Here is a 72,089-nt window from a genome sequence, read left to right as displayed (position 1 = left end):
GGTGTAATAATGTTTTATTCCCTCTACCACAAAGAGGTTTATGAGTAGACAAAAGTTTCATGTTATCCTCTACTACTGTGGAAAAGACATCACAGACTCAGAGTCTAAAATAAGCCCTTCTAATTTAGTTTAACAGTTGTACTGCATAAAGAAAATGGAGAAGGCACTCGCCAACCAGTAGCTAGATAGCTAGCATATCCAATGCCTTAAAAACCTCAAAATTACAGGTTTTCTTTTATATAGAGGTATAAGCTAAGGCTCCTCAGAAAAAATTGCCTTGTGATTGGTATTCACTGGAGAAGTAGGTCTTATCACACTTATGCCTTGGAGAGGGGGTTCATTTACTAAGGGGGAAATACCATGATACTCAGAAGAGGAAAGGATGGTCATAAGTGAGCAAATATCGAAAATCCGTTTCGAGGGGTACTGTTAACATACTGTTGAAAATGGCCATTGTGTTTGTCCAGTAAAACATAAGGGACTGGTTGTTGAGACTTACTTTATTTCTCCAACTGGAAGGCTATGTCTTGTCTAGTAACTCTTCTGGTTTGAGGGAATTAGAGGTGGTTTTTCACCCACCCTCTGAGACTACCCAAGTCACGCCTGTGTGTACATGGGCTCCGCCTGCTTTGCCAGATCTACTAGTGTTCATCATTACAGCAAAAGAAGCTTGGGAGAGAAGAACATGGGAAGTCAGATCCACAGAATTTTCCGAGTCTATGTCATAAGCCATAAATTTACTTGAAAGAATCTCTGTGTAATTCTCCAATATTACCTCTGTGCCTTCACTGAGTCTGTACAGATGCCAAGAGGAATGCCCTTTCCCTTGAGCTGCCACAAGGAGGTGAGAACCTGAAGATTCCCATTTAAGTTTAACTGGCAAAATTTATTCTGATAATGGATAAAACTATTAACAAATTTTTACAATAACTTTCAAGGAGTCTTTGAATAATGTTTGATCCTACTTGCAAACTTAATTAAAAACACGGCAGCATTTTAAACTACTTTAATTAATTTCCCTTTGTTAAGTACTCTGCTCAAACAACTAAAACCTCCTAAGTGCTAAATAGTACTAATATATCTAATAAATTAAACTTTTAATAAGTTGAACATACATCTCTTATTTTTAATAAATAAGATTTTTAAAGATTTCAGGGGCTTCCCTGGTGGCGCAGTGGTTACAAATCTGCCTGCCAATGCAGGGGATACGGGTTTGAGCCCTGGTCAGGGAAGATCCCACATGCCACGGGGCAACTAAGCCCGTGCGCCACAACTACTGAGCCCGTGTGCTGCAACTACTGAAGCCTGCACGCCTAGAGCCCATGCTCTGCAGCAAGAGAAGCCATCGTAATGAGAAGCCCGCGCACCACAATGAAGAGTAGCCCCCACTCGCCACAACTAGAGAAAGCCTGCGCGTAGTAACAAGGACCCAAGGTAGCCAAAAGTAAAATAAATAAATAAATAAATTTTAAAAAAGATTAGGACACAAAAACACAGAGAAGACTTATGTAGGGAAACAGGTAGAAGGCAGTCATCTACAAGCCAAGGGGAGAAGAAAGCAAACCTGACGACAACCTTGATCTCAGATATACAGTTTCCAGAACTTGGAGGAAATAAATTTCTGTAGTTTAAGCCACCCAGTTTATAATACTAGTTTTTTTGTATTTAGTTTTGGTTTGGCTTGGTTTGGTTTGGGTTTTTTTTTTAATTGAATACAGTTGACTGACAATATTAGTTTCAGGTATAAAACATAGTGATTTTATATTTTTATATTATGCACCATACAAAGTTATTATAATATTACTGACTATATTCCCTGTGCTGTATATTACTTCTCTGACTTATTTATTTTATAACTGATAGTGTGTACCTCTTGATCCCCTTCACCTATTTCGTTCATGCCCCACCACCCTCCCCTCTGGCAGCCATTGGTTTGTTCTCTGTATCTGTGAGTCTATTTCTGTTTTGTAATATTTGTTCTTTTGGGTTTTTTTAGATTCCACATATAAGTAAAAACATACAGTATTTGTCTTTCTCTGTCTAACTTATTTCACTTAGCGTAATACCATACAGGTTTATCCATGTTGTCGCATGTGGCAAGGTTTCATTCTTTTTTATGGCTGAGTAATATTCCATTGTATATATATACCACATCTTCTTTATCTATTCATCTGTTGATGGTCACTTAGGTTGCTTCCATACCTTAGCAATTGTAAATAATGCTGCAATAAACATTGGGGTACATATGTCTTTTCAAATTAGTGTTTCCATTTTCTTTGAAAAGTACACAGGAATGGAATTGCTGGATCATATGATAGTTCTATTTTTAATTTTTTGAGAAACCTCCGTTCTGTTTTCCATAGTGGCTGTACTAATTTACATTCCCACCAAAAGTGTGCTAGGGTTCCCTTTTCTCCACATCCTCACCAACATTTATTATGTGTTGTCTTTTTGATGATAGCCCAGGGGTGTGAGATGATATCTCATTGTGGCTTTTGCTTGTATTTCACTAATAATTAGTGATGTCGAGCATCTTTTCATGTCCCTGTTGGCTATCTGTATGTCATTTTTGGAAAAATGTCTATTCAGGGCCTCTGCCCATTTTTTTATATTAAGTTGTATTCATTCTATATGTAGTTTGGAAATTACCACCTTATTGGACACATAATTTGCAAATATCTTCTTCCATTCACTAGGTTGCCTTTTCGTTTTGTTGATGGTTTCCTTCGCTGTGCAAAACCTTTTTAGTTTAATGTAGTTCCATTTGTTTATTTTTGCCTTTATTCCCCTTGCTTAAAGAGACAGATCCCCCCCAAAAAATATTGCTACAATTTATGTCGGAGTGTTCTGCCTATGTTTTCTCCTAGGAGTTTTATGGTTTCAGGTCTTACATTTAGGTCTTTAATTCATTTTGAATTTGTTTTTCTACATGGTGTGAGAAAATAATCTAGTTCATTCTTTTATATTCTTTCAGCTGTGCAGTTTTCCCAACACCACATATTGAAGAGACTATCTTTTTTCCATTGTATATTTTTGCCTCCTTTGTCATAGATTAATTGACATTATAAGCATGGGTTTATTTCTGGGCTCTCTATTGCATATATATCTGTGTGTCTGTTTTTGTGCCAGCACCATACTGTTTTGATTACAATAGCTTTGTTATAGTTTGAAATCAGGAAGCATGATACCTCCTACTTTGTTCTTTTTTTTCTTGGGATTGCTTTGACTATTCAGGGTCTTTTGTGGTTCCATACAAATTTTTAAATTATTTGTTCTAGGTTTGTGAAAAATGCTATGGATATTTTGATAAGGATTGCATTGAATCGATAGATTGCTTTGGGTAGTATAGACAGTTTAGCAATATTAATTCTTCCAGCCCATGAACGTGGAATATCTTTCCATTTATTTGTGTTATCTTCAATTTCTTTCATCGATATCTTGATTTCCAAACACAGGTCTTTTACTTCCTTGGGTAGATTTATTCCTAGGTGTTTTATTCTTCTTGATGCAATTGTAAATAAAATTGTTTTCTTGATTTCTCTTTCTAATAGTTCATTATTGGTATGTAGACATGCAGCAGATTTCTGTATATTAATGTTGTATCCTGGAACTTTACTGAATTCATTTATTAGTTCTAATAGTTTTTTGGTGGAATCTTTAGGGTTTTCTATACATAGTATTATGTCATTTGCAAACAGTGACACTTTTACTTCTTCCTTTCCACATTGGATGATTTTCATTTCTTTTTCTTGTCTGATTTCTGTGGCAAGGACTTTCAATACTATGTTGAATAAAAGTGACAAGAATAGACATTCTCATCTTGTTCCTGATCTTAGAGGAAAATCTTTCAGCTTTTCACCATTGAGTATAATGTTAGCTGTGGGTTTGTCATAAATGACTTTTATTATGTTGAAGTATGTTCCCTCTATACCCACTTTATTGAGTTTTTATCATGAATGGGTGTTGAATTTTGTCAAATGCTTTTTCTGCATCTATTGAGATAGTCATGTGATTTTCATCCTTCATTTTGCTCATGTGTTGTATCATGTTGATTGATTTGCAGATATTGAACCATCCTTACATCCCTGTAATTAACCCCACTTAATCATGATGTATGATCCTTTTAATGTATTGTTGAATTTGGTTTGCTAATTTTTTGTTAAGGATTTTTGCATCTATATTCATCAGGGATATTGGGCTATAATTTTCTTATTTTGTGGTGTATTTTTCTGGTTTTGGTATCAGGGTAATGATAGCCTCTTAGAATGAGTTTGGAAGTGTTCCTCCTCTTCAATTTTTATGACATAGTTTGAGAAGGATAGGTATTAATTCTTCTTTAAATGATTGGTAGAATTCCCCTGTGTACCTGTCTGGCCCTGTATTTTTATTTGTTGGGAGTTTTTTTTTTATTATTACTGATTTAATTTCATTACTGGTAATTTGTCTGTTGAGATTTTCTATTTCTTTCTGATTCAGTCTTGGAAGATTGTAGGTTTCTAGGAATTTATCCATTTCTTCTAGATTGCCCACTTTGTTGGGATACAATTATTCATAATATTCTCTTATGATTGTTTATATTTCCATAATAGCAGTTGTTACTTCTGTTCTTTCATTTCTAATTTTATTTGGGCCCTCTCCCTTTTTTTCTTAATGAGTCTAGCTAAAGGTTCATCAATTTTGTTTATCTTTTCAAAGAACCAGCGCTTAGTTTCATTGATCTTTTCTGTTGGTTTTTTGGTCTCTACTTCATTTATTTCTGCTCTGATCTTTATTATTTCCTTCCTTCTACTAATTTTGGGCTTTATTTGTTCTTCTTTTTCTAATTCCTGTAGATATAAAGCTATGTTGTTTATTTGAGACTTTTTTTTTCTTGATGTAGAATTGTATCGCTATCAACTTCTCTCTTAGAACTGCTTTGGCCACATCCCAAAGATTTTGTGGTTTTTATTATTATTCTTTTCTATTGAAGTATAGTTGATGTACACTATTATATAAGTTACAGGTGTACAGTATAGTGATTCACAATTTTTAAAGGTTATACTCTAATTCTGGGAGTTCCCATTCAGTGGAAGTGGATCATCATAAAGTTCTTCATCCTCATCATCTTCACATTGAGTAAGCTGAGGAGGAGGAAGAAGAGAAGGGGTTGGTCTTGCTGTCTCAGGGGTGGCAGAGGCAGAAGAGTTGGAGGAGGTGGAAGGGGAGGCAGGTACGTTCAGTATAACTTTGTGGAAATACATCATAATTTCTGTCTGACTTTTTTGCTTTTTCATTTCTCTAAAAATGTTTCTATATGATACCAGTCTTTCTTCCACCATTTGCTTTAGTTTCAGTGCCCATACCATAGAAGGGTCCATGTCATAAAAGAAGTTAAAAGCAGTCTTGAGTAATCAGAAATCTTCTTCCACATTGTGTAATGTCAGTTTGTTCTGTCACTGCTTCTTCTATGTCTTCTTCCTCATTGTCTGGCACTGGTTTGGAAGCACTCACCAAGCCATCCTCTGTTCATTCCTCTGGTGTGGTGTCTATTAGTTCTTGAATTTCTCCAGGATCCATGCCTTGAAACCCTTCACCCCCCTCCTTTTTTTTTTGCCATATCCACCATCTCTTTCATGATATCCTTGATTGGCTCTGCCATAACTCCTGTGAACTCATGCACAACACCTGGACACAGTTTTCTCCAGCAGGAATTTATTGTTTCAGGATTGATGGCTTTCACAGCTTTTTCTATTACAGTGGTGACATCTTCAATGATGTAATCCTTCCAGACTTTCATGATGTTCTAGGAGCCCCTGATCTAGAGGCTGAATTAGAGAAGTTGTGTTTGGGGGCAAGTAGACCACATTGACACTTTCAGTGTTGAACTCATGGGGTTCTGGGTAGCCAGGGGCATTGTCCATAAACAAAAGAACTTTAAAAGGCAGACCCTTACTGTCAAGGTACTTCCTGACTTCAGAGACAAAGCATAGATGGAACCAATTCAGAAAAAGTGTTCTCATTGTCCAGCCCATCTTGTTGTACAACTGAAAGACTGGCAGCTGGTGTCTGTCTTTTTCCTACAAGGCTTAGGTGTTAGCAGCTTTATAGATAGAAGCAGTCCTGTTTATAAACGTGACTGCATTTGCACAGAATAGTAGAGTTAGCCTGCCCCTTCCTGCCTTAAATCCTGGTGCTTGCTTCTCTTCCTTACTGATAAATGTCCTTTGTGGCATTTTTTTTTCCCCAGAATAAGACACTTTTATATGCACAAAAAACCTGTTCAGGCAGACATCCTTTCTCTTTAATGATTTTCTTAATGGCATCTGGGAACTTGGTTGGCAGAAGCTGCTTCTCCTGTTATCTTAATTTTTTTTAGTCAAGACTCTTTCTAAAATTATCAAACCATCCTTTGCTGGCATTAACTTCTCCACCTTTAGATCCTTCACTTTTGCTTTAAGTTGTCATATAATAACTTTGGTTTTTCTCAAATCATATTAGAATCTATAGGTATGTCTTTCTTATAGCAATCCTGTACCCACATAAAAACTGCATTTTCAATTTGAGGTAAAAAGGTATTTCACAAAAAGTGCAAGGTTTTTGCACCTGCTGGCATAGCTGCAGCAATGGCTTCACAAATTTCCTTTTATTCTTTTACAATGGTCCTTACACTGGATTCATTTATCTGGAAATGGCAGGCAACCACAGCTGCAGACCTCAATCTACAGTACATATCTAGCAATTCAACTTCTTCTTATAATGTCATGACTTTTCTCTGCTTCTTGGGAGCACTTCCAGCATCACTGGTGGCACATTATGTGCATCCCATGGTGTTACTCAAGGTTTATGGTATTGGGCTAAACATGATGAAATATATGCTAGAACCACGAGACATCACTTGTTACTGCAATACACAATTTACTAAGGAGACTAACTGCTCACATGGAGATGATTAGCATCACACGATGTCTCAAGTGGACACTCACAACGCTTGCGCTTACCACAATAGCAACAGGAGGTGGCTACAAAATTATTACAGGATTACAATACACACTACAGTGAATTTTATGTAGTTATGGTTTAATACTGCATCTTTACGTTTGTTTACATTTCTCTCAACTGTGAGCAGTGCCATGTACAGTCTGTGTGTGTGTGTGTGTATGTGTGTGTGTACGTTTTGGTAAACTTTCACATTTTGTAATAGATTTGTGTATATTTTAAAGTAGCAAATGATAAAATAGACTAGTATCTGCATATATTTTCTACATTCATGACATACCTAACTTTTTCTTAATTTTTTCAATATTTCTAAGCCACATGGTTCATCTGCAACTTTTTTCAAATTGTCGCAAATCTCCAAAAAATTTTTCCAATACATTTACTGGAAAAAATCTGCATATAAGTGGACCCACACAATTTAAACTTGTGTTGTTCAAGAGTCAACTGGATTTGTTTTAAGCTAATAGTCATTTAACTTCAGACACATTCTAAAGGCTCTACATTTTTATTCCCCCTCCACATTTTGTTTTTCACATCATATTTTACATCTTTTTGTGTATCCCTTAGCTACTCATTATAGTTATTGTTGATTTTGTGACTTTTGTCTTTTAACCTTCATACTAGCTTTTTAAGTTGTTGATCCACTGCCTTTACTATGTATTTACCTTTACCAGGGAGATTGGAGATTTTTCCCTTCATATATTTTCTTATTTCTTGTTATGGCCTTTTCTTTTTCACTGAAAGAAGACCCTTTAACATTTCTTGTAATGCTAGTTTCACGGTGATGAACTCTTTTAGTTTTTGCTTGTCTGGGAAACTCTTTACCTCTCCTTCAATTCTGAATGATAACCTGGCTGGGTAGAGTATCCCTGGTTGTAAGTTTTTTTTCCTTTCAGCACTTTAAATATGTTATGCCACTCTCTTCTGGCCTGTAAAGTTTTTGCTAAAACATCTGCTGATAGGCTTTTGGGTTTATATAGCCTTGTGATAACCTTTTTCCCTTGTATGTGACTTTTTGTTTTTCTCTTGCTGTCTTTAAAATTCTCTCTTTATCTTTAACTTTTGCTATTTTACTTACGGTATATATGTCATGGTGTGTATCTTTTGGGGTTCATCTTGTTTGTGACTCCCTGTGCTTCCTGGACCTGGATATCTGTTTCCTTTTCCACGTTAGGAAAACTTTCAGCCATTACTTTTTCATCAAATACTTTTTCTGCCCTTTTCTCTCTTTCTTCTTTTTCTGGGACCCCTATAATGCAAATGCTAGCACACTTGATGATGTCCCAGAGGTCCCTTAAACTATCCTCATTTTTTTAAAATTCTTTTTTTTCTTTTTGCTGTTCTGATGGAGTGATTTCCACTATTTTGTCTTCCAGGTCACTTATTCGTTCTTCTGTATCACCTAATCTGCTGTTGATTCCTTCTAGTGTATTTTTATTTTATTTATTGTATTCTTCAACTCTGATTAGTTCTTTTTTATATTTTCTAACTCTTTGTTGAAGTTCTCATGTGTCTCTCTATTCTTCTCCTACCTCCAGTGAGCATTTTTATGACTGTTGCTTTGAACCCTTTATCAGGTAAACTAATTATTTTCATTTTATTAGGGTTTTTTCCTCAGGCTTTGTCTTGTTCTTTCGTTTGGAGCATATTCCTCTGTCTTCTTTCTGTGTCTGACTTTTGTCTGACTTTCTGTGTTGTCTCTATGACTGAAGCTGTAGTAAGTGTGGCTGGGACTTTTTCTGAGGCGTGCTTATGCAGCCACCTTGGCAGGGTGGGCTTGATCCAGAGTTCAGCATGTGCCAGGGGCTGTAGCTTGGTGGGAAGGGCGTGAGGACTGGAACTAGAGGGGCTACAGCTGGAGCCTAGCACAGGCCAGGGCTTCTTCCGTGGTGTGCCAGGGGCTACCCCTTTGGCAGGGGGTTTGGAGCTGAGGGGCTAGAGCCAGAGTCTGGTGCAGACCAAGGCTTCTTCTGGGGTGCTCTGTGGGCCACTGCCTTGGAGGGGCATAGAGGGGGCGCTGGAACCAGGCAGGCTAGAACCAGAGCTCAGCACACAAGCCAGCGCCTCTCTCAGGGCATGCAGGGGGCCACCCTCTCAGCAGGGGGATTGGAGCTGGAGCTGGGTGTGGGCTGGGGGGACATGCTGGAGTAACCTTGGCAGGCCATCTAGAGGGCCAGGAGCTTTTCAATCTGCTGCCTCTGAGCTGGGACTCAGAGCAAGTTAAGTGTGTGTGTGAGCCCTTTAAGAGAGGAGTCTTGGTTTCCTACAGCCCTCTGGCTCTCCCAGTCATAAGCCCCGCTGGCTTTCAAAACCAGTTAAGGGAGCTCATCTTCCCAGTGCCAGTCACCGGGGCTGGTGTGCCCAATGTGGGGCTCGAACCCCTCACTCTTTAGGGAGGACCTCCAAGTTTGTGATATCTCCTTCCTCTTTTGGGTCATCCACCAGGGGTGCAGGTCCTGACTAGATCGTTTCTTTTCCCCTCCTAACCCACCGTGGTGTAGTTTTTTTCTTCATATCCTTAATTTTTTCTTTATATCCTGCTCTTCTGCAGGTCTTCAGGTCCTTCTCAGAGAGAGTTGTTCTGTATATTGTCATTGTTTTGGTGTGTCCATGGGAGGAGGTGAATTCAGAGTCTTCCTATTTTTGCCATCTCTGTTTGTGGTTCAGAATATATTATGCTTCATTAACTTTGTCTCTTTTATGATGCTTAGAAGAGAATCTTGAACATAATTACAGTTCACATAATGGAATTGAACCATGCTTATGCATAAAAAAGAAATATTATTTTCATTATTTCAAATATAGGGTCTTGGTAGAATGGATTAAGAATGCCCAGTGTACATTAAATATGTACAGTTTTTTTGTATGTGAATTATACCTCAATAAAGTGGGGTTTTTTTAATGCCCAAATGGGAACTAGGTTAAAAAATTATCAGACTGCTTTCAGCCTTATAAGCCACACTCGTTCCCATTCTGTTAGCAGCCAGAGTCCTACACCCCCAAGGATAAACTTTGTTCTGCATCCACACCTCAATTCATTTCCATGTGCTCCATATCCAACCCCATACCTCCTCCATCTGGCCTTCTAATGGTGCCACCCTTATATCCCAAGTTGTTATCTTAGACATTGTCACTATTCTAAAATCCCAGAAGAGAGGACAATTCTAATGAGTTAAGAAAGGTTTTCTCAGGAGAGATGATATTTTGACCATTTTCTCAAGAAATTATACACATCTCTATAAACACAAAAATTTCCCCCCAAGGGAATTCCCTGGTGGTCCCGTGTTAGGACTTCATGCTCTCACTGCCGAGGGCCCGGGTTCAATCCCTGGTTGAGGAACAGAGATCCCGCAAGCTGCATGGCATGGCCCCCAAAAAAAAAAGCTTTCCCCCAAATTCCAAGAGTTTCAAAAAATCCCATGAATCCCATTTATGGAATAGGTTCACAGACCCTTGGGTTAATAATCTATTTTTTAGGCAAAAAGGAGTTATCAAATGCAAGGAAATTTTATTGTTTATTTTTTGTTCAAAATTCTTGTTATCTCTATCTTTCTCTGTCTCTGATTTATCAATGAATAACTGTAAGGATTACTGATCTTTGGGATCCTTTGGGGCAGAGCCTGCTGGTTAGCTACCTAATATCCATTCTTGGTTTCTTCTGATTTTATTTAGAATAGTAATGGGTGCAATTAATTTCCCAGCCTTCTTTGTGGCTAGTTTGGTTGTGTGACCAAGTTTAGTCAATGACATGTAAACAGAGGTTGTTGGATAGGCCCTTTTTGCCCCTCCACCCTTCATCTTTCTTGTTTCCAGGAAATGTGGATATGATAGCTAGAGGTCCAACAGCCATCTGGACCATATATCTATTTTAAAAAAGAAAACCACATGCTATTATGGTGGGGAAAAAGAAGGTCAAAGAAGGCAGACTCCTTGAAGATTTCATGAAGCTGCCTCACCAGCACTAGAATATCTATTTCTGGACTTTTTTACATAAAAAAAGAAATCTTTATGTGTTTACATCACTATAATCAGTTCTCTGTTACCAAGAGCTAAATGAAAATTCCTTCTGCTTTTTTCAGTAGTCAACAAAACACCAGCTATATACCACTCTAACCCTATTTTATGGCAAAGAGAGTGGGGAAACTTTTTCTTCATTTAGAAAACCCTGTGAGCAACAGACTTGGGATGACTACCTCAAGTCCATTACTAGAGGATAGTTCTTATTCAAGCAAAACAGAGTGTAGAGAAACGTTCCCCAAGAATGTTAGGCACAAGTCCCTTATCAGTTAAAAAATAATGACTCTGTTTAGTCTTCATAGTTCTCCAAAGGTATGATGAATATCTCTCTTTGTCCACAATGAGAAAACATATATGAGGGATGCCTAACAATGTTAGCCCACTAACCTCCTCTTAAGCCACAGATGTATTTTCCTCCTGGGGCTATCCAGAGCAGAGGCTTTTATAGTCAGAATGTTTCTGGTTCTACTTTTCACTTTCAGTAGCTGGAATCTGGAGTCTACCCACCATTTCCATTCATATTCCACAGGTACTTCAATTTCAATATGTTCAAAATGGAACCTGCCTCCCTTCCTCTCAATGACCAAATGGATGGTACTGGAGCCAGAAATCTGGGAATAATCCCACATTCCTTCTTCTACCTCCCATTGGTCGCTATGTAACTGTGGTCCTACTACCTACATTTTTCTTGTGTCCTCTTGCTCTTCCACTCTCTCGTCATTTCTCATCTGGTCTATATCAATTCCTGAATAACTACTGCCTTGCCCCCATCTAACTCATATTCCACGATATAAATAGATTAATCTTTTGAAAATGAAAATCTGATCAGTTTAAAATTCAAATCTCTTAGCAGGAAATCAGAGGCCTATTAGAATCTATTCCATGATTGTCCCTGTAATGCCATCTTTTGCTGCTTCATCCCATGCCCTAGATAGCAGCCAAACAAAACCACCAGCAATTTACCAAATGAGTCATGCTCCATCATATCTCCACAGCTCTTTCCTATCTTCCTTACCTGGAAAACTACTATTCATGCTAAAACTTAATTGAGGCATTACCACCTCGAGGTAGCCTACTTTGATTCTGCCCCCAAGAAGCAATTATGATATTTAAGAACATAGTTCATCTACCACATGATCCAGCTATCCCACTTCTGGGTATTTACCCAAAAAATATGAAGAACATTAATCCAAAAAGATACCTGCACCCCCATGTTCATCACAGCATTATTTATAGTAACCAGGATATGGAAACAACCTGAGTGCCCATCAATGGATGAATGAATAAATATGTGGTATACACACACACACACACACACACACACACACACACAATGGAATACTAGTCAGTCATAAAAAAAGATGAAATCTTGCCATTTGCAACAACATGATTGGAACTTGAAGGTATTATTCCAAGTGAAATAAGTCAGATGGAGAAAGACAAATACTGTATGATTTCACTCATATGTGGAATATAAAAAAACTAATAAACAAACCAAAACAAAATAAATCAACAAATCAAACCAAACAAAGACAAACACGTAGATACAGAGAACAGAGTAATGGTTACCAGAGTGGAAGGAGCGGGGGTTGGGAGAATGGGTAAAGGGGATCAACAGTACGGTTACAGATGGAAAATAAATTTTTGGTGGTGAGCACATTGTAGGGTATACAAAATTAGAAATATAATGTTACACACATGAAACATATAATGTTATAAATCAATGTTACCACCATAAAAAAATAATTTAAAAAAATTTTTTAAAGAACACAGTTCATGAGTTCAAACAATGGCTCTGTGATCTTTTTCAAGTAATTTAGCCTCTCTGTGCCTCAATTTCTTCATGTGTAAATTGGAGATAAATTCTCATAGGGTTATTGAGAAAAATGAACAAGATACTATATATAAAAGTGGTTTGAACTATTCCTAGAATATTGTAAGCACTCAATATATGTGAGCTACTTTTCTTTCTAAGAGTAAGTTAATTCCTTAGTTTTGTGGTCCCAGCCTTCCATGACCTACTCAAATGTGTGTGGAAGTTGTGAACTGGCTCACAAAGTCTCATCCACTTGTATTTGGAAAAACTAGAAAGTTAAAAATATGACTCTGACTCCCTCAGGCCTAAGGTTCTTCATTCAAGCTCTGCCCACAGGCAAGAAGAGCAGATATCAATCAGAGGTCATCATCTTGGCAGTCTCTGCTAGCAAACATTACCTTGGAAGTGACTACATTTCAGATTCCTGGGTATTGGAAAGCATCGTATTGAGCAGATTCCCTACAGGTAGAAGCTATGAGCAGCTATGAGTATCCATTCTTCAGTTTCATGGGTGTTCAGAGGTAAAAGCACAGTGGCAATAGAGGCAGTGGTAGTAGTCTTGACTTTGGCACAGCCTTTATGAGGCCTCAAGCATGGTAGCTCCCCCGTAGGTCAGTTCTTTATTGTTCTGAAGACATTTCTGGAGGCCCAGCCTGGAATCTGTTCCTTCTCCATTCTAAAAATCTTGTAAGCACCTAATTCCCTGTATTAAATTCCTTACTGCTTTGACTATCTAGGATGGTTTCTGTCTCCTGCAATGAATCCTAAATAACAAGCTAACAGACCCCAGTATTAGCTTTCATTTCTCCCAACATAAACTCTGCAATCCATTTAGGGTGCTCCCTGCTTCCCAGTTACTCCATGTTTTCTTCCCCTCCCCACTTTTCTTATACCATTTCTACCCCGTTCGCCTCCTCCCTGGAATCACTCCTATAATCCCAAATCTTCTATTTGAAACTACATTTTTAGAAAGCTCCTTGGTCCATATTCAGTTATAGCTCTAAAATAAGCAATTTTTATTTTGTAACTTTTGGCAAAAGCAACCCACAAGAGTAAAATAAGGATTAGGAAAGTTCAGAAACATATACTCACAACCTAGCCAAGAAGATTTCATGAATCATTTCCAGATTTCCATAGAAGTCATAATGTATGGTGGAGATCTTTTTCTCAGGACTTTGTAGGGCTTTTCAATATCTATTCAATGTCTCTTACTTCCGGGAAAAGAAATTTCTATAGCCCCAAGTTCAACATACAAATAGCATTAAGCTAAGTTGTATTACCCTTGGGGAATACAAGATTTTGAATCAAAAGAATCCATTTTGGGGACTTCCCTGGTGGCACAGTGGTTAAGAATCCACCTGCCAATGCAGGGGACATGGGTTCGATCCCTGGTCCGAGAAGATCCCACATGCCGCAGAGCAATTAAGCCCGTGCACTACAACTACTGAGCCTGCGCTCTAGAGCCCGCGAGCCACAACTACTGAAACCCGCACGCCTAGAGCCTATGCTCTGCAGCAAGAGAAGCCACTGCAATGAGAAGCCTGTGCACTGCAAAGAAGAGTAGCCCCTGCTCTCTGCAACTAGAGAAAGCCTGCGGACAGCAATGAAGACCCAACACAGCCAAAAATAAATAAATAAATAATTTGGAAAAAAGAATCCATTTTGGACCAAAATATGTAAGTGCTTCAAGTTTTAAAATAGCTAAGTAATGCTTAATTTCAGCACCTTTTTATATGAGCTAAGGTATGGACCCCAGTCTTCATTTGGGTCATATATTTTAAGGTCTGGAAATAACAGATCTTGTTCAGTAATCTTAGGCAACTAGTTTATCTGAGAAAATTATACAATTAAAGCAAAGGTCAGCAACATAAAAATACTGTCATTCTAAAGCTACTGAGATTGTGTTGGATTCAGTAGGAAGTCTAGAAACATGTTCCTCTACTGTGTCTTCTCAGAAGTGGCTTTTTCATTGTCCAAGGCACTCTGAACATTGTGGATGCCAGTACACTTAAGTAGAAACCTTCCTGTGAGGAAAGCAACAGTAATTCAACTTTGTTAAACTGTGTTACATATGCTATTTAAAAAAACAAAACAAAAAAGCAGCATCTGATAGCTTCAGGATCTTATATAAATTTTTGTGAAATAGCTCTTTATTTTTTTTTAACTCCTTCTCTATCGAAAGCTAAGGCTTAAGCATGAGTCCAAGGGACTGACTAGCGAGCAATCTGAGTAAATACACAAAGCCGTATGCTCCAAATTGTCTCAGTCTTCTGAGCCCAACACATTTTCAAAGGAAAACCCTAAGTACCCGAACTTTCTCTTCTCTTAAGCCCAGTTCATTCCCAGGAGGCATCTTAGTCATGCCACCTCTGGTGGGTGATCCTTCCAACCTCCACATATGGTCATTTTCTATTGCTACTGTAACAATTTACTACAAATTTAGTGGCTTAAAACATTACTCATTTATTATCTCACAGTTGTAGTCAGAATTGCAGGAGGACTCAGATGGGTCCTTTGGTCAAAGTTTCATCAAGATGCTGGCTGGCCTGGACTCTTTTCTGGAAACTTTTGAGTGAAAATCCACATCCAGTCTCCTTCAGGTTGCTGGAGCAATTGTTCCCATTTCCGGGAGTCACCCACAGCTTTTAGAAAATACCCACTGTTCTTGGTTCATACCCCCTTCCTTTAAAGCCAGAAACAGCGTTCCAAATCCTTAGTGTTTCAAATCAGTCTGACTTCTCTGCATCTCTCTAACTTACTCTTCAGCCTCCTTCTTCTGGTTTAAAGGCTCATGTGATTACACTGGATCTACCTAGAAAATCCAGGAATCTTCCTATTTTAATATCAAATGATTATTATATCTGCAAAGTTCCCTTTTACCATGTAAGGTAATATATTCATAGTCCCAGGGATTTGGGACTATGGAATCTACTTGGGGACCATAATTCTGTTGACCACAATCAGACATATCTGAAACTGAGGGTTTGCAGCTGGAGTACCTGCTTCTTATAGTGGACCCGGGGTAGGGAGTGGGGAGTGGAAATCTCCTTATTCACATGTCCACTTCAAATCCCTGAAGGATAATTGTTACAGTAGCAATAGAAAATGACCATATGTGGAGGTTGGAAGGATCACCCACCAGAGGTGTCATGACTAAGATGCCTCCTGGGAATGAACTTCAAATCCCTTATAATCATCGCATAGCAATAAATATATTCTCCTATCCAGTATTTTTAATCAAAAAAATGTGGAAACTAGTCTGGTCACATGCAAATTATAATTATGAAGTCAATACTCAGAATAAGGCATTATATGTGTTTGATAGTGTGTGACTATGTGTGACATGAGATTACATGTGAATTTTTGTGTCTGTGTGTATATGTATTGTGTAGAGTCAATGTACTACACTGGGGGGCAGGGGGGAAGTGGATTGGACAGCTAGACTTCTGAGGTTTTGCACCAATTCTTGTACAAACTGCCTATGCGACTTTGAACAAATCATTTAAGAAACTCTGGTCTCCGTTTTTTCTATTGTGAAGTCAAGTATTTTGTTAGGTTAATATCCAGCTGATAATTCTGTAACTTAAATAATTTATATTTATATAAAATAAAAAGGCACATAAACCATAGATCAATTTAGTAAAAATATTTCCTCATAGGAAGATTGTGATTTTTATTAAAATTTCTACTATTATCAAAAAGACAAGAGATAACAAATGCTGGCATGGATGTGGAAAAAAGAGAACCCTTGTGCACTGTTGGTAAATTGGTGCAGCTACTATGGAAAATAGTATGGAGTTTCCTCAAAAAATTAAAAATAGAACCACCATATGATCCAGCAGTTCCAATCCTGGATATTGATACAAAGGAAACAAAATCACTGTCTCAAAAGATATCTGCACCCCCATGTGCATTTCAGGATTATTTACAGTTCAATAACCAATATACAGAAACAACTTAAATGTCCATCAACAGATAAATGAATGAAGCAAATGTGATATATGTATATATATATCACATTGGAATATTATTTAGCCCTGAAAAAGAAGGAAAACCTGCCATTTGCAACAACATGGATGGACCTTGAGAGCATTATGCTAAGTAAAATAAGTCAGACAGAGAAAGGCAAATACAGTAGAATCAAAAACTCAGAGAACAGATTGATGGTTACCAAAAGTGGAGGGTGAAAGGTGGACAAAATGGGTGAAGGTGATCAAAAGGTACAAACTTCCAGTTATAAGATAAATAAATTCTGAATATGTAATTAATGTACAGCAAGGTGACTATAGTTAACAATACCATATTGCATATTTGAAAGCTGCTAAGAGAGTATATCTTAAAAGCTCTCATCATAAGAAAAAGAAATGTGTAACTGTGTGGTGATGGATGTTAACTAAACTTATTTTGGTGATCATTTCACAATATACACATATATCGAATCATTATGTTGTACACCTGAAAGTAACACAATATTATATGTCAAGTATATCTCAATGTTTTAGAATTTCTGCAAAGTATATTTCATTTCTTCCTAGAAAAATCACCAATTTTGTTACTTAAAAAAGAAGTTTACAAGTTTACAAATCGACTTCTCAAGAAACAAAATAGAATTTATAAAAAAAAAAGTTCAGGGCTTCCCTGGTGGCGCAGTGGTTGAGAATCTGCCTGCTAATGCAGGGGACACGGGTTCGAGCCCTGGTCTGGGAGGATCCCACATGCCGCGGAGCAGCTGGGCCCGTGAGCCACAACTACTGAGCCTGCGCGTCTGGAGCCTGTGCCCCGCAACGGGAGGGGCTGCGATAGTGAAAGGCCCGCGCACCGCGATGAAGAGTGGCCCCCACTTGCCGTAACTAGAGAAAGCCCTCGCACGAACCGAAGACCCAACACAGCCAAAAATAAATAAATAAATAAATAAATAAAGTAGCTATAAAAACGTTGTCACCCCTTTAAAAAAAAAAAAAAAAAAAAAAGTTCAACATCTTAAGATTCATATATATCCTAATGCAAAAGATGGTTATCAAAATTTCTTCCTAAGAAGGCAACATAAGCAGCATAAATCCTGCAGATTTAACCCATCCTTTTTTTCCTGTGGTGAATTCTGACACTAGTCACTCTTCCTCTTACAGTCACAGCAGATTCCCTTTGCTACAGTTCACAGCATCTATTTCCCAGTGCACAAGTGATTGCACAAGACATATATTTAGTGAAACATACTTAATATGTGTTTTGGGTACAAGAGGTAATGTCAGCTATTACGTGGACCCAAAACCCAAATAATCTAAATAAAGTTCGTTGAATATAGTTAAAAGCGTTCATATTAACAGAATCTCAGATTGTTTTTCCCTGAAAGAGATTCATAGTTTAAAACCTCTTTCAAACCAGTTAATCTTACAAGCTAACATTTTCCATGACTTGCTTTAATTTCAAACTACCTAAGGGCAATTATTTTTGTTTACTTGAACTAGTACAATCAATCTCTTAAAAAGTAGTTTATATTTCCCAATAGTTGCTGCTGATATTCAGAGAGTTTATAACTTCATAGGTGAGGCAGAAAAGTACAGGAATTTATGTTTGTTCTATTTCCATATGACATATTCATACTATTTCTTTTATGATTACTGGAGAATATTTCAAAAGGCAGAAACCATCTCTATTTCTTATATCACATAGCATAGTACTCTGAACATTGTGGTTGCCCAATAAATATCATTGCATACTTTATTAATAAAATTCATGGATCTCAATAGAGCATATAACAAGGTAGAGAAGAGTCCAGTTCTACCTAATGCTAATTAGTTATTACCCAAAGCCTTAGGTTCAGTTCTTTTTTGTTGCTGTCTGGTTGCCACATTTTTTAAATCAAATTTATTCAGGTACAATTTACATAAAATTAAATGTACCCATTTTAAGTATCGATGAATTTTGACGAATGCATAATCCACCAGCATAATCAAAAATATGTGTGTACATATATGTCTATAGGCATACATATATATTATGTGCATGTGTGTGTGTAGATTTGGGAGAGAGGTTTTTTTTTTTTTTGAACCTTCATTTCTTTTTTTCTTCTTAACAATACATTGTGGAGTTCTTTCCACAGCAAAGCATGCAGCTCTCATTCTTTTAATGGCTATATATTATTCCATTAGAAGTAGCTATCAACACTCTGTAAACTCTGTGGAATTCATTTTTTTATTATTATTATTTTTTAACATTTTTATTGGAGTATAATTGCTTTACAATGGTGTGTTAGTTTCTGCTCTATAACGAAGTGAATCAGTTATACATATACATATATCCCCATATCTCTTCCCTCTTGCGTCTCCCTCCCTCCCACCCTCCCTATCCCACCCTCCTAGCTGGTCACAAAGCACGGAGCTGATCTCCCTGTGCTATGCGACTGCTTCCCACTAGCTATCTATTTTACATTTGGTAGTGTATATATGTCCATATATACACTACCACTCTCTCACTTTGTCCCAGCTTACCCTTCCCCCTCCCCATGTCCTCAAGTCCATTCTCTAGTAGGTCTGCGTCTTTATTCCTGTCTTGCCCCTAGATTCTTCATGACCATTTTTTTTTTTAAGATTCCATGTATATGTGTTAGCATACAGTATTTGTTTTTCTCTTTCTGACTTACTTCACTCTGCATGACAGACTCTAGGTCCATCTACCTCACTACAAATATATTTTGTTTCTTTTTATGGCTGAGTAATATTCCATTGTATATATGTGCCACATCTTCTTTATCCATTCATCTGTCAATGGACACTTAGGTTGCTTCCATGTCCTGGCTATTGTAAATAGAGCTGCAATGAACATTGTGGTGCATGACTTTTTTTGAATTATAGTTTTCTCAGGGTATATGCCGAGTAGTGGGATTGCTGGGTCGTATGGTAGTTCTATTTTTAGTTTTTAAAGGAACCTCCATACTGTGGGAGAGAGTATTTTTGATGTAAAATTCTTTGAGTTTTGAGACCAGTGTAGACTCATGTAAGCATCTCTACAATCAAGATACTAAATAATTTTATTACCCTAAAAAATTCCCTCCTGCTACCCCTTTGCAAGCACATCCTTCCCAGACCCACAGACGCTCACAGCCACTGATCTCTTCTCTGTCTCCATAGTTTTGCCCTGTCCAGAATGTCATTTAAATTCAATCATATAGTATGTAACGTTCTGAGACTTCTTTCACTTAGTATAATTCCTTTGAGATTCATTCACGTTGTGTACATCAGTAGTTCAGTATTTTTATTCTGAAGTAGTATTCTATGACATGGAGGTACCACAATTTATGCATTCACCCATTGAAAGGTACTTGGATTGTGTTCAGTTCTTGGCGATTATGAATAAAACTGCTATAAACCTTTTTGTACAGGTTTTTGCATGAACATAAGTTTTTATTTCTCTAGGGAAAAACATGGGGAAGGGGTTGCTGGGTCATAGTAAATGTATGTCTACATTTATAAGGAACTGCCAAATTATTTTCCAGAATGACTGGGACGTTTTGCATTTCCCAGTAGCACTGTATGAGAGTCTCAGTCAGCACATTCTTAGTAGCACTTGGTAGTGTTAAGGGGTCTTTCGTTCTTCTTTTTATTTTTTGTTTTAGCTTTTTGTTTGGTTTTTTGTTTCTTTTAGTCATTCTAATCAGTGTGTAGTGCTTTTAACATACACTTCCCTAGTGGCTAATGATGCTGAGCATCTTTTTACTTATCTGCTCTCTGTATGTCTTATTTGGTGAAGTATTTATTCAAGTCTTTTGCTCATTTTTTCACTGGGTGTTTGTTTTCTTGCAGTCAAGTTTTGAGAGTTCTTTATATATTCTGGGTACATTGTTTTGTCAGATACATGATCTGCAGATGTTTTCTTCCAGTCTGCTCTTTATCATCCTCTTAATGGTGTCTTTTGCAGAGCAAATGTTTTCAACTTTGATGAAGTTCAATTTATCCATTTTTGAGAAATCATGCTTCAGTGTTGTATCCAAAAACTGTTTCCCAAACCCAAGGTCATGCGGGTTTTCTTCTATGTACACTTCTAAAATCTTGATAATTTCATGTTTATATCAATGATCTATTTTGAGTTAACTTTTGTGTAAGGTGTAAAATTAGGATTTTTTGAATATGGATGTCCAATTATTCTAACACCATTTGTTGAAAAAAGTTCCCTTTCTTCATTGAATTGCCTTTGCACCTTTGTCAAAAATCAATTGACTATATATTTGACTATTCTGTTCCATTGATTGACGAGTCCATTGTTTCACCAGTATCACACTATCTTGATTACTGTGGATTTATCATAAGTCAAAATCAAGTACTATGGTTATCCTACTTCAGTCTTTTTTTTTTCAGAATTGTTCTATTGCAATTCCTGTGTCTTTACATGTAACTTTAGAATCAGCTTATCTGTATCTACAAAATATCCTTATTGGATTTTTATTTGAATTCATTTAAATCTTACATCAGTTTGAGAAAAATTGGTATCTTAATTATATCAAGTCTTCTAATCCATGAACATGGTATCTCTCTTCACTCATTTGGGTCTTTCTTTTTTATTAGGTTATTGAGTGTTTTTTTTAGCTTTAGTGTATAGATTCTGTACATGCTTTTAGTTAGAATTATCCTAAATTAATTTTTATGGAACTATTTTAAATTGTATAGGGTTTTTCTTTTCAGTTTACAATTGAACTATTGAAACTTGCCAGTATATAGAAATACTGGATGCATATTATAGTAGAATGCATATATAGTAGAACTTTATCAAAGGAAAGTATAGGATGATGATTGGACTCAAAACCAATTGAAGAAATTTCACCAAAGGATGGAGAAATTTTAGTTCAAATAGAAGACTGAAGGAGACGAGATAGGCTATGATAGCTGACTTCAGACATTTGAAAACTGTGAGTAACTTTAGGAGTCATACATTTGTTTTACAGAGATAAAGTCTGAAATTAATGAGAAAATCAGGATTTCCACTGCCTAATATGTTTAAGAATTAATATGCTGCAAACTGGAACTCTCTAAGAAAAGAGATCTGTGAATATTTTATCATGGTTTTTTCTATCAGAAATCAGCCAAACTAAATAGCCTACATATTTCTAAGGTTTTAGAAACATGTTCTCTGAGCTTCCTGGATCTGTGTTTTGGTGTCTGGTTACTTTGCAGGAATTCTCAGTCATTATTGTTTCAAATATTTCTTCTTCTTTCTTTCTTCTCCTTCTTGTATTCCTATTACACATATGTTACACATTTTGTGGTTGTCCCACGGTCCTTGGATATTCTGTTCTGGTTTTTGTCTTTTTTTTTTTAGTTGGTCTTTGTTTTCTTTGCTTTTGGGGTTTTGAGGATTCTATTGATATATCTCTAGTTCAGAGATTCTTTCCTCTGCCTTTGGTTTTATTTTAAAGAAATCTTAATGTTGGGAAGCTTACATCTCTCTCTTTAAGAGTCAAGAAGTGTGATGAGTTTGAGATTTTACCTTACTTGGAAGCTAATAACTTAGTCTGGCACAGTTTTGTGAGTGCTGGCAGAAGGCATAAGACTTCTGAGTCAGAGACAAAGGCACAGCAAGTAGCCTGCGGATCACATTTGTGCCAGTTCCCCTTGTCCCCGCTGTCTCACAGGGACACTGCACAGGGTCCAAGTGGATGTTGCACAGACAGTGTGTCTTCATCAAGCACAGAAACCTTGAGCTTAGGGAACTTGAATCTTCTGTAATGGGCAGTAAGCCTGCCTGAATTCTTTGCCCCAAATTAAATCATTACCTTTATGAGACTGCACAGTAAACAACCCTGCTTTCTTGCTCCAGGGAAGACACTATTTCCATTTTCCAATGCTGTTTGCTATACAAACATCCTTGAAAAGATAGTCCAGACCAGAGATGGTCAATGCCTTTGCTCACAAGACATGCAGAAACATAAGAGACTCATAGAGAATTGTCTTATAAAGGAGAAGGAAGGAAAGAAGGAAGGAAGGAAGGAAGGGAGGAAGGAAAGAAGGAAGGAAGGAAGGAAGGGAGCAAGAAAGAAAGGGAGGGAGGGAGGAAGGAAAAAAGAAATGGAAGAAAGAAAAGACAGGAGAAAGGGAGGGAGAGATAGAGTTCAGCATTTGAAAGATTTTTTAAAAAATATTTATCTATTTATTTATTTATTATTTTTGGTTGCGGCATGCGGACTCTTAGTTGTGGCATGCATGTGGGATCTCATTCCCTGACCAGGGATCAAACCCGGGCCCCCTGCATTGGGAGCACGGAGTCTTACCCACTGGACCACAAGGAAAGTCCCTGAAAGATTTTTATATACATCCCAAAGGGAGCAAATTACCTCTAGAGGTAAATGTTGCCTAAATTAAGCTTGTTCGTATGCACAGAATAAAATTGGTGTTAGACCAGAGAGCAATACTGTACAACTCTGTGTATTTGAATGACAAGAACATTTACAGATAATGGGTTATTTGAGGAGGCTGCTGGAAATATTTTCTTCCTCACCTCCATGAGGCAGTTCAGACTAGATTATGTTAGCTCAGATATACTCAGTGATAGGGGTCCCCATCCATATCTGACCTTTGCAAATGATAGCAATACAATTGTTCTAAAAGTTTTTGAGATCCAAGGTTGATTATAAACTGCCTTTATTCTAGAACATAAGCAAGACTGAGCATATTTTGAGGCATGATGGAAATAAGACTAAAGAGATCTATTGAGGAAGAAAAATGAGTAGACGATAAAGGAGCTATATATAAGTGGCATTGGTGACAATATTTTGTATAGTCAATGGATACTATGCCAGCAGTATTGGCAGTGTCAAGAGAACCTTGGCACAGATATCAGTACCACCTATGTCAATATGGCAGGGCAGTATCAGTGTACACATCTCCCAGAACCAGTAGTGATGGCACCTGCACTGGGTCTTACCTAAGTACTGCACATAGAAGACATCACCAGCAAACCAAAGTGAAAGAGGAGGCAAATAACAGATAACTTATCACATGTAAGACACTTCTGGCAGAAATATCAAAGAGATAAGTGTCCATGCAGAGTGAATAGTGGCAGAGCCAGAGAAATATTTCTTCTTTTCAATTGTCATTATTATTCTATTTTGCCCCCAAGATTGGAGTAACCTGAGAAACATGGTTTACTTATAAAATAGTGACTTCATTTCTGAACACAGATGTCTTTAATGACAAATCTAGAATTAACCTTGTGACATTATTTCTCCCCTCAATCAAACATTCCCAGTTCATAGATACAGAAATGTATAATTTTATGTATAATACAGTTTTTAACTGAATAGGTCATCTTGACAGTATTGTTTTATTACAGTATTTTCAGGGGATTTTCTTTGGACAACCCCATTTGTAATAACTGGAATTTTTCTTTTTACTTAAGCAGCTAAAATGTCAGGACAAGGAACACAAAATCCATTACAAAGATTATTTAAATTCCTCTCATCAAAACCCCAACATTTATTTTAATCACAAGATAGCTTTCAAGCCTACAATATTTCTTGTCTAAACTGGAACATTGGCCCAAATCATTCAGATCTTGTTTTTCTAAGCTGACTGTGTTACACATCTTGCACGTAGCTCCATACTTTCCTGTGGAATGAATTACGCCACCAACTGTTGATCCAAAATTTCTCATAGTAACTTTTAAGGCAACAAGCAAGAGTAGTCCTGTCAGAGACTTTTGAGTTGGCTATGCTGGTATCACCACAGGGTCAGGGACATGGCTTGTCATCTTGCCTCAAGGAAGGAACACTATTTTGCTCACAGCTGGTGCCATTACTAAAACTAATGATGAGCATATCATTGTTCAGTTCTTATTTGTTGAATGGAGAAATGAGTGTTTAAGACCATCTACCAGATTCTTGCTGCCTTCAGGACAAGGACAAAACCCTTCATTACTGAATATTTGGCTCTCAAGGGCCTCTCTAACTATATCTCTTGAGGAGACCACTAATTTCTGTCCTGTGAAGCAGAACTGCTTTGTCCCAGGACAGTTCTTGGACATTCCAGAACACATTTACAATCTCTTGCTTGACTACCAAAGTAGACAATTACCACATTGTGGATAGATTTTACTAAATTAATTTTCTGAGGGCAAACTCATTCCAAAGCTCTTGTCAGACACTTCTCCGAACATCCTTGTATCAGTCAGGGGAAGCTAAGTAATGCTGAGGTAACAAATAATCCTATACTCTAAGTGGCCTATAAAACCTGAGGTTAGTTTTTCTCACTCACAGGATATGTCCACAGCAGATCAACAGTGGGACTTTGTGCATAATAATCACCCTCAGTCCAACAGCACACAGGCTGAGGGAACAGAAACTATCCAGAACATGCCAGTCACAGTGACAGAGAGAAAAGAGGATGGCAGAGCACATGCTGGCTCTTAAGTTTCTGCCTGAGAGTGCCACAGGATGCTTCTGCTCGAAATTGTATTAGCCAAAACAAGTCATATGGTCACACCTGAAATCAATTAACAGGCCAAGAGTGTATAATCCCCCTCTGAGGAGGGACTGCAAATATTGCTAAACAGTAATATATTCTACCACCACCACGTACTGAAAAATAGAATGTAGAATGTCTAATCAGTCACTTAATGACATTTTGCTCTAAACCCAGGTTATCCTCACAATGACTTGTGGGGGTGGGGGGAGGGATCAGATGTACCACTGTATTTTTTACTTTAATAACTGGAGAAATATAGACTAAAAGCTCTTTTTGCTAAAAATGAAACTTACCAAAACAATTATAAAATTAATTAAAACAGTTACAGAGTTCTTTTCAAATCACTGGAGAAGCTAAAAGCAAATTAAAGAAAATTCATACAGCAAAAGATCAAAAACGAAAGAAAGAGCAATTGCATCAAAAAGAATAAAATACTTAGGAATAAACCTACCTAAGGAGACAAAAGACCTGTACTCCAAAAACTATAAGACGCTGATGAAAGAAATTGAAGACCACACAAACAGATGAAAGATATACCTTGTTCTTGGATTAAAAGAATCAATATTGTCAAAATGACTACACTACCCAAGGCAATCTACAGATTCAACACAACCCCTATCAAATTACCAATGGCATTTCTCACAGAGCTAGAACAAAAAATCTTAAAATTTGTATGGAGACACAAAAGACCGCAAATAGCCAAAGCAATCTTGAGAAGGAAAAACAGAGCTGGAGGAATCATGCTCTCTGGCTTCAGACTATACTACAAAGCTACAGTCATCAAAACAGTATGGTACTGGTGCAAAAACAGAAATATAGATCAATGGTACAGGATAGAAAGCCCAGAAATAAACCCACACACCTATGGTCAATTAATCTATGACAAAGGAGGCAAGAATATACAACGGAAGAATAAATGGTCTCTTCAGTAAATGGTGCTGGGAAATCTGGACAGCTACATGTAAAAAAATGAAATTAGAACATTCTTTAACACCATAAACAAAAATAAACTCAAAATGGATTAAAGACTTAAATGTAAGACCAGATACTATAAAACGCTTAGAGGAAAACATAGGCAGAACACTCTTTGACATAAGTTGCAGCAATATCTTTTTTGAGCCGTCTCTTAGAGTAATGGAAATAAAAACAAAAATAAACAATTAAGCTCAAAAGCTTTTGCACAGCAAAGGAAACCATAGACAAAACGAAAAGACAACCCTCAGAATGGGAGAAAATATTTGCAAACAAAGCAACTGACAGGGGATTAATCTTCAAAATATACAAACAGCTCATGCGGCTCAATATCAAAAAAACAAACAACCCAATCAAAAAATGGGCAGAAAACCTAAATAGACATTTCTCCAAAGAAGACATACAGATGGCCAAAAAGCACATGAAAAGATGCTCAAAATCACTAATTATTAGAGAAATGGAAGCAAAACTACAATGAGATATCACCTCACACCAGTCAGAATGGCCATCATCAAAAAAAATCTACCAACAATAAATGCTAGAGAGGGTGTGGAGAAAAGGGAACCCTCTTGCACTGTTGGTGGGAATGTCAATTGATACAGCCACTATGGAGAACAGTATGAAGGTTCCTTAAAAAACTAAAACTAGAACTACCATACTACCATATGACCCAGCAATTCCACTACTGGGCATATACCCAGAGAAGAACATGGTTTGAAAGGATACATGTACCCCAATGTTCATTGCAGCACTGTTTACAATAGCCAAGACATGGAAGCAACCTAAATTTCCATTGACAGATGAATAGATAAAGAAGATGTGGTACATATATACAATGGAATATTACTCAGCCATAAAAAAAGAATGAAATAATGCCATTTGCAGCAACATAGGTGGACCTGGGGATTATCATACTAAGTGAAGTAAGTCAGACAAAGAAAGACAAATATCATATGATATCGCTTATATGAAGAATCTTTTTTAAAAAATGATATAAATGAACTTATTTACAAAACAGAAACAGACTCACAGACTTAGAGAACGAACTTATGGTTACCGGGGGAAAGGGTGGGGGGGAGGGATAGATTGGGAGTCTGGGATTGACATGTACACACTTCTATATTTAAAATAGACAACCAACAAGGATCTACTGTATAGCACAGGGAACTCTGCTCAATATTCTGTAATAACCTAAATGGGAAAAGAATTTGAAAAAGAATAGATACATGTATATGTATAACTGAATCACTTTCCTGTACACCTGAAACTAACATAACATTGTTAATCAACTATACTCCAATATAAAATAAAAATTAAAAAGAAAAGAAAGAGCAAACATGCACAAGAGATGCAAAGCTTAACAAAGTTTAGCAGAAGACTGCATATAGCAATTATCACTGCATACACAAAGGTTTAGAGTCCCATAATGAGGCAAATACTAATTAAAAGGTAAAAACCAACTATATGCTGCTTGAGAGACAAACCTAAAGTAAAATAAAACAGAAAAGTAAAAAAAAAAAAAAAAAGAAGGAACAGACAATTTAAATTGTAACCACAAGCAAAAAAAAAAAAAAGCTGATAGGGAAATATCAATTTAAGGTAGAGTTCAAATCAAAAAGGAATTAAATGTAATAAAGAAGACATTTAAGAGTGATAAAAATAACAATTCACAATGGAGAGAGAGTAATTATTAACTAACAGATATGTCCCCACAAAACAGGAGATCCAACTTCAGGCCTGTGTGAAGCAAGGGAGTAGAACTGAACCCCTTACATAAAGTCTAGAGTTTCAGTCTGTCCCATCCATAAAGAAATGGGAAATTCTGTCCATAGTAGTAGAAGCTATGAATTAACTTATTGGCTGCTCAGAAACTTGGAAGTAAAACAAAGTCACCCAGGAAAATAAAAATCCCAAGCCTGCTACATTCATATGTGTGGGATCTGAATGTTCAAAATCTGCTTAGACAAGAACAAAAGGCTAAGATAATATCAAAATTAGTCAAGGTAAATCAATCGCAGTATCTTCCCACATTGTAGTGCTGTACAGCAATGAGGATGATCAACACCACCACACAGAAATATGTGTGAACCTTACAAGTACAGTGTTGAATGAAAGAATCTGTTCAGAAAGCTACATAAAGTTTAAATACAAACAGACCCAAGTGACAGTGATAAAATGGGGATTATCTTGTGCAGGATGGAAGTGATATTAACTGACAGGCAGGCTTCTGAGCTGCCTGTAATGTTGGTTCTCAATCTGGGTGTGAGTTTCAGAAAGGTGTTCTATTTGTGAAAATGTATTAAGCTGTACACTTATGATATTGCCCTTTTCTATATGGATATTACGTTTATACTTCATTATCTCCATTATACATTAGACTTCAATAAAAAGAAAGGAAAATATGTCCTGAGCTGTTGAAACTCAATTAAAACCAGATCCCATTCTCTAGAGACATTTTCACAACCCAGCCCAGGGTTGTGCAACTTTCATTTGTCCATTAGGCAGGACAAATGAAACTCCCTCAGGAAACAAACAACAACCTTTACCTGATAAACTCACAAGGAAAAAAATTACAAACAATTCAAATATGACCAATACCAATAGTGGTATTGGTAACAGTATTTTGTTAACTAAGTTTTCATTTCCCAAAAAGAATGCCAGAAAAACCCATTGATCAATGAAAACTAAGTTTATTGGAGTTAGTGTGGTAAGGAAGGACACAAACTGGACGAGTCTGAGTGATGGCTCAAAAGAATAAAATCAAGACAGGATATGTGTCAGGTTTTAGGGCCTGAGCTAGATGATTTTAAGATGAGTCTTGGAGGGCAGGGAACTGGTTGGGATTGGGTAAAGTTTATGACATAATAGTTTTGGGTAGATAAACACAGTGAAACTAAGGTCTTGAAGCAAGTTCTTGATAAGTAAGATATTTTCAGTGGTTTAAAACCAGGAGCAAGTATTTCCTAGAGGAATTATCTAAGCTAGATTTGCCTGCTCCCAGTGCTGATTAGTCAAAAACAGGAAAGAATGATTTAGTCCAGAATTGATCAGCACATGGACAGGAAAGTATGGTGTTTTTAGTGATATGCATTTATATCTTCAAATACAAAAATGATCTTTTCAAATTTGAAATGATATGTACAAAATTATATTTTTAAATACAAAAATATTTTCAAATACAAAAAATATATACATATTTTCAAATACAAAACTTTTATAAACATAGTAAATAAAAATATAAATTAACAATAAATGTTAAAACTGTTGTTATTCAAATTATTGATGTAATATTAATGAAAATAAAATTTTTTTAAAATCTAAACATAAAATAAAACAAAAACTAAATTAAATTAAATTTTTTTTAAACATCTTTATTGAAGTATAATTGCCTTACAATGGTGTGTTAGCTTCTGCTTTATAACAAAGTGAATCAGTTATACATATACAATATGTTCCCATTTCTCTTCCCTCTTGCATCTCCCTCCCTCCCACCCTCCCCATCCCACCCCTCTAGGTGGTCACAAAGCACCAAGCTGATCTCCCTGTGCTATGCGGCTGCTTCCCACTAGTTATCTATTTTACATTTGGTAGTGTATATATGTCCATGACACTCTCTTACCCTGTCACATCTCACCCCACCCCCTCCCCATATCCTCAAGTCCATTCTCTAGTAGGTCTGTGTCTTTATTCCCGTCTTGCCACTAGGTTCTTCATGGCCTTTTTTTTTTTTCCTTAGATTCCGTATATATGTGTTAGCATACTGTATTTGTTTTTCTCTTTCTGACTTATTTCACTCTGTATGACAGACTCTAACTCCATCCACCTCATTACAAATACCTCCATTTCATTTCTTTTTATGGCTGAGTAATATTCCATTGTATATATGTGCCACATCTTCTTTATCCATTCATCTGTCGATGGACATTTGGGTTGCTTCCATGTCCTGGCTATTGTAAATAGAGCTGCAATGAACATTTTGGTACATGACTCTTTTTGAACTATGGTTTTCTCAGGGTATATGCCCAGTAGTGGGATTGCTGGGTCGTATGGTAGTTCTATTTGTAGTTTTTTAAGGAACCTCCATACTGTTCTCCATAGTGGTTGTATCAATTTACATTCCCACCAACAGTGCAAGAGTGTTCCCTTTCCTCCACACCCTCTCCAGCATTTATTGTTTCTAGATTTTTTGATGATGGCCATTCTGACCGGTGTGAGATGATATCTCATTGTAGTTTTGATTTGCATTTCTCTAATGATTAATGATGTTGAGCATTCTTTCATGTGTCTGTAGGCCATCTGTATATCTTCTTTGGAGAAATGTCTATTTAGGTCTTCTGCCCATTTTTGGATTGGGTTGTTCGTTTTTTTGTTATTGAGCTGCATGAGCGGCTTGTAAATCTTGGAGATTAATCCTTTGTCAGTTGCTTCACTTGCAAATATTTTCTCCCATTCTGAGGGTTGTCTTTTGGTCTTGTTTATGGTTTCCTTTGCTGTGCAAAAGCTTTTAAGTTTCATTAGGTCCCATTTGTTTATTTTTGTTTTCATTTTCATTACTCCAAGAGGTGGGTCAAAAAAGATATTGCTGCAATTTATGTCAAAAAGTATTCTGCTTATGTTTTCCTCTAAGAGTTTTATAGTGTCTGGCCTTACATTTAGGTCTTTAATCCATTTTGAGTTTATTTTTGTATATGGTGTTAGGGAGTGTTCTAATTTCATTCTTTTACATGAGCCGTCCAGTTTTCCGAGCACCACTTATTGAAGAGACTGTCTTTTCTCCATTGTATGTCCTTGCCTCCTTTGTCATAGATTAGTTGACCACAGGGCGTAGGTTTATCTCTGGGCTTTCCATCCTGTTCTGTTGATCTATATTTCTGTTTCTGTGCCAGTACCATACTGTCTTGATTACTGTAGCTTTGTAGTATAGTCTGAAGTCAGGGAGACTGATTCCTCCAGCTCCATTTTTCTTTCTCAAGATTTCTTTGGCTATTCGAGGTCTTTTGTGTTTCCATACAAATTGTAAAATTTTTTGTTCAAATTCTGTGAAAAATGCCATTGGTAGCTTGATAGGGGTTACATTGAATCTGTAGATTGCTTTGGGTAGTATAGTTATTTTCACAGTATTGATTCTTCCAATCCAAGAACGTGGTATATCTCTCCATCTGTTTGTGTGGTCTTTGATTTCTTACATCAGTGTCTTACAGTTTTCTGAGTATAGGTCTTGCCTCCTTAGGTAGTCTTATTCCTAGGTAATTTATTCTTTTTATTGTGATGGTAAATGGGATTGTTTCCTTAATTTCTATTTCTGATCTTTTGTTGTTAGTGCCAAGTAAATTTTTCTTAATACACACATGCACACACACACCCACACACACACCGAATTATAAAATGATTGATAAATTCAGCTATATTAAAATTTAGAATGTCTTTACAATAGAAGATAACATAAATAAAATTAGTAGACCAGCCAAAAATTGGAAAAATAGATTTGCAATATATTTGTTGCAATAAACAACAAATGATTACTATAGAAAGTAAATTTAAAAGTCATATAATCAAAAGTAAAAGATAAACAATGAATAGAAAACGGTACAAAAAATATGGACAATTTACAGAAGAGGTAAACAAAAAAACAGTAAATATAATTAAAAAATACTTACCCTCACTATTAACCAGGGAAATGATAATTAAAACAATAGAATGCCATTTCAACCATCACATAGGTAAAATTTTAAAAGCCGAATCAAATCTTTACCACTTGGTAATTAAAATTCCACACACCCTCTCTCTTAAAATCACTACTAGATTAAATAAGAAGCCCAAATACTTGGGCTTCCCTGGTGGCGCAGTGGTTGAGAATCTGCCTGCCAATGCAGGGGACACGGGTTCGAGCCCTGGTCTGGGAAGATCCCACATGCCGCGGAGCAACTGGGCCCGTGAGCCACAACTACTGAGCCTGCGCGACTGGAGCCTGTGCTCCGCAACAAGAGAGGCCGCGATAGTGAGAGGCCCGCGCACCGTGATGAAGAGTGGCCCCCGCTTGCCACAACTGGAGAAAGCCCTCGCACAGAAACGAAGACCCAACACAGCCAAAAATAAATATAAATAAATAAATAAATATAAAAGAACAGCTTTATAAAAAAAAAAAAAAAAAAAAAAAGAAGCCCAAATACTGTCTAATTCACAGTGTGGATAAACCATAATTTATTTACTAATTTCCCTATTAATAAGCATTTACCTAGTTTCTAGTTTTTTGGGCCCTACAGACAATGCTGCAAATAAATATCTTTATACATTAAAAAAAAAAAAGAGAGAGAGAGAGAAGCCAGGACTTCCCTGGTGGTCCAGTGGTAAAGAATCCGCCTTCCAATGCAGGGGACGCAGATTCGATCCCTGGTCAGGGAACTAAGATCCCACGTGCCGCAGGACAACTAAGCCTGCAAGCCACAATTACTGAGACTGCGCACCACAACTACTGAGCCCACGTGCCGCAACTACTGAAGGCCGCGTGCTGCAACTACTGAAGCCAAGCCTGTGCACCTAGAGCCTATGCTCCACAAGGGAAGGCACTGCAATGAGAAGCCCACGCACCGCAATGAAGAGTAGCCCCCGCTCGCTGCAACTAGAGAAAGCCCGCACGCAACAACAAAGACCCAGCGCAGCCAAAAAAAAAAGGAACGTTTTCATTACATTTAAGTAGAGAATCATATGCGGAAATCCTGTCAAGAAGGCTTTTCGCTTAACTTATGTGGAACCCAAACATCATAGCAATAAACATGGCCAAGCTGGTGGAAATGATTTTCAACGCTTGATTTGGATATTTTGAGTATGTGAGCTATCTCCTGCGTGGTATAACGTTGATTGTTCTCAATTAATGTCTTGATTTGATCGCTATCAACTTCAGCTAGTCTACCCAATCGTGGAGCATCGTCCAGTGAGAAATCTCCAGCACGAAACTTCTCAAACCAATTTTGACATGTTTGATCGGTCACAGCACCTTCTCCATACACTGCACAGATCTTTTTTTGTGTTTCAGTTGCATTTTTACCTTTCTTGAAGTACTAAATCATAATATGCTGACAATGTTGCTTTTTTCTTCCATCTTCAATATTGAAATGGCTACACAAAAACTCACCAATTCTGATGTCTTTTTTTTTAATGTACACTGATATGACAGCTGTCACATACAATCTAGCAAAATTGTTTCAAATGAAGTTCAGTCCAGTGGTTAAGACTTCCCCTTCCAATGAAGGGCGTGCAGGTCCCATCCCTGATTGGGGAGCTAAGATTCCACATGCCTTGCGGGCAAAAAACCAAAACATAAAACAGAAGCAATATTGTAACAAATTCAATAAAGAATTTAAAAATCGTCCACAGGAAAAAAATCTTTAAAAAAACCAATTCATTAAAGGTAAGCTTTTACCAACAGAGAGGTTGGAAACTTTATCCAGAAATGTTAAGACTGCATCGGGGTAGAGTTGAATCTGTCAGAACATAACTTAAAGCTCTAACTAACAGTCTACTCCACACTCATGTCCTACAAGCTTTCCAGCTACGAAGACTGCCAGACAAGTTGAACAGCAAAACCAGATACAACTGACCAAAAAAGAAAATAGCCCAACTTAGCAAGGCTTGACATAGAAAATTGATAGACAACATTCAATTTTACAGCCTCTATTTGACAAAAGACTGCATGCCTATGTGCATTCAAGTCACATCATAGTAATTAAACTCAATTGTTTTCATTGTAGCAAGGTATATATAATATGATGTTTGCCATTCTAACCATTTCTAAGTGTACCGTTGAGTGGGAATTACATTCACAATGTTGTGCCACTACCACCACTTAAATTTTTTAATGGACATTTATATTCATTCGTCTGTCAATACAGCAGGCTGGGATGGAGATCACATGTTGAACAAAAACTGCCATGGTCCATGCCTTCATGTGGCCTTAATGGACTAAGATGCTGTTTTGGTTTTTTTTCTTTGCGGTCACGTGATGGTGAAGTCTTTCTGTACATCGGAAGATGGGCAGGGTTGAAAGTGGCCGTGGATACACTCCAGAGGTCAGGGATTGGCGCGGGCGAAGGTGCGGTCTTCCAACGCCCGATTCCAGAGTCCGAGGCAAGAAGGATCTTAGCGCTCCCCGAAAGGGCGGGGCCGATGGCAGGGCGGGACAGAGGAGCCGCAGAGAGGCTTAGGCGGGGCTGAGGGCGGGGCCGAGGGCGAGTCCTGGGCGGGGCGAGGGGCGGGGTCGGGGCGCGTCGGGGCGGAAGCGGCGGGCGGGTCCGTTTCGGGTGACTACTCCCTCCGGCGGGGCCTGGGTCTGCACCCGGCGACGGTAGGGCCGCGGCGCTGAGTGGCGGCTTCCCCTCAGGGCCATCTCCGCAGTGGTGGGGGCCTGAGGGGAAGGCTGAGTGGGATGCGGCTGACGCGGAAGCGTCTCTGCTCGATTCTTATCGCCCTGTACTGCCTCTTCTCCATCTACGCCGCCTACCACGTCTTCTTCGGGCGCCGCCGCCGGACGCAGGACGCGTCTTTGCGGGGCCTCAGGAAGGGGGCTGCCCCGGCGCGGGAGAGGCGCGGCCGAGGTAGGACACCGACCCGCGGCCTCCCTCCTCAGCTGCGCGCCGGGACGCGGGGCTGCGGGCTGGTGGGGGCTGGGCTAGCGGAGCCGCGCGGCCACCGGTCCCGCTCTCGGGTCCGGGATTGTCCCCGGGCCCCGGGGCGCGCTTTTCCTCCTTCAGCTCTCGGTAGCCAGCCCAGGCCTCGGGATTGGAGGATGTATGAATGCCCCCGTCCTCGCCCGTCCCACACGCCGTCCCCACTCCCTATCCCTGGGGCTGACAGGTGTGCACACCTTTAAAATACATCTTAAATATCCAAGATATTGTCACGAAATGCCAGAGATTCGCTGGAATGCCGCTGGCTTAAGGACATCTATTCCCATATTGAAACAAAGAGCCTTCTCTAATCCTGCCGTGGCTTAAGAAGGCCAGAGCGCTTCATCTCCAAGTTTTGATCCCCTCTCTTGTATTTTGACCTATGTCAAGATCGGGCTCAGGCTTATTTCTCCCTTCTTTCAGAATTTTGCGCAATAGTATCTGAAACTGTGGGACACTTTTCATGTTGAAGTCAAGTGTTTATGTATAGATTGCGTTACATATATGCGATCTGTAAAGAACTGGCAAAAGTTAAACTTGTAACTTGATGCATATTACTGTACCCAGTCATTTTAGAAGGCTTTGTTTGGGAGAGAGGATTTCCTGCCTCGTGTTAACATTTTATTATTTTATATCAAGCTCTTTCAGGGTAACGGTTCAATCAAAATTATGATTTCCTTTTTTTATTTTTACAGTGTTTAACCAGTTCAAATTCTGTTGCTTTATCTCTTTGAAAAATTGAAGTTAGGATGCAATTAAAACTCCCTAACATCTAATTTAAATGGCTTGAATTTATCTACAACTGCAGCTCTACCTTATTGATAACACTTGTTACTCTTTTTGTAACATAGAACAATCTACTTTGAGAAGTGAAGAATGGAATCCTTGGGAAGAAGATGAAAAAAATGAGCAAAAACACAGACTGCAGATATTAAATAAGTCCACAAAAGAGAAAAAAGACTTCCATGTACAAATCTGGGGCAAAGCTGCCATTGGTAAGTTAATGTTTAAAGCTAAGACATGTCAAAAGCACTTTGTTAATATATTTGCAGTTTATTTCATCATTTGTTAAGACATCCTGATGCATTTTTTTCACTTTTTCTCAGTATTCCGTTTCTCTTTTCTGTTAGACAACATCTGTGTAAATGCACACACACAAACACACACCTGCACACATATATTCTATTGTTGGTCTTTAGCAGAGCACAGCTTTATTTGTCAATACAAAGAGTGGGTTGTGTATGAATAATTATACTGAAATGCCTATGTCAACTGAATTTTCATGGAATTATGTGTTTATTGGACACTTGTTGCACGAGTATAACATGTGGCCCCTGCCCTTAATGGCCAAACAAGTTTGGGAAACATTGAACTGAACAAAGTTAAACAAGGTTCTTTACTGCAGGGCTTTGTCAGAGCCTTTAATATGCCAGTGTTCATTGTGAATGTCTAAGAGGGGGATATAGTATGTAGTTGATTAAACTTGTTTGCCCACAAAAGCATTTTTGCTCTGAGTATCATGAGAGTGTAGTGTTCCAAGTTATATGATATGCTCAATTAGAGAATGGGGGACCCTCAATGACAGAAGAGCCAGAAAGAATTTAGTGAGTTAGAAGGGGCTTTCTTTGGCCATAAAACATTAGTTAGATTTATGTACAGTAAGGGATGTGGATAGAAGGTACCAGGTGAAAGGAAAGTAAACAGAATAGTAGTGCCTGACCCATGATGTTTCATAAATTCATAGACACTTGCATACATACATATGTACATCCTTGAAAATTACTACTGACCTCTGAAGTTCAAGTACCCAGACCCAGGCATCCAATCATCAAGTTCTAGCAATTGTTTTCTCTATAAAATCTCTTAATATTAATTTCTTCCTTTAAATTTCCACTTCCCCATTCTAGTTTTTAATTATATCAACTTCTTAACAGGTTTCATGTTTCCAGACTTCTCTCATTTCAATCCAATAGGCACAAAGTGTCCAGATGAGCTTTATCAAGCACTGCATTCATTCATCAGCCTATTTCTAGGCACAGTCATAGGATACCAGTTATAGAAATTCCCATTCCAAAAGGGAGAAAATGGAAGGAAAACGGAGTCACAGGTTTAAGCAATTTTGATATCCAGCCAGGCAAACTCCATTAGGTTTCAATGCCTGGGAGTACTGTGTGGCTCAGAGCTTTACTTCTGGGCTTTCAGCTCCATGCTTGGGAAGTCATCCTTCCATTTTCAGGAAAGTTAGCATGTGTTTGCAGCTCAGTAGTTTTATCATCGTGTTCCTGCTGTTAGGATTTTGGGAGTCCAATAAGCTTGTTTCATTTCAAGCTGTCTCTGTCCCTTTTAGTCCAAGCTGGCAGTGTTTCTGCTAATATAACATTCTCAAGAATCTTGTGGGTCTCCCATTTATGTCACAAAGATTTGCTTTTATAGACAAGAGTTCCTCCACAGGTCTTACCTGGATAATCCCATCTCTATTTCTAGCTTCTGCTGAGATGGCTAAGGAGATCCATAAATTAACACCTAATATTTTCAAAAAACCCTCTTTGTGATTGAGTATTCTGACCAGGCATTAGCAAAAGGATGTCACCTACATCCTTAGCCCTCTCTCCAGAGCATGCTTTCTTGACAGTGAATCTCCTAATTTTTCACCTTTTTTGCAATCTGGATAGGCTAAGAATTTCCAAAATCATCAAGTCATTGTTCCTTTTTGCTTACCAGTTTTTTCCTCAGTCTCTCTTTTCAACTCATATTTTACTGTAATCAGCAAGATGAAACCAGGCCACAACTTCAACACTTTACTTAGAAATCTCTTCAGCTAACTATCCAAGTTTATCGTTTACAAGTTCTGCTTTGCATATAACTGCAGGACACAATTCAGCTAAACTTTCTGCTGCTGTATAACAAAGATCCCCTTTTCTCCAGTCTCTAATGACATGTTCCTCATTTCCTTCTGAGCCCCTACCAAGAGCAATTTTAATGTGCATATTTTTTTTCCCCAGTAGTAAAACATTTGCTAGAGCAAGCAGAAAGGAATGCACATCTTAAAGAAACCTTCACAAAGTCACAAAATTTGAAGTATGTATATTTCTTTTCCTTTTATAAACAAGATAGGACAAAAATCATCAAAATCATTTCAGCAAAATATTTTTCTACCATTATGGCAAGTTAAAAAAAATACAATGAAATAGGAGAAGACAATTTAAAAGCTGTTGTCAGGTTTTTGTTTTTTAATTTTAAATTCAGCAACACTTCAGACCCAGAGCAGTGCTGTTTCCAGGATCCTCTCTCCCACCTCAGTTGTAGGGACTCTGGATCTGGCAGGCCGCTGCTTCATGTCTCAGGACTGGACACAAACCTGGCTGGGAAACCTGAGCATTAACTTTCACTTAGAATCAGACCCCTCCCCTAACCTGCAGATGTTTGGGAAGCACTTTGGTGCACATCCCTAACACCTCCATGGACTGGGCTGCAGAAGCCAGTCTCAAATGGGGCCTGCCTGGCCACAGAAAAAGAATTTTATTTGTAGGTGTTTTTAAGGTGATAATGTGCATATTTTACCAACAGTCAGTTTATGGTGATTTCGGTATTCTCTAAGATGACACAGGTTTTTTTCTACTGTTCTCCTCACTTTCTTCTGAGTTTTCAGAACTGAGTCACTAACATCCATATTTCTACCTACAGTCTGTTCAAGGCAATCTAATCTAGGTGTTTTTTAATCATGCTTCTCAAAATTCTTCCAGCCTTTCCCCATTACCCAATTCCAAAGGCACTTCCAGATTTTTAAGTATTTGTTACAGCAGCACCCCATTTCCAGGTACCATAATCTATTGCTACATAATCTACAGGTTCCTTTAGCTGCCATAACCAATTACCAAAAATTTAGTGGCTTAAAACAACACATTTTTTTAATTGATCTGTAAGTGACTTATAACATTATATAAATATGTTTCAGGTGTACTACATAATGATTTGATACATTGTATATATTTTGAAAGGATCAACATAGTAAGTCTAGTGACCATCCATCATCTCACATAGTTACAATTTTTTTTCTTGTGATGAGAACTTTTAAGATCTACTTTCTTAGCAACTCTCAAATATGCAATACAGTATTATTAACTGCGGTCACCATAAGTTTATTAGCTTACGTTTCTGAAGGCAGAAATCTAAAATGTGTCCACAGGGCTATATTCCCTTTGGAGGCTCTAGAGGAGCATCTGTTTCCTTGCCTTTTACAGTTTCTAGTGACTGCCTGCATTCCTTGACTCACAGCCCCACCTCACTCTGACTTCTGCTTGCTCCCCACATCTCTTTCCCTCGTTTTCAGTCTCCTGCCTCCCTTTCCTGAGGACCCTTGTGATTACATAGGACCCACCCAGGTAATCCAGCATAATCTCTCCACCTCAGCATCCTTATCTTAATCACATTTAGAAGTTCTCTTTTGCTTTGTAAAGTTAACATTCATAGGTGCTAGAGATTTCATCTTTGGACATCTTGGGTTGGAGGAAAGCCTACCATATTTGGAAAGCTTTATCTGATTAGCCAAGTCTTTAAACATGGGTTTTGTGTGTGTCTTTTACTACCACGGTGTAATGAGAATGGAACAAAACACATCTCTCAGTGTAACTTTTTAGTTACATTTATGTAATTGGGCTCCCTGATTACCTCCTCATCTCCAGATTACCTCATTGTATGACAATACAGAGCTCTGAGACCTCTACTCTCAGAGCTTTCATTCAGGTGAGATCATGATAAAATGTAGGGGCCAGCCTAAGGAGAAAAGACACAGTGGCATTTGTTTGCAGAAGGCATCATGCAGTGAAGGATGTGTGTTCAGGTGGGGAGGAGGTAATATCTCCTTGACATATTGAATGCATATGTACATACATGAGCTTCTCTGGTTCTGTTTGGCACAAGATGGTGACTCCACCCCCAGTTTGTTATAATATAGAAACAGTCCTAATCATACAGTAACTTACACTGTAATCATATAGTAACTTACACTGTAATATAACACATTCCAGGATAAGATAGGTAGTAAAGGTCCAGTGATAATTAGGGGTTTCTCAAATTTAGAGTAAGAGAGTTTTTTGTCTTTAATATAACCCACATTTTACACTGACAACCTCTGAGTTTAGTCTCTCATACATTAGCTGCCATATTGATGATTTTGAGCCCAAAGAGGAGTAGAATCTGGTTTCCTAATCAAATGATATGAAAGAGCAGGACATAAATTCATCTCACACACTAGAGTACACCAGAAGGTAAATGCTTTCATTTTTTGTTTTTTTAATTACCAGGTTTGTATCTCTGGGAGCATATTTTTGAAGGTTTACTTGAGCCCACTGATGTGACTGCTCAGCGGAGAGAAGGAAATTTAGTTGTTGGAAGAACACATTACAGGTATTAATTGTGCAACATTAACCTTTGATATGTTGCTGTACAATTTTTTATGTAAATACTAGAAGAAAAATCAGGAAAATATATCAATATTTATAGAAAATATTTTTACTTCAACTTGTGAAGGATGGAGAGGTAAATCTCATGTATATATATTTGTAGTTAAAGCTTACCTTAAACATTTTCTTATAAAATTGGATGTTACAAAATATGGGGTTTTTTTGGAATCATGTGTCTATTTCATTTTAATCAAAACATTTCTGAGTATATGGAAGAGTTCATGCTCTAAATTTTGTAACATTTGGTTGTTGATAAACATGTAACATTCTATATGTTGGAATAATATGCAAACTTAAAGTATTTTTATTTTTCTCCTTCATGTAATAGATTCACATGTTTTTATATATTCACGTGGTAGCAAAGCTACTGCTATTAGTTTTGAAATTTTTATCAAAACATTTCATATATGAGTTGTATCATGATTTGATAGTGTAGATTACCATTTTACTGCAATATTCAGAAATCTTTTTTTAATTCAATAAAACCAATGTATTATTGACATTTTTGCACTCTTATTTTTATAAAACTTTTTATCTGTGATTGCATATTTTCTGAAGATTTTTAAATAGAATTAAGATCATTTTATTTAGAAATATTTTGACAATGAAAGAATGCTATTTTCTATTAGATTTTGCTTTCTTATTGAAATAAAAACCGAAAATAATTATTTTAAAATGCTTATTTCATTTAACAATTATATTATTAAGGGAAAAAAATGTGAACCAAAGATTATGGTTTCCTTTAGGTTTCCATTTATTTCTCACAGAAATCAAGAGGAAGAGCTATAGTTAATATCAGTTTCATTTGAATTGTCACTGCTCTTTTAATTCTTTATTTACTGTATACACACTTGGAAAGCAATTTCATTGCAGGTATCTTTTCAAAGTAATCATTCTTGAAAAGTAAACAGGCTTTTAAATCATCATTGGTAATGATTATTTTTCCTTTTATCTCCAGGCTTCTATTGATCTAATCCCACTGAAGAGTTTATACATAATCCTAAACTTAAAATTGTTGGATTTGGATGTTTGAAAGTAAATGTGTATTATGCATATAAATCTAACATTTTGCTGTTTTAAAAGTAAACATGTGTTATGAGTATTAGTCTATTAGGTCTACCTACAATATATATTAGAATTTTCAAAAGAATTATTTGAAATTCATAGAGAAGTTAATATACTGTGTTACTACAGCAAAGGTTTTGCGCAAACAGCATTAACTCCCAAAAGAAAAACTAACTTCCTGTTTCCTTCTGAAATTTTTACCTGAGATTTTATATTATGATTAAATAACAATGCTATTTCCTTTTAGAATTTAAGAGAACTGTGTACTCAAGGAAGTTCACTATTGTAGCAGATTTTTATAAACAGCTTATTAAAGTTTTAGGCTCATGGAAAAGAGCATACATAATTTATCCAAAATTAATAAACTTTTATGAAATTGCAAGTTTTGAGTTGAATCAGGCTACATGGGTACTAACGTAAATGTTTTGACACATTCTTTTTTTTTTTTAAGTTACTATTTTTTTTTAATTTATTTTTGGCTGCATTGGATCTTTGTTGCTGCACGCGGGCTTTTTATAGTTGGTGGCGAGTGGGAGCTACTCTTTGTTGCGGTGCGCAGGCTTCTCATTGCGGTGGCTTCTCTTGTTGCAGAGCACGGGCTCTAGGCGCGTGGGCTTCAGCAGTTGTGGCTTGCGGGCTCTAGAGGGCAGGCTCAGTAGTTGTGGCGCATGGGCTTAGTTGCTCCGCAACACGTGGGATCTTCCCAGACCAGGGCTCGAACCCGTGTCCCCTGCATTGGCAAGCGGATTCTTAACCACTGCGCCACCAGGGAGGTTCCAACACATTCATTTTTATTTGATCAAAAGTGAATTGGCAGTAATGGCTCATCTTGAAGATATAGAAAGAGTTTCTAAATACTATCAAAATCCTTTAAATAAGCATAAATACATTCTGTTTAAATAAACCTTTAAGTTTATACAGAGCTTATATCATTTAACGTTAATTTCACACTTCCGAGGCAGAAAATAGAAAGGGTATCCTCAGTGTTCCAGGGTCGATCAGCCTTCTGAATGCTGATTCTTATCTATTCATAGGCCCAAATAATGTAATCCAGAATATCAAGTAAATAACTCAGAATGGAAATAGAACTATCAGTCAGTCCACATGTTTGTATTGGCTTGACCAGCACATTCTTTCCATATAGGCAGACTACAAGTGATACCTAAATATTTGAGAGTTGTTTGATTAAATATGGAATCAAAATGTGGGCTATAACCATATATAGCACTTCCAAATCTGTGTGTTTCAGAAGGGAAGAAATGAATGACTCCATGTTCACCACTAAGTCAGTACCATACATAGTCTGTGCTCAGGATGTGAATAGATGAATACATGCAGGGCAAACTGAACTTGTGAGGCAGCCTGGTGAAGTCCAGTCACCTCTGGGCAGGGTAGCAATGTGACTGAGTTGTTAAGGGCACAGACTCTGAAGCCAGAATATCTCAGTTCCAATTCCAGCTTTACCTCTTATTAGTGTCTGACCCTGGCAAGTTTCTTAACCTCTCAGTGCCTGGATTTCCTTGAGTTTAAAATAATTATAATTAATGTAATATATATATAATATATATAAATATAATATATTGTAACATATATATAATTATAATATAATAATTTAAAATAATTATTAAGGGAAATATTAGTTTCTATTTCACAGGATTGTTTTGAAGATTAAACCCATTAATAGATGTACAGTGCTTAGACCAGTATCTGGCACATGGTAATCACTATAGAAGTCGTTATTAGTTTTATTATTTTTACTGTTACTTAAATAGGTACTGCAACATCTCCCTACCTTTCAGTTCTCCTTTTTTCTGTGTCTCCATCGTTGTCTATTATCTCTCCATCACATACCTCCCAATAAACACCTTTTTGATACACGTTTTATGTTAACGTGTTCAGTTAGGTTACAAGCTAGCATGGCACCCATTCCGTCTCTTGAAGGAACTTTGCCTGTCTCTGCTCATGTCCGTCATATGTTCATTTATAGTTTAATTTCAAAGGGCAACTTTATGTTTAATTTCTTAGGAGGAGTCTTCTGCTTATCATGACCTTTGATTATCCCCAAAAGACTGCCTTCAGAATTCTGTAATGTGTATGTGCAGGCATTATCATAAGATATATAAATGTCTACCCATTTGATAAAACAAAAGTCAGATGCTAAACTACTTAATTCGTTGTTATCTAAATTCAATTATACTTTCTTTTTTTTTAAATAAGTATATTTATTTTATTTATTTTTGGCTGTGTTGGGTCTCTTGTCGCTGCACGTAGGCTTTCTCTAGTTGCAGCGAGCGGGGGCTACTCTTCATTGTGGTGCGTGGGCTTCTCATTGCGGTGGCTTTTCTTGTTGTGGAGCACGGGCTCTAGGCACGCGGGCTTCAGTAGTTGTGGCACGCAGGCTCTAGAGCGCAGGCTCAGTAGTTGTGGCTCGTGGGCTCAGTAGTTGTGGCTCATGGGCTCTAGAGCGCAGGCTCAGTAGTTGTGGCGCACGGGCTTAGTTGCTCCGCAGCATGTGGGATCTTCCCCAACCAGGGCATGAACCTGTGTCCCCTGCATTGGTGGGTGGATTCTTAACCACTGCGCCACCAGGAAAGTCCTAAATTCAATTATATTTTCAGTGAGCATCTGCTCCTTATGAAAGAGTTGAACTTATCTCTGAAGATCACGATAAAATGTGTCTGATTCCTATTTTTAGAATTTCCAGATATTACTATTATAAGAATTTAGTGAGTTCACTACTCATTACAGTGAGTGAAAGCTTTTATAGATAATAACAACGGCGACACTATATTTCAGTCATATACTGGACCATAGATCAATACAGATCTCAAATAAAATTTTCATTGGTAAACAAAGACAATATAGTTAATTTTTTATAATGCCCATTCTCGCACTCCAGCCAAGCTAGTATGAGGGTAGGAGTGTTCCATCATAAACACTGAATTCGGAAGGCGTGGAGTCATGGCAATGATGCTGGCCACAAAAGTAGGGTGAATCGCAACAGCTATTCAAAAGTAAGGGCCATTCATGGATTCGGTATACCTATTTTCTAAAACTATTTATTAACCAAAAATGATGTAGAATTCGATGGCTGAGAGCTGTGTGGATGGTTTAGCTTGTGCGCTTATTCTTTTTTTTTTTTTTTAATTTATTTATTTATTTATATTTGGCTGTGTTGGGTCCTCCTTTCTGTGAGGGCCTTCTCCAGTTGCGGCAAGCGGGGGCCACTCTTCATCGCGGTGTGCGGGCCTCTCACTATCGTGGCCTCTCTTGTTGTGGAGCACAGGCTCCAGACGCGCAGGCTCAGTAGTTGTGGCTCACGGGGCTAGTTGCTCCGCAGCATGTGGGATCTTCCCAGACCAGGGCTCGAACCCGTGTCCCCTGCATTAGCAGGCAGATTCTCAACCACTGCGCCACCAGGGAAGCCCAGCGCTTATTCTTTATCAAGGCATTTGCCAGACTCTTAGCTGGCAATTATTAATCTTATCTATAACTCACTTAATGGAATAGCATATAGCCTTTGTTCAGTAGCACTCATTGAATTTAGAAAAAATGAAAAAATAATTATATTGGATTCTAAAAAAATATATTTTGCTCACGTTCAGCTCAGAACTCAATATTCAAATGATTTCTCTGGACTTTGTAAGTATTGAAAGTACTTATTGGGAAGAAAGTTTTTAACCAAACCTAGCAGAAAAAGAATAAATATTGAAAATTAGAAGTTCTGACTATCAAATATATGCTAAGAAATCTAGAAGAGCAAGTCACCGTTTTAAGATTCTGTGTATGAGCTCCTTAAATATGTTCATTTTTCAGCTAATGGATATTTGTGATTGATGCATGATTAATAACTTTAGGAAACTAAAATGCATCTTTTATCATGCAAAATTTACTCTAATATCTCATACATATGCCCTACTTTATGTAATAAATGTATAGCTGGAAATTTATTATTAAATTGAATTTTTGTAACTTGATTCATATTTTAAATGCAGTAGGAGAACTTAAATAAATTGGTAGAGCAGATAACTCCCTTAAAGAGAATTACGGCTTACTCATTCAACATTTACTGAGTGCCTGCTAGTTAGTTCATACTAGGCTCTGAGGATTTCAAAGTGAATAAAATACTTTTCCCTAGCCTCAGGGAGTTCACACACTAGTGGCTGAGATAAACACATAAATAATTTTTATACCTTATACAAAGCATAATGGTAAGGATGTGCATACTCCTTAGTTGTTAGGGAAATATAGAGGGAAGGCCGCTAACTCAATGTGAGTAGAGTTGGGGATATGGGGCCTATCAAGAAAGGCTTCCTAGAGGAGGTGATAGCTGAGCTAAGTCTTAAAAGATTAGTAGGATTTAGGAAGGCAGTGAGAGGAGTGATTATATTCCCAGCAGAGGCAATATCAGGGCCTAAGAACTGATAAACAGCTTGGGTTGTGCATAGAATCGCAAACTGTTCGGAATCCCTAGAGCATGAAGATGGGGTAGGGTAGCTCATATTGGGAGTGGAGGGCAAGGGCCAGATCATCATGGGCCTTGTATTTGCCACATTAAAGCTCTTGGACTTTATTCTTGTTCAGTGAAAAGCAGTTGAAGATGATTAAGCTAGATAGTGGTAATTGTCATGTATGTTTTTTGTGTAGATGTCTCTAGTAGCCATGTGGAAAAATGATTTGAAGGAGACAGCTGAATGCAGGCAGACCAGGACATTGCGTTAGGAAACTATAAGTATCCAGCAGAGATATAAATAAGGGATGAAATTGGGAAGTGGTATTCCGGCAGAGCCAGGAATTTTAGAAATTTGGGGACAAAACTATCAGAATTTAAGGATTATTAGATGAGAGCAAGAATTGAATGGGACAGCTCCCTGGTTTCTAGCTTGCATGACTGGATAGCTAGTATGCGTTCAAGATAGAAAATACAGAAAGAATAAAAGCAGATTTTTCTACTCTTCTCTAGGCCACTACCCAACACCTGCCTAACCCTCACTTTCTCAGCAGACAACCCTGCGTCTTATTTCCTCAAGAATATCCACAATTATCTCCCTTAACTAGCTGCTCCTCTAACATTTACCTACATGATCTCTATGTGATCCCTCACCTAACCTTCTCTTTCCTCAGCTCTCAGACAATGAGGTGATCTCCCTCACCTGTGTTCAGTATTAACTCCCTCCACCTGGGTATCCCTTCTGCATATCCCAAGACCTTGCTCCATCGGTTACTTCCTTGCTCTCCTTTGTCTCCCACCTTTCACTCATTATTGCGTTCTCACCTTCTCATCCACACTTTCAGAAGAGTTGTCTACACTTACTGTCCCCACTTACTTCTTTTTTTTAATTTATTTTATTCAAGTATAGTTGATTTACAATGTTGTGTTAATTCTGCTGTACGGCAAAGTGATTCAGTTATACATATATGTACATTCTTTTTCATATTTTTTCATTATCATTTATCACAGGATGTTGAATATAGTTCCCTGTGCTATACAGTAGAACCTTGTTTATCCATTCTATATATAATACTTTGCATCTGCTAATCCCAAACTCCCAATCCATCCCTCCCCCATCCCCCTCCCCCTTGGCAACCACAAGTCTGTTCTCTATGTCTGTGAGTCTGTTTTGTAGATAAGTTCATTTGTGTCATATTTTAGATTCCACATATAAGTGATATCATATTGTTTTTGCCTTTTTCTTTCTGACTTACTTCATTTAGTATGAAAACCTCTAGGTCCATCCATGTTGCTGCAGATGACATTATTTCATTATTTTTTATGGCTGAATAATATTCCATTGTGTATGTGTACCACATCTTCTTTATCCATTCATCTGTCAATGGACATTTAGGTTGTTTCCATGTCTTGGCTATTGTGAATAGTGCTGCTATGAACATTGGGGTGCATGTATCTTTTTGAATTATAGTTTTATCTGGATATATGCCCAGGAGTGGGATTGCTGGATCATATGGCAACTCTATTTTTAGTTTTTTGAGGAACCTCCAAACTGTTTTCCATAGTGGCTGCACCAATTTACATTCCCGCCAACAGTGTAGGAAGGTTCCCTTTTCTGCACACCCTCCCCAGCATTTGTAACTTGTATACATTTTAATGATGGCCATTCTGACTGGTGTGAGGTGGTACCTCATTGTAGTTTTGATTTGCATTTCTCCCCACTTAGTTCTTACTGTCCCCTTACTTCTCTTTCACTTCTCAACCCACTGCAGTCTAACACACCTCCCAGCACACACACAGCTATCTGAATCTTATGGGATTTTTTTTTTTTACCCCTAAAGTTTCTTTACTTAAATCTGTGCTTTCCAAACTGTATACTAAAGCACCCTGGGGCACCACAAAATATTTTAAATATTTGTAGGAACCGCAATTATACTTCACATCTGTCAAACACCATGCAAACTAGTTTGAGGTAGTTCACAGTTTCAACATTAGATCACCCTATATCCATTTCAGAGATGTCATACATTTGTGGAGCTGGATTTCCTATGGTTGCTGTGATCAAATCCAAGTACTGTGCAAAAATCAAAGTGGAACAGGCAGTGACCGTGGTAGTGTCCTCTCTGATTCCAAGGTTTGAGAAGTTGTGTAGTGCTCAACGGGTGCACACATCCCATTATTAAGTATATGTGGTTAGTTAAGAATGAAATAGGAATATTATTTTTTCCTTCAGTGTATGTGTATTATTTTTTAAGTGGCTTCTAAGCTCTTAGGACATAAATACTAAGTTATTTGGATCTAACAACTTAAAAAACTGAACCATTACTCATTTCTTCTGGCTTGAAAAAATTACTAAAACACTGAAAGTCTTGGGAACCAAGAAAATTTGGGAACCTCCGATCTATACCTTAGCTCCGGAGCATTGACCCCAGGGGCTTTCACTATTACTTGAACATGGCCTTGAGGTCTAGAAAACCAATTAGTCAGAGCATAAGAGCTGACATGCCTGCTTGCCAGAATGTGAGAGCATTCTACAAAAAGAGAGCTGTGGAGATTCCAAGATGGGTCAAATGTGCCCTGAATGAATCATACTTTTGTTAATTTATGTCGATCAATAAAATTAGAACTATTCCCACCTATAATTTTAAAGGAGAGAAAAAGTGTTCATGTACTACCAATAATAAGTATTTTAAACCTATCATAATTATCATCATCCTCTTTAAAGTGCTTTCTAACCCCACAGATTCTGCCCATTCTCTTAAATTACTAAATGATCGCTGAATTATTTGGCATCTTCCTGTCCAAGGCAGACTCAAAATGCAGTTCTGATCCCTGTAGCTTATCACTGTAGAATAATGTCATAGAATTCATATGGTACGTATACAGACAAAATACATATTTATATTTTGTGTTTTAACTAATATCTACTCATTCGAGTACTTGTTAACCATAGTGTCATGGGACTGACTCAAGCTGTGAAGTTAGATCTTGATTCAAGACTTGATGCTGCCGTCACAGGTTGTGCAACTTAAGCCTGATTTCCCAAATGCAAAATGGGAGACTAATCTCCTCTGCAGAGTTGTTGTGGAGGTTAAAGGATAACCTGTGCAGAGTGCCTACGTATCATGTATATAAAAGGCATTTAATAATGTTAGTTTTTATCCCCAACAATAAGCAAAAAAAGCAGGATTTCAGCATATTTGTACTAAATATTAAAAGATTCTAGCAAGTTATAAAGAAATGTTTGAGCAGGTTGCAAAGAATCTAGGACCACTGTAACTAAGTTTACGATAGGTTAAATGGTATTTTTTGTATTTAATACATATTCGTGTAAAATATTTCAATGGTATTGGTTGTTCGAAGCAGCACATAATATGAAATGTGAGTTATGAAATGTATCTATTCCTTTTATGATATTTTTTAAATACCTTAAAGAATAGAGAGTAATACAATAGATTCCCATTTACCCACCACCTAGAACTAACGAATTCTGTCTCTCTGTCATATTTGCTTCAGATATTTAACTTTCCTCATAAAAGAATTAGGTATTTCCAGTAAAGGCAATAAATGCTCTCTTTGTATTGTTCCTCAGGCCCTTTCCTCTTCCTTCCTCCTAAGAGACAACCACTAACTATCGTGAATTTGTTATATATATCTTCCCATTCAAATTTTTATATTTATACTTTTACTAGATATATAAGGTAAATATTTTTTCCTGTGGGTACTTTCAAATTTGCATATAATTAATCTGTCTACAACCAAAGTTTCCCATTAATCTACATCTATGTCCCATCATCCAGAGTTGTTCAAAAAAACATGTGTTATAGAAATTATTTCTAGAAAGAATATGGATTAAGTTTCATTATATACTTTATATAAAATGATTTAAAACTTCTGATACCAAATACTTTTGTTCTCTTTTTGTTTGTCTCTTGTTTTTGTTTTGTTTTTAACAGCTTCATCACTGGTCCAGCTGTGGTCCCAGGGTACTTCTCTGTTGATGAGAATAATGTGGTACTCGTTCTAAATGGAAGAGAAAAAGCAAAGGTCTTTTATGCCACCCAGTGGTTACTTTATGCACAAAATTTAGTGCAAACTCAAAAACTCCAGCATCTTGCTGTTGTTTTGCTTGGAAATGAACATTGTAATAATGAGTGGATAAACCAGTTTCTCAAAAGAAATGGAGGCTCTGTGGAACTACTTTTCATAATATATGACAGCCCCTGGATTAATAACATGGATGTTTTTCAGTGGCCTTTAGGAGTAGCAACGTAAGTACCAAATATTATTACATGTTTTTAGACTCTAAGATCTGAATTGCTGTATCAGCAAGATTGTGTTTTAAATTTGTAATAAATGTAGTTCTTCTGAGCTCATTGAGGCCATGTACAACCTTTTCTATGGGCAAATATATGGTTTGGTCTCATGCTTTGGTAATAATAATGATGTTTTTAGAGTATTTTAGACTTTTATGAGGAGAGCAGATGAGTTACATTTTTGTATTTTAGAACCCCAAGTCATAGGATAAATTTTCAAGTTTATCAGTAGTACCTTACAGAAATGTTTAGCAGTGGATGGCAGACAGACGGACCTTCTTAAAACAATTATAGAATCTATATAACTATACCTATATAACATATAGATACAGAGTTTTCTTAAATCCTTACTTTAGGGCTTCCCTGGTGGCACAGTGGTTGAGAATCTGCCTGCCAATGCAGGGGACACGGGTTCGAGCCCTGGTCTGGGAAGATCCCATATGCCGCGGAGCAACTGGGCCCGTGAGCCACAGTTACTGAGCCTGCGCGTCTGGAGCCTGTGCTCCGCAACAAGAGAGGCCGCGGCGGTGAGAGGCCCGCGCACCGCGATGAAGAGTGGACCCCGCTTGCCGCAACTAGAGAAAGCCCTCGCACAGAAACGAAGACCCAACACAGCCATAAATAAATAAATAAATAAATAAATAAATAAATAAATAAATAAATAAAAATTGTATAACTTTAAAAAAAAAAAATCCTTACTTTATTTTTTTTGGGGGGGGGGGGCGCCATGCCACATGGCATGTGGGATCCTAGTTCCCTGACCAGGAATCGAACCCATGCCCCCTGCAGTGGAAGCGTGGTGTCTTAACCACTGGACCGCCAGCAAAGTCCCCTTAAATCCTTACTTTAGGTCCAATATTAAATGAAGAGCACACTGACCCTGGGGTTTGGGAGGATTATAATATACTCAGGTCTGCGACTAAGACTGATAGAATTTGCACAAATCTGTTGTGTAAAAAGAAAGGGTAATTAAATAGTATGTAATATATGTAAAGTCTTTCTATAGAACTGGAAACTTATTTTGTATCACTTTGTTAACAGGGCCTTTGAATAACAGTAAGTTGACTTTAAGTTGCCTCTAGTACATAAACTTCCTGATGGCAGGGATTTTTGTCTCTTTTGTTCACTACTTTATCTGTAGAGCCTAAAACAGTGCCTACAGAGTAGGCACTCAATAAATATTTGTTGAATGGATGAATTATGAAATAGCTCAGTAATATGATACTGTATTTGAATCAGATGTTCGTTATGCATTATTTTATCACTGGTTACAAAATGTGACCTTAGACTGCTGCCCAGTTGGCTACACAAATATCACCAGGAAAGCACATTAATAAGACATATTCCCTGGCCTTCCACAACAAAATTCTGACTCAGCAGGCTTAGGATAGGGCAGACAAAAAGGTTTGTTAGGTATAGCCAAGTTTAAGGTGCTCTGAAAAATCTATCACTTGTGTACAGCCTATATTTGTAAAATGTTTTGAAACAAAAGAATTACTTCTTCACAGTAACTCTGGTAATGTTGGACAAAGCCAGTATCTTTTCTGTAGATCAGTGGTTCTCAACCAGGTGCAATTTCACCACCACCCCCGCCCCCAGGAGATATTTGGCAATGTCTGGAGATATATTTGGTTGTTACAAGTGGAGAGAGGAGGTTGTACTGGCATCTGGTGGATAGAGGCCAGGGCTGCTGCTAAATATCTTACAATGTAGAGGACAGCCTCCACAATGGAGAATTATCTGGCCCAAATGGCAGTAATGCTGAGATCGAGAAAACCTGTTATAGACTAACTGTTACGTTAAGCTTTGCTCTTATGTGAAGGTTGTAGTTCAGGCACATAATTTGATGCCTGGAATTACCAAATGCCCATTAGAATGGGCCAGTTGCAACAGGCCTCTCCTGTGTGGGATGTAAGGGTTTTTTTTTAATCTACTTGATAAGCCTTTGGAGTTGGAGTTCTTTGTTATAGCAATATGTATTCTGTAATCTTTCCATCACCTGCCTAAAACATTAATTAAATCATGATTATTATGAATGTAGAAGATTCTTTATACCTTTAAGGTCTTAAATTCAACCTGTCTTATAATTTCAGGTAAGTAATGGAAGTTGAAGAATATAAAAAACAAAGCACTTTAGGCACATAGTCTCTATAGCAATTTTGTAGAAGATGTCAAAGTGAGATTTTTTTTTTTAAGTCAGTAGATTTAGGAACTTTTCCAAAGTAAGAATGGAAAATTATGATTTGGGGTTTAGAAAATCATATTTTAAATCTCTTTTCTCTACATCATCATACTACCTAAGATGTTGGATTATGGAAATTTTGCTAGCCCTATTGTCATATATTATTAACTCACATGTACTTATTTTTATAGATACAGGAATTTTCCTGTGGTGGAGGCGAATTGGTCAATGCTACATAATGAAAGACCATACTTGTGTAATTTCGTAGGAACCATTTATGAAAATTCATCCAGACAAGCACTAATGAACATTTTGAAACAAGATGGGAATGATAAGCTTTGTTGGGTTTCAGCAAGAGAACAGTAAGTTCTATGTCTACTTGATTCATCCATTTTGTCTCCAATCTGAGAGTTGCTTTGTGTAACAGCACAGGTTTTCACAGACATTTTTAACTCCATTAATACCAGTCTTTCTCCAGAAGATACATTAGTAATTAAAGTTGTGAAGAAACTATGTTATATACATTAAAAATAGAGAGACTCTCCTATAGTCCATCTTGAAGGGGAATGCTGGTAACTATCATATGCAAATGTCAATTGTTCAGGTTTCCTCAATAATATTTGTTAGTCAGATTTGAACACAGGAGATTGTAAATGACAGTAACGGTCTTAGGTTCATCTCTGAGATGTTCGGCAAACCAGTTCAGTGTTCCAAGACTGGCATGCCATACTCCTCACACCTTCAGGAACCTGACACCACCCTGAGGACAGAGGCCATGTACTATTCTTCTTTGAATCTCCAGATGTAACATAGGACCTTGAATAAAGTAGGCCAGGATAAGTGGGGAGTGGATGGATGGATGGATGGATGAATGGATGGATTTAACTGGGTTAACTTTCTTCCATCTTTTACATGGTAATCATGAAACAGGTGTTCATGGACTGAAGGAAGAAATTTGGGGATCATTCATTTTATTTTTAGATAAATAAATGGAGTTTCATGTGTAAAGCAGAGTCATCAGAGAAGTAATGCCTAAATAAAAATGTCCTTTTAGATCTAGAAATACATTAATTGGAGCAGATACTCTCTTTTAGAAAGCCTGACTCTACTACAACCAAGAATACTCTACCCAGCAAGACTCTCATTCAAATTTGATGGAGTGATCAAAAGCTTTACAGACAAACAGAAGCGAAAAGAGTACAGCACCAGCCTTACAACAAATGTTAAAGGAACTTCTCTAAGTGAAAAAAGAAAATGCCGCAACTAGAAAGAAGAAGATTACAAAATGAAAGAAGTAAAGGCAAACATACAGTGAAAGTAGGAAATCACCACACACGAAGCTGGTAGGGAGGTTAAAATACAAAAGTAGTAAAATCATCCATATCCACAATAAGCAGTTAAGGCAGCAGTCCCCAACCTTTTTGGCACAAGGGACCAGTTTCGTGGAAGACAGTTTTTCCACAGACTTGGGGTGGTGGGGCTGTTGATGGTTTGGGGATGATTCAAGTGCATTCATTACATTTACTGTGTGTACTTTATTTCTATTATTATTACATTGTAATATATAATGAAATAATTATACAACTCACCATAATACAGAATGAGTGGGAGCCCTGAGCTTGTTTTCCTGCAGCTAGATGGTCCCATCTGGGGGTGATGGGAGACAGTGACACCCGAAGTGTGTTGCTTATGTCCAGTCTACTCCGTAAGATGCAGCTTGTCACTTGCCACTCACTGATAGGGTTTTTTTTTTTAATTAATTTACTTATTTGGTTGTGCTGGGTCTTAGTTGCAGCACGTGGGCTCCTTAGTTGAGGCAGTCAGGCTCCATAGTTGCGGTCCGGGGCTCCTTAGTTGTGGCACGCAGGCTCCTTAGTTGTGGCATTTGAACTCTTAGTTGCAGCATGCATGTCGCATCTGGTTCCCTGACCAGGGTTCCCTGACCAGGGATTGAACCCAGGCCCCCTGCATTGAGAGCATGGAGTCTTATCCACTGTGCCACCAGGGAAGTCCCACTGATAGGGTTTTGATATAAGTCTGCAAGCAATTGATTTATTATGGTCTCTGTACAGTCAAACCTCTCTGCTAATGATAATCTGTATTTGCAGCCACTCCCCAGCGCTAGCATCGCTGCCTCAGCTCCACCTCAGATCATCAGGCATTAGATTCTCAAGGAGCGCGCAACTTAGATCCCTCACATTCACAGTTCACAGTAGGGTTCGCCCTCCTATGAGAATCTAATGCTGCCACTGATCTGACAGGAGGTGGAGCTCAGGTGGTAATGAGAGCATTGGGGAGCGGCTGTAAATACAGATGAAGCTTTGCTCACTCGCCCGCCACTCACCTCCTGCTGTGTGGCCCAGTTCCTAACAGGCCACGGACCACTGCCGGTCTGTGGCCCAGGGGTTGGGACCCCTGAGTTAAGGGATACACAAAACAATTAGATGTAGAATATGATATCAAAAACAGTAATTGGGAGGATTTCCCTGGTGGTCCAATGGTTAAGAATGCACCTTTCAATGCAGGGGACACGGGTTTGATCCCTGGTTGGGGAACTAAGATCCTACATGCTGCGGGGCAACTAAGCCCACACACCACAGCTATTGAGCTCACGTGCCTCAGTGACAGAGCCCGTGTACCACAAACTATAGAGTCCACGTGTTCTGGAGCCTACACGCCACAACTAGAGAGAGAAAATCTACACACCACAACTAGAGAGAAGCACGCGCGCCACAATGAAGAGACTGTGCGCTGTAACAAAAGATTCCCACATGCCTCAACAGAGATCCCATGTGCCACAACTAAGACCCGACACAGCCAAAAAATAAAGAAAATAAATAAATTAAATAAATAAATATTTTAAAAGTGAAGAATAAAAACCATATAATCATCTCAATAGAAAAAACTTTGGATAAAGTTCAGCATCCATTTATGATAAAAACTCTCCAGAAAGTGGGCATAGAGGGAGCATACCTCAACATAAAAAAGCCATATATGACAAATCCACAGCTAACATCATACTCAATGGTGAAAAGCTGAAAGCATTTCCTCTGAGATCAGGAACAAGGCAAGGATGCCCACTCTCACTGCTTTTATTCAACATAGTTTTGTAAGTCCTAGCCACAGCAATCAGAGAAGAAAAAGAAACAAAAGGAATCCAAATTGGAAAGGAAGAAGTAAAACTGTCACGTTTGCAGATGACATGATACTATACATAGAAAATCCTAAAGACGCCACCAGAAAACTACTAGAGCTCATCAATGAATTCAGTAGAGTCGCAGGATTCAAAATTAATATACAGAAGTTGGTTGCATTTCTGTACACTAACAGTGAACTATGAGAAAGAGAAATTAAGGAAACAATCTCATATACCATCTCATCAAAAAGAATAAAATACCTAGGAATAAACCTACCTAGGGAGGTAAAAGATCTACACTCAGAAAACTGTAAGACACTGATGAAAGAAATTGAAGATAACACAAACAGATGGAAAGATATACCTTGTTCTTGGATTGAAAAAATTAATATTGTTAAAATGACCATACTATCCAATGCAATCTACAGATTCAATGCAATCCCTATCAAAATATCAATGGCATTCTTCACAGAATTAGAACAAATCATTTCAAAATTTGTATGGAAACACGAAAGACCCCAAATAGCCAAAACAATCTTGAGAAAGAGAAACAGAGCTGGAGGAATCATGCTCCCTGACTTCAGACTATACTACAAAGCTGCAGTCATCAAATCAGTGTGGTACCAGCACAGAAACAGACACATAGATCAATGGAACAGACTAGAGAGCACAGAAATAAACCCACACACTTATGGTCAATTTAGCTATGACAAAGGAGGAAAGAATATACAATGGAGAAAAGACATTCTCTTCAATAAGTGGTGCTGGGAAAATTGGACAGCTACACGTAAAAGAATGAAATTAGAACATTTGCTAACACCATAAAAAAAATAAGCTCAAAATGGATTAAAGACCTAAATATAAGACCAGATACTATAAAATTCCTAGAAGAAAGCATAGGCAGAATACTCTTTGACATAAATCACAGCAATATTTTTTTGAATCTGTCTCCTAAAGTAAAGGAAGCAAAAGCAAAAATAAACATATGGGGCCTAATTAAACCTAAAAGCCTTTGCACAGCAAAGGAAACCATCAACAGAATGAAAAAACAGCTTACTGAATGGGAGAAGATATTTGCAAATGATACGACTGATAAGGGGTTGATATCCAACATATATAAACAGCTCATCCAACTCAACGTCAAAAAAGCAAACAACCTGATTAAATAATGGGCAGAAGGACTGAAAAGACATTTTTCCAAAGAGGAAATGCAGATGGCCAACACACACATGAAAAGATGCTCAACACTGGTAATCATCAGGGAAGTGCAAAGCAAAACCACAATGAGATATCACCTCATACCTGTCAGAATGGCTTATACCTTATACCTGTCAGAATGGCTATCAAAAAGAACACAAATAACAAATATTGGCAAGGATGTGGAGACAAGTTTACATTCTTACTGTTGGTAAGAATGTAAACTGGTGCAGCCACTGTGGAAAACAGTATGGAGATTTCTTAAAAAACTAAAGATAGAACCACTGCGTGATGCAGCAGTTCCACTCCTGGGTATATACAAAAACAAAAAAACTGGAAAAAAACCAAAAAACACTAATTTGAAGAGATACCAATACATGCACCCCAATGTTCATAGCAGCATTATTTACAACTGCCAAAATATGGAAGCAAACCAAGCATCCATCAACAGATGAATGGATAAAGAAGATGTGGTATATATATATATAATGGAATACTAATCAGCCATAAAAAAAACGAAATTTTGCTATTTGCAGCAACATGGATGGACTTGGAGGGTGTTATGCTAAGTGAAATAAGTCAGACAGAGAAAGACAAATACTGTTTAATATCACTTAATGTGGAATCTTAAAAATGCAGCAAACTAGTGAATAAGACAAAAAAGAAGCAGACTCACAGATACAGAGAACAAGCTAGTGGTTACCAGTGAGGAGAGGGAAGCAGAAGAGGCAATTTAGAGGTAGAGGGGGAAGAAGGGTTATTATGTGATTATATGAAATTATGTGTGTGAAACTTTTGAAAATTGTAAAGCATTATACAATTTAAGAAATCTTTCATTCAAAGAAAAGGGGTTGGAAATTGTAAAAAATAGCCAATCAATCAGGCATAGAAATACAAAAAAAAAAGGAAAAAAAGAAATCCTGACTCTATTGCTAGTGTAATCATATCCATTCAGTATTGCTAGCGTAATCATATTTTTTTAACATCTTTATTGGAATATAATTGCTTTACACTGTTGTGTTAGTGTCTGCTGTATAACAAAGTGAATCAGCTATACGTATATGTATATCCCCATATCCCCTCCCTCTTGCATCTCCCTCTCACCCTCCCTATCCCACCCCTCTAGGTGGTCACAAAGTACTGAGCTGATCTCCCTGTGCTATGTGGCTGCTTCCCACTAGCTATCTATTTTACATTTGGTAGTGTATATATGTTCATTGCCACTCTCTCACTTCATCCCAGCTTACCCTTCCCCCTCCCCGTGTCCTCAAGTCCATTCTCTATGTCTGCATCTTTATTCCTGTCCTGCCCCTAGGTTCTTCAGAACTTTTTTTTTTTTAGAGTCCATATATATGTGTTAGCATACGGTATTTGATTTTCTCTTTCTGACATACTTCACTCTGTATGACAGACTCTAGGTCCATCCACCTCACTTCAAATAACTCAATTTTGTTTCTTTTTATGGCTGAGTAATATTCCATTGTATATATGTGCCACATCTTCTTTATCCATTCATCTGTCAATGGACACTTAGGTTGCTTCCATGTCCTGGCTATTGTAAATAGAGCTGCAGTGAACATTGTGGTACATGACTCTTGTTGAATTATGGTTTTCTCAGGGTATATGCCCAGTAGTGGGATTGCTGGGCCATATGGTAGTTCTATTTTTAGTTTCTTTAAGGAACCTCCATACTGTTCTCCATAGTGGCTGTATCAATTTACATTCCCACCAACAGTGCAGGAGGGTTCCCTTTTCTCCACACCCTCTCCAGCATTTATTGTTGGTAGATTTTTTGATGATGGCCATTCTGACTGGTGTGAGGTGATACCTCATTGTAGTTTTGATTTGCATTTCTCTAATGGCTAGTGTAATCATATTATATCCATTCAGTCAACAAATATTTATCAAGCAACTGCTATATGCCAAAAACTATTTTAGCCATAAAGGGATACAGCAGTGAGCAAAACAGTCAAAAGAGTCCATGCCCTCTTAGAACTTAAATGCTTATTGGAGGAGGCAAACCAATAAAATATATTGTGTCATATATATATAGTGTCAGACGGTGATACATACCATGTAAAAAAATTGAGCAGAGGAGGGGAATGTAGAGAGGACTTGGGATCAGGAGTGGAACATTTGATATTTTAGAATAGCCAAGGAAAGTGCTAGTTAGAAGTTTATATTTAAGCACAGGACTGAAAAAGGCAGAGGGGTGAGCCTCATGTCTATTTGGGAGAAGAGTTGCCCAGGCAGAGGGAAGAGCAAATATAAAGGCCTAAGGTGGAAGCATGCTTACCATGTGTGAGGAACAAGGGACAGTGTGCCTAGAATGGAATGAGTGAAGGCAAAATAACAAAGCTTACTGTGGGAACAGAATTATTCTTGAAATCCCTCTCCTACCATTGAGCCAGGAGGTGGAGTAGGTGTCCTCCTTGCTTCTCATTGCTGCTTCCAGACCACTCTCCCTTTTCCCTCCCTAAAACCTCCAATTTTGAATCTCATACCAGCAGACAAAACTATCCATTATTCTTTCTCTTTGAAATCATAAGGGGGAAGGGATAAATTGGGAGATTGGGATTGACATATACACACTACTTTATATAAAGTAGATAACTAATAAGAACCTATTTATAGCACAGGGAACTCTACTCAGTATTCTCTAATGGCCTACATGGGAAAAGAATCTTAAAAAAAGAGTGGAGATATATATATGTATAACTGATTCACTTTGCTGTACACCTGAAACTAACACAACATTGTAAATCAACTATACTCCAATATAAAATTAATTTTTAAAAAACTCCTAAAAGAAAAGAGAAATCATATACTGAACCTTGGGTTTATCCCCTTAATTCTTTGAAGAGTCTAGTTCCTGGCATACTCTCACTCTCTCTGACATTTTTCCAGCCTCATTCTTAGTGATTCCCAAATCCACATAGATGGTCTTTCCATCACATTGGTCTTGCAGTTCCTTTACTTCTTCTCCCACAGTGATCTGGGTCTCCACTTGACCTCAGCCATTCACTGTCATGGTCATTTCCTAGACCTTATGATTACACATACTGCATGATCTCAAATTCCAGCATCTCTCTCTGTAAACATCATTTTCTATCATTCCAGCTCATTATTATTATTATATTATTCCAGCTCATTCCAGCTCACAGCCTGTAATAATCTGACATCAGCAATTTACCTGGGACTTACAGTTCATTGTTCCTAATACCTTTTCATTGTCCTTCACCCACCTCATCTTTACTTTATTCTTTACCCACTTAAATTTCATAATCAATCATGACCGCATATACATTCAGCTCCCTAGTTCCTTAATCTAGCAAACCCTAACTCTGGTTAAATCCAGCTCTCTTACCTGCTCCATACCTTCACCTGTGCAGCCAAACACACTTGGAGAAAGGTGCCAATTGATCTCACTTTAAATATATGACCTTGGGCTTCCCTGGTGGCGCAGTGGTTAAGAATCCGCCTGCCAACACAGGGGACACGGGTTCAAGCCCTGGTCCGGGAAGATCCCACATGCCGCAGAGCAACTAAGCCTGTGCACCACAACTACTGAGCCTGCACTCTAGAGCCCACGAGCCACAACCACTGAGCCCACGTGCCACAACTACTGAAGCCTGCGTGCCTAGAGCCCATGCTCCACAACAAGAGAAGCCACCCAGTGAGAAGCCTGCACACTGCAACAAAGAGTAGCCCTTGCTCGCCGCAACTAAAGAAAGCCCGCACACAGCAACAAAGACCCAATGCAGCCAAAAATAAAAATAAAAATAAATAAAATAAATAAATGTATTTAAAAAAATATATATATATATATATGTATGACCTTGACCCTTGAGTGTCCAGCAGTCATCCATCTCCCTTGTCCATGTATTCTTCCTCTCTCCTGGAAGACTGTTTCATACCTTCTTGTCTCTTCCCAACTGCTCTTACCTTATGACCCTATTGCTTATTTCACTGAGAAAATAGGAACAGTCAGGAGGGAACATCTAGTTTTCTAACTAGCTTCTCAGCTTCTACCCTTGCCCCATACAATCTATTCTCAACACAACAGCCAGATAGATTCTGATAAAACATAGATGAGGTCAGTTACCCCTCTGATCAAAACTCTGTGTGATGGGTGCTCTGACTTCATCTTCTACACCTCTCCCCTTCAGTTACCCTGCTTTAGCCACCCTGGCTTCCTTGCTGTCCCTGGAACATGCCTGGCACATGCCATCTCATGGCCTTTATGCTTGCTCTGTGCTCTCTTCTTCCCCCAGATATCTGTGTGGTTTGCTCCCTCACCTCTGGCTCCCCTCTCAGATGCCCATGCAGTGAGACACTCCCTGATCACCTATTTACAGTTGCAATACCATCCTACCAAAAACTTCCGCCTCACTTCTCTGCTTTATTTTTCCACACAGCACTTAACACCTTCTAAATAATTTACTGACTTGACCTGGTTACTGTCTGTCTCCACCACTAGAACTGTGATAATAAGCTCCATAAGGGCAGGAATTTGGATGGAGGGTGAGGTAGAGAAAGAAGACAAGCACTCACAAAATTTTGGCTGATATAATTTCATTCAGAAATTGTATGGCCACTAGATTTTTTTAAATGTGTAGCTGTAAACTTCTCAAATTCTTAAATATTTTCAAGAAATCTATTTGGGCAAGATTTTATTCATCTCTTCTGCCTGCCATCTCTATAATGTGTTTACCATTTCTTGTAACCAACATTAAAAGAAAAAATATTTTCTTCCACAAAAGTTATGCTTAGTAAAGTGAAAACTTCAGGTTTTTTTCTGATTTTCTAGGTGGCAGCCTCAAGAAACAAATGAAAGCCTTAAGAATTATCAAAATGCTCTGCTTCAGAGTGATCTCACATTGTGCCCAGCGGGAGTAAACACGGAGTGTTACAGAATATATGAGGCTTGCTCCTATGGCTCCGTTCCCGTGGTAGAAGACGTAATGACAGCTGGCAGCTGTGGAAATTCATCTGTTTACCATAATGCTCCTCTGCAGTTACTCAAGTCCATGAATGCTCCCTTTATCTTTATTAAGAACTGGAAGGAACTTCCTGCTATTTTAGAAAAAGAGAAAACTATAATTTTACAAGAAAAGATTCAGAGAAGAAAAAGGTTACTTCAGTGGTATCAGTACTTCAAAGCAGAGCTAAAAATGAGATTTATTAATATTGTGGAAAGTTCATTTCTAAAGAACAATAAAGGTTAACTGTAGTTCATCTTTTTGAGCTAAGATCTGATTTTTTAAATCATTTCTAATACTGGGTATGTATGTGTGTGTTTGTGTATTTATTAATGTTCTTTAAGTTACCCCTAGACCCTAGATTATGTCTGTAGTATTGACCAAGTACAGCCTTATTGGGCCACTCCTGAAAATAAAGTTAAAATGTTACTCAAACTCATTTGTACAAAGTTGAGTGATTCAGCATAATCAACTCTTCTCATTCATTTAAACCCGCTCTAGAGAAGCAGCGTTGTGTAGTGGAAAGACTGGGCTTTGGAGTCAGACAACACCTGGGTTAAAACCTTACCGCTGCACCTACTGTCTGGGGACCTTGAGCAAGCCACCTCATTGTTCTGAGTCTTGGTTCCTTTCCATGTAGAACGGAGATAATGGTACCTCATAGGGTTGGTTGTAAATATGAAATGAAATAATATATAAAGTACTCAATAATTGTAATAATTTCTAATTCATTTTTCATTCCTTACTAGTTAATAATAGGGTTAAATTTGAATATTTTAACACATGATCATTTCCACAATTTGGGAGTAATCATGTCATGATAGGAATGTATGCAGACAAGTCTTACAGAGTTAGACTTTTAGATTACTCAAGTTTTGTTGGATCACATATGTTGAGGTAGGTGCCTAGATACAGAATTTGGTCATAATCCATACAAAACATGGACTGGGGGCAGTCAAGAGCCAGAAAATTAGTATCTAAACTCAACAGAAGTTGTCATTGAAGCATGGAGTAAGACTAGTCAACTCAAAGGACAGTGCTTTGTGCAAAGGCTGTCTGATGCCCTCAGAGAGCAGCGGCTTTGATTAACGCTGAGAGAGTGGTCTTGTATCTTCAGGACCTTGGGCTCCTGAAAGGATGCAGGCGACTTTGGGCTCAATCAGTTGCTTTGCCTGGCTTCTTATTTTCTCAGGAATCCTATGGCTTAACTCCTGTGAAATCAGGGAATTAACATCATCATTCCTTCCAGAAGCTTTTTGTCTCATTATATGAATGGCCATAGATACTGAACAAGTGTAAACTACCCACACTTTCTTATACCTGGAGCTCCCACAGGGGTGTCCACATCACCAGAAGGTCTGGCAGCCTCGATATAAAGAACCTCATCTTTGCACCATATTGGAGAATCATCCTGGTGCCTGCCACAACCCTATCCAGTTCTGAGGAAACTGCCCCTCCTATAGCCCCTGCTAAAGGTACTGCACACAGGGAGCCATTTTATACCATGTGTCTCTCCTCTTTGTCCCACACTTCAGGTGACAGCTATGGGCACTTTATTCAAGGGCACCCTTTTAATAGGCTTCCTGATGACCCTGGACGTTGGTACCAAAAAATAAGAATAATAACTGAGGCAAACAGCTAGTTCAAGACCTTTTTGAACTAGGAAATACTGAGAAACTGGGAGTCAGCTACAGGAGCAGAAATGGAAAGGATGCAATGGAATACAAGCTATATAAACTAGTGTCGGGGCTATGAGAGAAGCAAAGATGCTGAGAACAAGCTCAAGGAGAGAGAAATCTGACCCCAGAGCTGTTGCGATGTTTCCTGATGGGTTTTCAGCTACCACTCCCATGAACTTCGAGATTGCTTTTTTTATTTCCCCATTGTATATACTCAGAATTATCTCCTTTCTTCAGCTTTCATCCCTCCTTGCCCCTGGTTACTTGAACTGACTTCCAAACCAAAAGAGCCTACCCAAAACAATGACAAGATGCTTCATCTTTCAGAGCCCCCATTTTGCCTTTCCCTTGAACAGGAGTGCATGCCAGGTCCAAGGTTGTAACAGAATTCTCCTTTGACTAAGTTAAAGGAGTCTCTGTACTAAATTTTACAAACAGGACTAGACCATCTTTCTCTTAATGTGGTACTTGCTATTATTGCCCATAATCCTTTCAAAGAGTGCTTTCTGCATTGGTGTATTTGTTGCCAGCAAAGCCTTTGGAATGTCAAGACCATGGAGCAAGACACAAGTGAATCATATCAAAAGAAATTTTCCAATATCCACCAACATCCCTTCTTACCACATGGAGTTTGTTGGTAACTTACCTAGAGGCCAACTCTAAGCTATCTGTTGCCTCTAGAGTTAGATGGAAGTCTCCCTACATAGTTCTGGAGGTTTGCATGACAAAGTTGAGTCTGTAAAGTCTCAAGCTCCAGAACCTATCAAGATCTGAATTCAAAGTTTCACTAACCCAGAAATACAGTCTAAGGCCAATGTTGGAATGGGACTCCACTATTTCTGGTTGTTTGTCTGTCGGTACCAGAGAATTTTCCATCTCAGAAAGTAGCCAGGCAGTAGAATGCATTCATACATGAAATATTTTGTAACATATACTATGTATACTATGGGTATACATAGTGTACATGGGTATGCCTACAGTGAAGCCTTGTTTTTTTGTTTTGTTTTTTAATTTGTTTATTGAAATATAGTTGATTTACAATGTGTTAATTTCTGCTATACAGCAAAGTGATTCAGATATATATATTTCTTCTTTTTTTATATTTATTCTTTTCCATTATGGTTTATCATAGAATATTGAGTATAGTTCCCTGTCCTATATAGTCGGACCTTGTTGTTTATCCATTCTGCACATAATAGTTTGCATCTGCTAACCCCAAATTCCCACTCCATCCCTCTCCCACCCCCACCCCTTGGCAACGACAAGTCTGTTCTCTATGTCTGTGAGTCTGTTTCTGTTTCGTAGATATGTTAATTTGTGTCGTGTTTTAGATTCCACATATAAGTGAATTCATATGGTATTTCTCTTTCTCTTGGACTTCTCTTAGTATGATAATCTCTAGTTCCATTCATGTTGCTGCAAATGGCATTATTTCATTCTTTTTTATGGCTGAGGAGTATTCCATTGTATATATGTACCACATCTTTATCCATTCATCTGTCGATGGACATTTAGGTTGCTTCTCCATCTCGGCTATTGTGAATAGTGCTGCTACAAACATAGGGGTGCATGTATCTTTTTGAATTATATTTTTGTCCAGAAGCCTTGTTTTTGAAAACCATATAGCATAAAAGGAATTCCCCCTGCCAGGCTGGAGGGGGCGTCCCTATACCACCCTTCCCCTCCAAATTGGCTCCTAATCCTTTCCAGGAAGGTAGAGTTTGGGCCTAGATTCCTAATGTGTCCCTTGTTTGTTTTTTCTCTTTTTGTTTTGCTCTTCTTTTGCAATCTGTTGTTTAAAAGGTTTGATTTGTTTAAAGCTTTTAAAAGCTCACTAAAAACAAAGCAGGAAATGTGATAATGGATCATTAACTCAGAAACATGTTTCTAACTGATGTTGACATTTTATTTATTATGTCTTACCAGTTTTCTGTCCATTACCATTTGCTGAAACTCCACCTGGGTTTTCATTGCATCAAAACTCCTTTAGTGAGCTTTGGCTAGGTTGCACTGTTGATCTTGTCTTTATTCAAACTTTTGATATTTTGTTCATCATGGATTCTTTTTGCATGAATTGTGACCTTTATGAAAACACTGCATAAAAATATCACTCATCTTGATTACTGAGTTGTTTGAAACCCTGTGAATTTTGCACTCAAAAAGAGTGTCTCACTCCCATCACCCTAGATAACAATCAACCTCAAATCTTAGTGTCTTACAAGAACAAAAATATTTATGTCTTCTTCACATTTCTTTGGGGTTACAGGTCAACTTCAACTTTGATGGACTCAGATGGGCTGTGCTCAGCTTGGTTCTACATGTCTTCCCTTTCCAGAATCCATGAAAGATAAAGGAGTGGCCTTTCTCTGGGGTATTCTCATGGTAGAGGGTGAGAAGAGGAAGGGTATTTTAATCAGCTTGGGCTGCCATAACAAAATACCATAAAATGGGTGGCTTAAAGAATAGAAATTTATGTCTCACAGTTCTGGAGGCTAGATGTGCAAGATCAGGTTGCCGGCATGGTCAAGTTCTGGTGAGAGCTCTCTTCCTGGCTTACAGATGGCCACCATCTCACTGTGTCCCTACATGGCAGAGAGAGAGTAAGCTCCAGTCTCCTCCTCTTCTTATAAGGACACTAATCCTATCATGAGAGCCCTGCCCTCATGACTTCATCTAAACTTAATTATTCCCAAAGGTCTCACCTCCAAATACCATCACATTGAGGGTTAGGGCTTCAGCATATAAGTTTGGGGCAGGAGGGGGGGGCACAAACATTCAGTCCATAGCAAAGGGGCAATTACTTCCACACACTGGGATGAATTGTGCCCTAGATTTTATTTTTTGTTTTTTTAGTTTGAAGGTTGATTTTTTTTGTTTTTTAAATTTCTTTATTTTATTTGGCTGCATTGGGTCTTAGTTGCAGCCCACGGGATCTTCCTTGCAGCATGCGGGATCTTTCGTTGCAGCATGTGGGCTCTTCATTGTGGTGCACAGGCTCCAGAGCATGCGGGCTCAGTAGTTGTGGCACGTGGGCTCTCTAGTTGTGGTGCACGGGGTCTAGAGCATGCGGGCACAGTAGTTGCGGCACGCAGGCTTACTTGCTCCGCAGCATGTGGGATCTTAGTTCCTCCACCAGGAATCGAACCGTGTCCCCTGCATTGGAAGGTGGATTCTTTTTTTTTTTTTTAATTTATTTATTTTTGGCTGTGTTGAGTCTTTGTTGCTGTGTGCGGGCTTTCTCTAGTTGTGGTGAGTGGGGGCTACTCCTCGTTGCAGTGCACGGGCTTCTCATTACAGTGGCTTCTCTTGTTGCGGAGCATGGGCTCTAGGTGCGTGGGCTTCAGTAGTTGTGGCATGTGGGCTTAGTAGTTGTGGCTTGCGGGCTCTAGAGTGCAGGCTCAGTAGTTGTGGCGCCTGGGCTTAGTTGCTCTGCAGCATGTGGGATCTTCCCAGACCAGGGCTTGAACCCGCGTCCCCTGCATTAGCAGGAGGATTCTTAACCATTGTGCCACCAGGGAAGCCCCTGGAAGGTGGATTCTTAATCACTGGGGCACCAGGGAAGTCCCCTGCCCTAGATTTTGAAGCTTCTGCCCAGAGCTGAAATCCTGTCACCTGCTCATGTTCCATTGGTCAAAGCAGTCACAGGGCCAGGCCTGAAGTCAAGGAGGGTGGGGAGGAGGGAGGAGTATATCAACACATTCTGCCTTCCAAAAGAGAGAAAAAATGGGGAAGAACAGTTCAATTTACTGCAATCTATTTAGCTAAAACCTAAACTCTGGGATATATAGTGTTGAGTCCTGGGGCCTGTTCAACCATTCCAGTTTTACTCTCCTGAGCACATTATAGGATTGTACTCACTGCCCCCACTTGAAGGTTTACTTTGGTCAGTGATGTGTAGTAGAGGTGATGTTTCACTTCCAGGTAGAAGCTTTAAGAGACAATGCACAATTGACCTTTTTCCCTTTTTCTACCTCAGCAGTTATGAAAGGCTTTGTCAAGATGAACCTCAGTCAGACTGTGTCCCTGAGTGAGCAGAAACCCCCTGACAACCAAAGGAACATGGAGAGCAAAATAGATCAACTTTCGTTATGTTAAGCTGCTGAGATTTGAGGGTTGTTTGTTGTAGAAGCATAACCTAGTCCATCCTGACTAGTACATTTTGCTTTCACTGATGGTTCCCCTTCTTATAGTCTGACATATGCATTGCTATGAAACAAAAGATAATCACTCTTCCCTCATAGGTTAGACCAGTCGTTCTAAATCTAGTGGGTGAAAGTCTGGTAAGAAACAGGAGACTTACATAGTCTCAAAGTAATTACAAGGGGAAAAAATAGTAGTTTATAGTTGAGAAACCTGATAAACAGCAACTTAACCAAGTGATCCTATTTACATTATCAGTAACAGGAGAAATAAATATCATGTGCTTCCTGAAAGGATGTATTGAGGACATATCATTTCTGCAGTAGTCCTGGTAAAAATGTATCCCCAGAATCTAATCCTGAAGAAACATTAAAAAGAACCAAATTAAGAGACATTCTTCAAAACAGTAGAAGATCAAGAGTAGCCAAGGCAAGGATGAATAAGAAGTGAAAGGTATGCAAACTTACGTGACATAGGGACACTGTAGATCATTGGAAACAATGTACTTTTCAATAAGTAGTTTTGAGATGACTATCCCCATGGGAAAAAATGAAATTAAACTATGTCTCACAGCATATGCAAAAATAAATTCCAGGTGGATTAAAGATGAAAGTATGAAAAAGCAAAATTATTAACCAATACATACTCTTTAGAAATACAGGAAAAATAACTCTCTAAATTCAGGAAAGGGAAGGATTCATCTAAAATGATACAATAAACAGAAGCCTTTTTTTTAAAAGTTGATAAATTTTACAGTTATCAAAAGGCACCATAAGGAGAGGGCAAAAGAAAATCTACAAATAGAAGTTATATGTAGTGAATAATATAACTGACAAAGGATTGGGATTTAGAATATATGAATAACTGTGATTCAAAAGAAAAAGAAAAAAAAAATCTAATAGAAAAATGGGCAAAGGAAAGAAATGGTATTAGCCCCAAAGAAAAAGATAAATGGCCCATAAATCTCATTAGTAATCAGGTCTTGCAATGCTTGACAGACCTACATGTCCTGCCCAAGAGTTCACCATGATTACCTGGAAGAGGTGGACTCAGACACGGAAAGTTGGGCTCCAGAGCTTACGCTCAACGATGATACCCTAACTGGGTCCTACAAATCCACAATCTTGAAATCTATTTTTTACTTAAGTGAACTAAGTGATGCAAATTCCAAAAAGGAACAACTTTTGGATTAGACTAGAAAGAAAACTCTAAGCTGAATGTTTGCTATATTTATGGAGTAAAAGGGTAAGTTTTTCATGTTTAGAAGAGTTTTCCTCCATCCCAAAGTCATGTCTTTGATGCGAATAAAAACGGGACCAATTGTTCTCTTTTATAGATTAAAAAAAAAGGAAGTAATTGGCAGGAAGACCCAGTATGGACACAGCCAATTAAAATTGACAGCACCTACAGGTAATTATGAGAAGTCTCTTAGAAACACCATAGTGTTAGAGATTCAAATCCATTCAAAAAAGTGTGAAATGCCAGATGTTGTAATTATACATCAAATCCATTAACCCCATCTTTTCTGAATACTTGGTAGCTTTGGTTTTCCATTGTTTAGTTGCTCAATGATTGACTTACTGCATGATCAGAATGTCTGTGATAAATGGTTGAACTCTTACCCACTTGAAGCAGCAGAGGGCCTGTATTCATTCACTCATTCACCCTTCATTGAGATGTCATCTCCTAACTGACATTTATAAGTCACTTAAATGCTTACAGCCTCTTAGAAAACATGTACACAATCAACTAGAGGTGGCAGCATGACAAACAGAAAATGTGCTGACAAGGGATTCCAAGGACATTGATTTTGAGACCTAGCTCTACCAATATCTAGTTACTTTTCTGGAATAAGTAACTCAATCTCTTTGACTCTCAGCTTTCTTATCTGTAAAATGGGAGTGAAGACTGGGCACCCAAGGCAGATGATAACAGGATGAAAAGGTAAAGAATCAGAAAAGCTTGAGGTGAGGTGAAACTCAGGATGTTTTCAGTTAAGCAAGCCCAAGTTCTTAATACTAGCTGTACATTAGGATTACCTGAGGAAAATTTAAACTACCCACCTTTGTGATTCTGTTCACTAGTCTGGGGTGGGGCTCAGGCATTGATATTCTAATGCCATTGTTCTCAAACTTTAGCAAACATCAGAATCACCTGAAGAGTTTGGGAAAACACCCCCAGAGTTTCTGATTCAGGAGGTCTGGGAGAGGGCTGAGAATTTGCATTTCTAACAGTTTCCCAGGCGATGAGGTTGCTGGGTTCCTACCCACTTGAAGAACCACTCAAAGTGTATGTAGGAAGGATTAGTAGAAAATGCCAGAAGGGCATTTGAGGGCATATGCTTTTTTCTCTTATTAAATGAGGAACGTAATATGTCATCACCCTGAAATTCCTCTTTATTTTGTTAAGCATGTGCAGAGGGTTTCTCTTATAAAATACATGTGTTGAGGAATTGACAATAGAGATTGCTCCCCCAGCAGGGAAGCTGACAAGTGAAAGACTTTTCTCACTGTATACATTTTGGTATTGCATAAATTTTGCATCATATGCAATTATTTACAAATGTATAAACAAACGAATTAATTAAAAGTAAATCCAACAAAACCTTGGCTCAACTTAATGAGTAACAAAAATAATAGAGGAATCATGCTCCCTGACCTCAGACTATACTACAAAGCTACAGTAATCAAAACAGTGTGGTACTAGCACAAAATCAGACATATAGATCAATGGAATAGGATAAAAAGCCCAGAAATAAACTCATGCACTTATGGTCAATTAATCTATCACAAAGGAGCCAAAAATATACAATGGGGAAAAGACAGCCTCTTCAATAAGTGATGCTGGGAAAACTGGACAGCTACAGGTAAAAGAATGAAATTAGAGTACACTCTAACACCACATACAAAAATAAACTCAAAATGGATTAAAGACCTAAATATAAGACCAGATACTATAAAATTCCAAGAGGAAAACATGGGCAGAACACTCTTTGACATAAATCGCAGCAATATTTTTTTGTATCCACCTCCTAAAGCAAAGGAAACAAAAGCAAAAATAAACAAATGGGACCTTATTAATCTTAAATGCTTTTGCACAGCAAGGGAAACCATAAACATAATGAAATTACAACCTACGGACTGGGAGAAAATATTTGCAAACGATGCTACCAACAAGGGCTTAATTTCCAAAATATACAAACAGCTCATACAGCTTAATATCAAAAAAAAAATGAAAAAATGGGCAGGAGATCTAAATAGACATTTCTCTGAAGAAGGCATACAGATGGCCAACAGGCACATGAAAAGATGCTCAATATCACTGATTATGAGAGAAATGCAAATCAAAACTACAATGAGGTATCACCTCACACCAGTCAGAATGGCCACCATTAAAGTCTACAAATAATAAATGCTGGAGAGGGTGTGGAGAAAAGGGAACCCTCCTACACTGTCAGTGAGAATGTAAATTGGTGCAGCCACTATGGAGAACAGTATGAAGGTTCCTTAAAAAACTAAAAATAGAGTTACATATGATCATGCAATTCCACTCCTGGGCATATATCCAGAGAAAACTCTAATTTGAAAAGATGCATGCACCCAAATGTTCATAGCAGCACTATTTACAATAACCAGGAAGAAACTTAAATATCCATTGACAAATGAATAGATAAAGATGTAGTATACACACACACACACACACACACACACACACACAATGGAATATTACTCAGCCATAAAAAGGAAATGAAATAATGTATATTTGCAGAAACATGGATGGACCTAGAGATTATCATATTAAGTGAAGTAACACAGAGAAAGACAAATATCATATGTGATATCATATGATACCACAAAAAATGATACAAATGAATTTATTTACAAAAGAAGTAGACTCACAGACATAGAAAACAGATTTATGGTTACCAAAGGGGAAAGAGGGGAGGGAGGGATAAATTAGGTTGGGATTAATATATACACACTACTATATATAAAATAGGTAAACAACAAGGACATACTATATAGCACAGAGAATTATATTCAATATCTTCTAATAACCTATAATGAAAAAGAATCTGAAAAAGAACACACACACATATCTGAATCACTTCTCTATATACCTGAAACTAACCCAACATTGTAAATTAACTATATTTCAATTGTAAAAAATAGAGAAACCCTCTGAATGTATTATGTATGACTATCATCTTCCCCGTATTGGGGTTCCCCAATATTCCTTGCATTGCACTAAAATTCATTTAAGCAATTATAAAAGATTTTTTTTAAGGAGGGAAAAAAGGAGGAATGGTAGGAAGGAGTGGAGGGATAAATGGAAAGGAAAGGAAAGAAACATGGGCTGATACAATGAATTTTGTGATTTGGGCTTAGTCAACGTCACTTTCAGGAGGAAAAAATCACTTCAGAGAACTAGATAAATATCAGGATTAAAAGGTACACAATAAATGGAATATAAGGAAAGACATCAAGTCAAGGGTAAATTATCAATTGATAACACTTTAAAATACCTTATTGAGGGGATTTCCATGTCATAAAGACTTAGCTTGGTTTGTTTTCCTTTTCTCTTTTCT

The 72,089-nt window shown here is 38.0% G+C and overlaps 1 protein-coding gene across 1 annotated transcript; it reads left to right on the top strand.

Annotated features, from left to right (window-relative positions):
* The first annotated feature begins 34,501 nt into the window (after window positions 1-34,501).
* RXYLT1 (ribitol xylosyltransferase 1) lies at window positions 34,502-61,938 on the top strand. Its single transcript, XM_007179816.2, has 6 exons — window positions 34,502-34,820; window positions 35,744-35,887; window positions 40,196-40,298; window positions 49,826-50,140; window positions 52,559-52,729; window positions 61,511-61,938. Exons 1-6 carry the CDS (start codon window positions 34,652-34,654, stop codon window positions 61,926-61,928), a joined length of 1,320 nt encoding a protein of 439 aa, XP_007179878.2. The 5' UTR covers window positions 34,502-34,651; the 3' UTR covers window positions 61,929-61,938.
* The last annotated feature ends 10,151 nt before the right edge of the window (window positions 61,939-72,089 follow it).

Source organism: Balaenoptera acutorostrata, chromosome 11 (genome assembly GCF_949987535.1).
Source record: "Balaenoptera acutorostrata chromosome 11, mBalAcu1.1, whole genome shotgun sequence".
Classification (NCBI taxonomy): Eukaryota; Metazoa; Chordata; class Mammalia; order Artiodactyla; family Balaenopteridae; genus Balaenoptera; species Balaenoptera acutorostrata.
The sequence above is the reverse complement of the archived record's forward strand: the minus strand, read 5'-3'. Positions and strand labels throughout refer to the sequence as shown.

Excerpts from the sequence above, each read along its gene's own strand:
- RXYLT1 (XM_007179816.2), top strand. The coding sequence starts at position 34,652 with ATGCGGCTGACGCGGAAGCGTCTCTGCTCGATTCTTATCGCCCTGTAC. Across the intron at positions 35,888-40,195 it reads CTGGGGCAAAGCTGCCATTG|GTTTGTATCTCTGGGAGCAT; the intron begins GTAAGTTAATGT and ends TTTAATTACCAG. Across the intron at positions 52,730-61,510 it reads TGGGTTTCAGCAAGAGAACA|GTGGCAGCCTCAAGAAACAA; the intron begins GTAAGTTCTATG and ends CTGATTTTCTAG.